At 44.1% G+C, this 69,032-nt stretch overlaps 7 protein-coding genes across 9 annotated transcripts; 2 read left to right on the forward strand and 5 right to left on the reverse strand.

The window, feature by feature from the left end:
- Positions 1 to 2,114: 2,114 nt before the first annotated feature.
- On the reverse strand, positions 2,115 to 8,511 carry LOC133969791 (E3 ubiquitin/ISG15 ligase TRIM25-like). Its single transcript, XM_062406489.1, has 2 exons — positions 6,781 to 8,511; positions 2,115 to 4,522 (listed from the first exon to the last, which is right to left on the reverse strand). The coding sequence occupies exons 1-2, from the start codon at positions 8,455 to 8,457 to the stop codon at positions 2,849 to 2,851; spliced, it is 3,351 nt and encodes a 1,116-aa protein (XP_062262473.1). The 5' UTR covers positions 8,458 to 8,511; the 3' UTR covers positions 2,115 to 2,848.
- Positions 8,512 to 11,445: 2,934 nt separating this feature from the next.
- On the reverse strand, positions 11,446 to 14,987 carry mrpl22 (mitochondrial ribosomal protein L22). The gene is made up of 7 exons (XM_062407076.1): positions 14,873 to 14,987; positions 14,736 to 14,778; positions 13,353 to 13,491; positions 13,063 to 13,128; positions 12,328 to 12,405; positions 12,086 to 12,155; positions 11,446 to 11,741 (listed from the first exon to the last, which is right to left on the reverse strand). The coding sequence occupies exons 1-7, from the start codon at positions 14,895 to 14,897 to the stop codon at positions 11,533 to 11,535; spliced, it is 630 nt and encodes a 209-aa protein (XP_062263060.1). The 5' UTR covers positions 14,898 to 14,987; the 3' UTR covers positions 11,446 to 11,532.
- An 87-nt stretch (positions 14,988 to 15,074) lies between these two features.
- Positions 15,075 to 27,146, forward strand: gemin5 (gem (nuclear organelle) associated protein 5). 3 transcript variants are annotated; one of them, XM_062407074.1, is made up of 29 exons: positions 15,075 to 15,394; positions 16,352 to 16,506; positions 16,888 to 17,069; positions 17,517 to 17,686; positions 17,820 to 17,918; positions 18,054 to 18,186; positions 18,354 to 18,519; positions 18,617 to 18,829; positions 19,113 to 19,198; positions 19,746 to 19,828; positions 20,807 to 20,943; positions 21,066 to 21,139; positions 21,454 to 21,635; positions 21,725 to 21,864; positions 21,949 to 22,120; positions 22,214 to 22,396; positions 22,483 to 22,539; positions 22,647 to 22,772; positions 23,016 to 23,111; positions 23,287 to 23,424; positions 23,590 to 23,737; positions 23,868 to 23,987; positions 24,109 to 24,319; positions 24,474 to 24,740; positions 24,832 to 24,994; positions 25,384 to 25,583; positions 25,620 to 25,942; positions 26,525 to 26,612; positions 26,908 to 27,146. In XM_062407074.1, the coding sequence occupies exons 1-29, from the start codon at positions 15,226 to 15,228 to the stop codon at positions 27,070 to 27,072; spliced, it is 4,446 nt and encodes a 1,481-aa protein (XP_062263058.1). In that variant the 5' UTR covers positions 15,075 to 15,225; the 3' UTR covers positions 27,073 to 27,146. The 3 variants fall into 3 exon arrangements, with proteins under 3 accessions (XP_062263058.1, XP_062263059.1, XP_062263057.1); XM_062407075.1 differs by having other exon boundaries at positions 25,632 to 25,942; XM_062407073.1 differs by having other exon boundaries at positions 25,384 to 25,942.
- Positions 27,147 to 27,856: 710 nt separating this feature from the next.
- On the reverse strand, positions 27,857 to 31,862 carry cnot8 (CCR4-NOT transcription complex, subunit 8). The gene is made up of 7 exons (XM_062407077.1): positions 31,735 to 31,862; positions 30,253 to 30,464; positions 29,917 to 30,110; positions 29,566 to 29,727; positions 28,986 to 29,130; positions 28,765 to 28,875; positions 27,857 to 28,671 (listed from the first exon to the last, which is right to left on the reverse strand). The coding sequence occupies exons 2-7, from the start codon at positions 30,367 to 30,369 to the stop codon at positions 28,543 to 28,545; spliced, it is 858 nt and encodes a 285-aa protein (XP_062263061.1). The 5' UTR covers positions 30,370 to 30,464; positions 31,735 to 31,862; the 3' UTR covers positions 27,857 to 28,542.
- Positions 31,863 to 32,251: 389 nt separating this feature from the next.
- Positions 32,252 to 39,124, reverse strand: fam114a2 (family with sequence similarity 114 member A2). Its single transcript, XM_062406203.1, has 14 exons — positions 38,905 to 39,124; positions 36,973 to 37,232; positions 36,450 to 36,549; positions 36,071 to 36,172; positions 35,888 to 35,985; positions 35,455 to 35,589; positions 35,135 to 35,299; positions 34,889 to 35,012; positions 34,713 to 34,798; positions 34,444 to 34,542; positions 33,908 to 34,032; positions 33,735 to 33,807; positions 33,564 to 33,617; positions 32,252 to 33,432 (listed from the first exon to the last, which is right to left on the reverse strand). Exons 2-14 carry the CDS (start codon positions 37,210 to 37,212, stop codon positions 33,331 to 33,333), a joined length of 1,503 nt encoding a protein of 500 aa, XP_062262187.1. The 5' UTR covers positions 37,213 to 37,232; positions 38,905 to 39,124; the 3' UTR covers positions 32,252 to 33,330.
- A 662-nt stretch (positions 39,125 to 39,786) lies between these two features.
- Positions 39,787 to 43,598, forward strand: LOC133969663 (microfibrillar-associated protein 3-like). Its single transcript, XM_062406279.1, has 3 exons — positions 39,787 to 39,952; positions 40,477 to 40,769; positions 41,597 to 43,598. The coding sequence occupies exons 2-3, from the start codon at positions 40,526 to 40,528 to the stop codon at positions 42,352 to 42,354; spliced, it is 1,002 nt and encodes a 333-aa protein (XP_062262263.1). The 5' UTR covers positions 39,787 to 39,952; positions 40,477 to 40,525; the 3' UTR covers positions 42,355 to 43,598.
- A 4,205-nt stretch (positions 43,599 to 47,803) lies between these two features.
- On the reverse strand, positions 47,804 to 50,195 carry LOC133969987 (tripartite motif-containing protein 16-like). The gene has a single exon (XM_062406752.1). The coding sequence runs from the start codon at positions 50,184 to 50,186 to the stop codon at positions 48,525 to 48,527; it is 1,662 nt and encodes a 553-aa protein (XP_062262736.1). The 5' UTR covers positions 50,187 to 50,195; the 3' UTR covers positions 47,804 to 48,524.
- Positions 50,196 to 69,032: the final 18,837 nt, after the last annotated feature.

The raw sequence follows: 69,032 nt of genomic DNA on the forward strand, positions 1-69,032 counted from the left end.
ACTGAATAAAAAACTGTGCGAGGCCCGGGTCCTCAAACTGGACCATGTGGTGGAGGTGTGTGACCCTCACCTGGACAACGCTGCAGGTCTGGCCTCACGTTTGGGGATCAGGTCAGTCAGGGTGGTCAGCTTCCTGATGAGAGGCTGGAAACAGCAGCTGACTCACCCTGAACTTCAGTTGATCACTGATTACCGGGATGGACTCATTCAGCCGGACACCAGTGATCCTCTTCCTGAGTTAACAATTGTTCCTATGATAAAATGTGAAGGTTTGTTGTTGAAATTAAAAACTGCCTCTGGTAATACACTAAGCACCTTGACAGGGAAAACAATGTATTATTTACTAGTGAAGTTTCTGAACCAGAACAGACTAGAAGCCCGGAGTGACTCCCCATGGAGGACTCATCTGGATCTGACGGAGGCTCAGAGAACGGAGTGGAGAGCCCTGTACAAACCACCGCTGACTAAGAGGGGGGGGGGGGGGGACTTACAGTGGAGGGTTCTACACGGAGCTGTTCCTGTAAACGCTTTTGTTTCGGTGATTAACTCTGAAGTTGCTGCTACGTGTCCCTTCTGTCCACAGAGGGAGACAGTTCTTCATTGTTTTCTGAAGTGTGGTCGACTCTCCTCACTGTTTCTGTTTCTGACTCACCTGTTTGCTTTATTTGAAGGAGGTTTCACAGATCAAATGTTCATCCTGGGTTACAGGTACAACAGTAAAAACAAAATAAAATGTCAACTCTTCAACTTTATTTTAGGTCAAGCAAAGATGGCGATCTATCTCTCCAAGAGGAAAAAACTTGAAGACTCACTGGATGTAGATGTTATTTGCATCTTTAAACGAATGTTAAAGGCTAGGCTGAAAACTGATGTTTCTTTCTTTATTTTGTCAAATAATGTAGAAGATTTTGAGAAGATGTTGTGCCTCAAGCTATTTTTTTTGTTCTGTGACAATAGATAAGCTGGTGTTTGGTCATATTTTGGATTGAATATTGTTTTTTATGTTGATGTAACTTGTAACTTTGAAAACTGAGTAAATAAAAGTGGCATCAAAAATCTCTCTCTCTCTCTCTCTCTCTCTCTCTCTCTCTCTCTCTCTCTCTCTCTCTCTCTCTCTCTCTCTCTCTCTCTCTCTCTCTCTCTCTCTCCCTCTCTCTGTGGAGAATTTTACACGGCACCGTCTCTTCCAACGCTCCTATATCTATTCTTAATCCCACCGTTCTTAACAAGTGTCCATTATGCGACCTGCGTGACACTATTCATCACGTTTTTACTGAGTGCAAGAGACTGAAATGTTTCTTAGCTCTTTTAACTGTGTTTTTTTTTGTCATTTTAATGTCATGTTCACTGAGAAGGTTTTTATTATGGGAGCTGCCTACAACAAAACAAACAAAGATAAGTGGCAGCTCCTGAACCTTCTCTCAGGTGAGGCCAAGATGGACATTTACATTAGTAGAGAGAACAGGGTCGAGAACAGGGACGGGCAAGAAGCGAGGGCGGTGTGGGTGGTAAACCTCCGGGCCAGACTCCGACTCAAGTTCAGCTTTTACAAACTGGTATCTGATCTCGAGTCTTTTAAAATAATTTGGTGTTTTAACGACATACTCTGCACCGTCACCAACAATGAGCTGTCCTTTCCACACTTTTTAACAGACTGAGTTTTTTCTTGCGTCAGCACTTTTGTTTATTTATTAAATATTACAGTAAACAACTGTTTTATAAAATGAAAAATATGTAAATAAAGTGTTTGTAAGAAATCTAAATCTCTCTCTCTCTCTCTCTCGCTCTGTATAATTCTCCCAATGATGTCTCTCTCTGGAAATCTACTTCTACCCAACGCCCTTCAGGTGTGATGAAATAATCTCCTCTCTCAGCTTTGGTGGAAGCTCCTTTGTCTTTCCCATGATGCAACTCACCTTGAATACCTTCATGGGGCTGTCTGACGTAAAAACTGTCAGACAGCTTTAAAAACAACAATATTATATCGGGGTTGAATAATTGTGACATGGCTATCTTAACAAAATATACTGCTACACACAAATAATACATCATGCATTTTCTGTGTTGATTCTCTGTTTCACTCAATTCATAAAGAAATCATCCGAAGCAGAATCTTGATCTTTGAAAAAACTTTAATCGATAAATCCTTAAAATCTTTGGGGGGGGGGGGGTTGAACATTTTTGATTGCAACTGTACATACATCGTACTCTCACAGATGTAAAAAGTTACCCTACTGTATACAGATGAATTTGGCATTAACATGAACGTGGCTTCAGTGTTACAAGTAATCAACATGCTAGGTAACGACAAAGACGTTCAACAACAACACAAAATCACAGGTTTACTTTTCACGCAGACAATGTTCACAACCAGCTGCATCCAGGCTCCAGCTGAGCTCGACTCTCCTCCTCTGGTTTTCAACTTCCTGTAAGTTTCCTGTTATTGATTAACTTCTGCAAAAAAAGTGTTAACATTTCCAGAATTCCTGAGCTTAACATCCCGAGCAAAGTTTCAAGAAAAGTTCCAGAAATGTTCCGCCCCTTAGCAACACTCATCAGGATCAACACAGATTCTAAAACATCACACAACCTGATTTCTACATTGATTTAGAAAACAACAGCAACATCAGTTCTTTCAAACACATTCATGTCAGTGTAATTATAGATTTCTGTCTTTACAAAGTGAGAACTAAATATGTGTGATAAAGGAAGGTCAGTGTTTGATTGACAGCTGATCTCTGTGCGGAGCAGAAACGTCACCATGACGAACTTTGATCAACAAACATGGAGACAAGAGAAGTTAAAGATTTAAACACAGAATCTAAATCACTGCTTTAATGACTCGAGTCTATTTGAGTTTACACAACTCAGCTGTGGTTCCTTGATAAACCCAAACTCCAGCATAGAGAGGCTGAGTGAATGTGGTCTGGACTCTGTGGAGGAGAGTCATGGTGTCAGAGACTCTGTAGAAGGACAGAACACCTGCACTGTGATCCAGGTACACTCCTACTCTGGAGGACTCAGGACCTGACACTGGAGTCTGGATGCTGTTGTAATGAAAGTAATATCTGTTTCCATAACAACGTAATGACCAAGATTTATCATTGAATCCAAATCGACATTCACGTGAGTTTCCTGCTCTGCTGATATTCTTGTATGTGACTGCTACATCAACTGCTCCCCCCACCTTCACCTCCACCTCCCAGTAACAACGCCCAGTCAGACTCTCTCTACTCAGGACCTGAGGCCAAACAGTGAATCTGTCTGGGTGATCAGAATAAGACTGATCTTCACTCATATATGTAACTTTTCTGTTTCCCTCAGATAATAACAGACGTTTGTGTACTGTGTTTGGATCCAGTGTGATTTCCTGTGAATATCTTAAGAACTCAGCTCTGGTCTTTGGTTCTGGTTGTGGCAGTAAAACATCCACTTGAGACACAATCTGTAAAACCTCTGTCTCTGTCTCACTCAGAATGTCCTGTAGTCGACCTCTGACCTGGGACACAGCTGCTGTCACGTCCTCAAAGTCCCTCAGAGGACGGATCCTGAAGCTGGATGAGTGTGTAGATCCACTGAGTGGTGACAGTGAGGGGTAGTTGTGTAGAAACTGGTTGTGATCCTCTGTGTCTGAGAGCTGCTTCAGTTCATGGTCTTTCCTCTTCAGCTCAGTGATCTCCTGCTCCAGTCTCTCCTGAAGCTCTCTGACTCGACTCACTTCAGTTTCCTGCTGGGATCTGATCTGCTGCTTCACATCAGAGCTTCTTTTCTCCAGCAGACGGATCATCTCAGTGAAGATCTCCTCACTGTCCTCCACTGCTTTATCAGCAGAGCCATTGAGGGCCTCCTCCTCCTGTTGAAGCAGCTTCAGGTCTTTCTCTTTGTCCTGGACTCTCTGCTGGATGGTTTGTCTCCTCAGCCCGAGCTCTCTCTGCCTCTCAGTCCTTTCTGCTGCAGCTGACACTGTGTCGTGGTCTTTATGTTCATCCACAGAGCAGAGATAACAGATACACTGCTGATCAGTGCGGCAGAACATCTTCATCACCTCGTCGTGACGAGAGCAGATGTTCTCCTGGAGCTTCTTCGAGGGCTCCACCAGCTTGTGCTTCTTCAGTGGAGCTGACTGAAAATGAAGCTGGAGGTGATTTTCACAATAAGAGGCCAAACAATTCAAACAGGACTTGAGAGCTTTCAGTTTTCTCCCAGTGCAGACATCACAGGCCACATCTTCAGGTCCAGCATAGCAGTGATCAGCAGGAGCAGCTTGGAGTCCAGTCTTCTTCAGCTCCTCCACTAAATCAGCTAACATGGTGTTTTTCTCCAGGACAGGCCTCGGTGTGAAGGTCTGTCTACACTGAGGACAGCTGTAGCTTCCTCTCTCCTCCCCTTTGTCCCAGTGGGTGTTAATACAGCTCTTACAGAAGCTGTGTCCACAGACAGTAGTCACTGGATCCTTCAGTAGATCCAGACAGATCGAACAGGAGAGTATTTCCTGCTGCGCCATTTCAGCTGCTGCCAGAGACTGAAGAAAAGTTTCACTTTCTCTGAAAAGAAACAGATCTCTGCTCCTCCCCCTCTCGTTCACTCCCTGTAGTGACTCAGCTCCAACAGTTCCCAGCTTGTTGTTCACTGGTTCTTACACTGACACACCTGTGAAGGGAGGAGACACAGACATGTCCTGACTGGGAGGAGCTGGTTGTGTTTGAGGAAGAAGTTGTTGGTGTTTCAGGTTTTACTGCATTTCACAGCAGCCTGTAGTCACCTGGTGTTAAGAGGAGATTCAGTGAGAGGCAGAGTGTGTTCTACGAAGAATGAAAAACTATCAAAGGAGAATAAAGGTTAAGTTCAGGTTAAGGTCGTCTTTACTGTCCCTGAGGGGCAAGTTGGTTTGTAAACAGTTGTCACTCACAACCCATACACATCATAACAATACATACATACACAAAAAGAGCACAAAGAATCCATTAGTCCTTTGTTAAAATACTAAAACATATGAAAATGTGAGTGTGCCAAACACCAGGACTACAGCTGGTTTAAGAGTCCGACTGCTGAGGGGACAACGATCTCTCTCTCTCTCTCTCTCTCTCTCTCTCTCTCTCTCTCTCTCTCTCTCTCTCTCTCTGTGCATGGGCCTACCAGAAGGGGGAGACCCAGCCCACAGTCGAAGATTTTATACAAACTTCCCTCAAGAAATGAACAGGCGACCTCCAGTGGAGAATTTCACACGCCGCCGTCTCTTCCAACGCTCTTATATCTATTCTTAATCCCACCGTTCTTAACAAGTGTCCATCTTGTGACCTGCGTGAGACTATTTATCACATTTTTACTGAGTGCAAGAGACTGAAATGTTTCTTAGCTCTTTTAACTGCGTTTTTTTGTCATTTTAATGTCATGTTCACTGAGAAGGTTTTTATTATGGGAGCTGCCTACAACAAAACAAATGAGGATAAGTGGCAGCTCCTGAACCACCGCTCAGGTGAGGCCAAGATGGACATTTGCATTAGTAGAGAGAACAGGGTCGAGAACAGGGACGGGCAGGAAGCGAGGGCGAGGGCGGGAAAAAACTCAGACTGAGTTTTTTCTTGCATCAGCACTTTTGTTTATGTATTAAATAATACTAAAATTACTGTTTTATCAAATGAAAAATATGTAAATAAAGTGTTTGTAAAAATCTAAATCTCTCTCTCTCTCTCTCTCTCTCTCTCTCTCTCTCTCTCGCTCTGTATAATTCTCCCAATGATGTCTCTCTCTGGAAATCTACTTCTACCCAAGGCCCTTCAGGTGTGATGAAATAATCTCCTCTCTCAGCTTTGGTGGAAGCTCCTTTGTCTTTCCCATGATGCAACTCACCTTGAATACCTTCATGGGGCTGTCTGACGTAAAAACTGTCAGACAGCTTTAAAAACAACAATATTATATCGGGGTTGAATAATTGTGACATGGCTATCTTAACAAAGTATACTGCTACACACAAATACTACATCATGCATTTTCTGTGTTGATTCTCTGTTTCACTCAACTCATAAAGAAATCATCCAAAGCAGAATCTTGCTCTTTGAAAAAACTTTAATTGATAAAACCTTAAAATCTTTGGGGGGTTTGAATATTTTTGATTGCAACTGTAAATATACATTATAGTCTCACAGATGTAAAAAGTTAGCCTACTGTATACAGATGAATTTGGCATTAACATGAACATGGCTTCAGTGTAACAAGTAGTTAACATGCTAGGTAACGACAAAGACGTTCAACAACAACACAAAGTCATAGGTTTACTTTTCAGGCGACAATGTTCACAACCAGCTGCATCCAGGCTCAAGCTGAGCTCGGCCCGCCTCCTCTGGTTTTCAACTTCCTTTAAGTTCAATGTTATTGATTAACTTCTGCAAAAAAAGTGTCAATATTTCCAAAAATCATGAGCTTAACTTCCCGAGCAAAGTTTCCAGAAAGTTTCCAGAAAGTTTCCGCCCCTTTGCAACACTCATCAGGATCAACACAGGTTATAAAACATCACACAACCTGATTTCTACATTGATTTAGAAAACAACAGCAACATCAGTTCTTTCAAACACATTCATGTCAGTGTAATTATAGATTTCTGTCTTTACAAAGTGAGAACTAAATATGTGTGATAAAGGAAGGTCAGTGTTTGATTGACAGCTGATCTCTGTGCGGAGCAGAAACGTCACCACGAAGAACTTTGATCAACAAACATGGAGACAAGAGAAGTTAAAGATTTACACACAGAATCTAAATCACTGCTTAAATGACTCGAGTCTATTTGAGTTTACAGAACTCAACTGTGGATCCATAACGATAAACCCTAACTCCAGCACAGAGAGGCTGAGTGAATGTGGTCTGGACTCTGTGGAGGAGAGTCATGGTGTCAGAGACGCTGTAGAAGGACAGAACACCTGCACTGTGATCCAGGTACACTCCTACTCTGGAGGACTCAGGACTTGACACTGGAGTCACGATGCTGTTGTAATGAAAGTTATATCTGTTTACATTACAATTTAATGACCAAGATTTATCATTGAATCCAAATACACATTCAGGTGAGCCTCCTGCTCTTCTGATATTCTTGTATGTGACTGCTACACCAACTCCCCCTCCCCCCACCTTCACCTCCACCTCCCAGTAACAACGTCCAGTCAGACTCTCTCTACTCAGGACCTGAGGCCAATCAGTGAATCTGTCTGGGTGATCAGAATGAGACTGATCTTCACTCATTAATGTTACTTTTCTGTTTCCCTCAGATAATAACAGACGTTTGTTTACTGTGTTTGGATCCAGTGTGATTTTCTGTGAATATCTTAAGAAGTCAGCTCTGGTCTCTGGCTCTGGTTGTGGCAGTAAAACATCCACTTGAGACACAATCTGTAAAATCTCAGTCTCTGTCTCACTCAGAATGTCCTGTAGTCGACCTCTGACCTGGGACACAGCTGCTGTCACGTCCTCAAAGTCCCTCAGAGGACGGATCCTGATGCTGGATGAGTGTGTAGATCCCCTGAGTGGTGACAGTGAGGGGTAGTTGTGTAGAAACTGGTTGTGGTCCTCTGTGTCTGAGAGCTGCTTCAGTTCCTGGTCTTTCCTCTTCAGCTCAGTGATCTCCTGCTCCAGTCTCTCCTGAAGCTCTCTGACTCGACTCACTTCAGTTTCCTGCTGGGATCTGATCTGCTGCTTCACATCAGAGCTTCTTTTCTCCAGCAGACGGATCATCTCAGTGAAGATCTCCTCACTGTCCTCCACTGCTTTATCAGCAGAGCCATTGAGGGCCTCCTCCTCCTGTTGAAGCAGCTTCACGTCTTTCTCTGTGTCCTGGACTCTCTGCTGGATGGTTTGTCTCCTCAGCCCGAGCTCTCTCTGCCTCTCAGTCCTTTCTGCTGCAGCTGACACTGTGTCGTGGTCTTTATGTTCATCCACAGAGCAGAGATAACAGATACACTGCTGATCAGTGCGGCAGAACATCTTCATCACCTCGTCGTGACGAGAGCAGATGTTCTCCTGGAGCTTCTCCAAGGGCTCCACCAGCTTGTGCTTCTTCAATGGAGGGGACTGAAGATGAGGCTGAAGGTGTTTTTCACAATAAGAGGCCAAACAATTCAAACAGGACTTGAGAGCTTTCAATTTTCTCCCAGTGCAGACATCACAGGCCACATCTTCAGGTCCAGCATAGCAGTGATCAGCAGGAGCAGCTTGGAGTCCAGTCTTCTTCAGCTCCTCCAGTGAATCAGCTAACATGGTGTTTTTCTCCAGGACAGGTCTCGGTGTGAAGAACTGTCTACACTGAGGACAGCTGTAGCTTCCTCTCTCCTCCCCTTTGTCCCAGTGGTTGTTAATACAGCTCTTACAGAAGCTGTGTCCACAGACAGTAGTCACCGGATCCTTCAGTAGATCCAGACAGATCGAACAGGAGAATCTTTCTCTGTTCAGTTGATTTTCTTGCTGCGCCATTTCAGCTGCTGCCAGAGACTGAAGAACAGATTCACTTCCTCTGAACAGAAACAGATCTCTGCTCCTCCCTCTCTTGTTCACTCCCTGCAGTGACTCATCTCCCACAGTTCCCAGCTTGTTGTTCACTGGTTCTTAATGCCGGCGCATGCTTCTGCGTTTTCACGGACCCGCAAGCGCAAGAGCCCTTCCGGGCACCTTAAGTGCTTACGTATCCCCTCTTACGTGCGTCGCCCAATTTTTCTAACTATTCGGCAAAGCTCTGCGAGCCTCACGCAGCCCGCAAGGCTGTGATTGGTCTGTTAACTACATCCTTTCCGGAGTCGCATTTCTTGTTACATGCTCCATAATACCGGCAGAAACCAAAGAAGAGCGTTTGGCAGAAGAGATCTAAAAGTATGACCAATTGTATAACAGTTGACGATGACCAGGCACAGGCACTGACATTTTGGGGGGCAGATGCTCAGACCGAAAAAAAAGGGCACCCATCGCCAAAGTTATTTATGAAATTAAAAATAATATTATTGAATAAATAAATAATGGCTCCCCTGGACCAGGTAGAGTTACTGATTCTCCCTCATCTGTTTTACAAGTTGATGGCCTGATCCAAGATAAAAGAGAGCTGCTACCCTGAGCTGCTTGCTGCAGTTCTCTGTCCTTCTGCTTTTGGAGTCTCTCTTTTCTTGGCATTATGCTGCAAATTTTGTAAATGAGATTAATCAATGTTGTGCAGAATAATCAGGAGTGACTTACATAATCTCTATGAAGCTGACAACACAGTACACACACTTTTTTACTGTTTTCTGACAGAGCTGAAGCATAAGCAGCATTACACTAATAATATACCACAATATACCTAACCAGACTGTCATGTAGCTCAACTTAAAACCTACCTTTCATTTCAATCATTATGATTTTAAATGAAAAAAAACTAGTGAACTTGTCTAATTTGTAGAACAGTAAAACTGCTTTTAAATTCTCTGTCTGCCTGCCTGCCTGTCTGTCATACACACATACACAAAAAGATCTTTAAGAATACATTAGTCCTTTGTCAAAATACTAAAACGTATTAAAGTGTGTGTGCCAATCACCAGGGCTACAGCTGGTGTAAGAGTCCGACCGCTGAGGGGACAACGATCTCTCTCTCTCTCTCTCTTTGTGGGACATTGTGAATGAGTCGGACACGTTGTGTTACCAGGACGAACAAAGGACTGATGTCTTCATGTTCCTGATCGTTTTGGTTTCAACTTGGTCATTTTTTATATAAAAACAGGCTTCTTGGTTGAGAGTGTATGGACAATGCCTTCGCCACCACATCTCCACCCCCCCCCCCCACCCCCCCAGACCCATTTCATTGTTTTTATGAGAAGTTACAAATTAAGTTGAGGAGCTGATGCACATGTTCTGCTCACAGCCTCACACATGCAGACACACTAAGGTCCTTTGATTAGCGTTATTGCCACGTCGCCCTCATGACTCCTGGAAACCTGCTCTTATCTGACAGAGCTCACATGGACCCTCTCAGGTTTATTGGCCGAAGCTTTGCCAAACAACTTCCACTTCAATCTCAGTGTGTCTGTGTGTCCGTCCAGCTGCCGGGGGGGGGGGGGGGGGGGGCACACTGTCAACTTACTGGTGGAGACATGTAAGTGTGCTACCAAGTGTTAAATGTTTTCAGTGCTCAGGGAAAGAAGAGACGGGGTCGAAGGAAATAAAACAACAGGAGATGAAGAAGCCTTTTGCTCTTTTCAGAAGTTGGCGCTGCTCTGTGCTGTGGGACCCAGTCGGCCTCCGACCTGAGATTGAGGGCACTTGTTTGCTGAAATTGGGGCCAGCAGATGTTATTTTATTAGGAAATTAACTCAATAGCAGCTCAGAGCTGACGAGGGGACGAGGGACCTGGTGACGGGCGGATACACGAGATGGAGCGCTCACGTCAGGAGGAGGAAGCAAAAGGCCAAATAGAAACCGTAGAGACCAAAAGCTCTGAGCCTCAATAACAAAGAGAACATCTGACCTTTTTATACAAATCAGTTTTCTTCATTTTCCTATAAATTCATTTTATTAAGAGAAGAACAGATACTGATAATGAGAAATTCAAAAGGCAAGGCTAATACAAATATAGACGAAGACATAAAAGACCCCTGAAGCAACTAAGCAAATTAAATTGCTGCGTCCTCTGATGGAGACACACTAAAAAATAATAGGAAATGTAGTTAAACATGAACAAACATATTCTTGCATCTTTAATTTTACTTCCAGTATTTTGTTGTTTCATGAACTTCGTCCTATTTCGACCACACTGAAGCTTCCCAGTGAACCCAGTAACTCCCATCATATTGTTTCCAGTATTTTATTCTCACAGGCTGGTTCCTCTCAGAGCTGCGGCTGAGGTGATGAGGAACAGTGGAGTAGACAGGGTTGGACTCAAGGGGAAGTTGTGGTGACTGCTGTCACGCTAACACAAAGACCAAGCCCGTCACAGCAAAGTGGCACAGAGTGACACAACCAACAAGTTCCTCCTAGAGCTCAGTGGGGGGTTGTTTTCTGGCCGGTGTCTGTTTAGTGATGGGTCCAGTGCTGCAGTGGCAGCAGCAATGGATAAGACACTGGCAGTTCCAGGTTTTACTGTGGTTTGCATCTGCCACGGAGATCCCTTTACCTCCACTCAGACCCAACAGCCCACTTTAATTCAAATGTGGAATTAAACAATCCAATACATTTTATAATCCATGGTTACAACAGCAGCCTGGATTGTGAGTAACTAAAAAATTTATGACTTCCAGTAGGCTCAAACGTCCCTTACATTCAATCAAGCTGCACACAAACACAAAATCAAGAATTTATTCCCCAGAAAAAAACGAAATATGTCCAACGTCCTCACAAAACCTTTTTAATGAACCATGTCCCATCCTTCCACCAAGTTGTGTGGAAATCTGTTTGGCAGATTTTGCGTTATCCTGCTGACAAATACACAAAAACGCTGGAGGGTCTCATTATACATTTTATTTACAAATGTCTCTTTCTCACACACACACACACATAAACAGTCAGGGTCCACGTGACCTGTCACATGATCTACAGACTGTGGATGATGGTTCTGTTCTTGAGGCTCTGGACGTACTCTTTAGCCTGGTCAAAGCTCGTCTTCTCCTCTGTCTTTGGCGGCGACCCCTCCACCAGCTTGACGAAGTAGTGGCAGTAAACTTTGTCCATGATGCCGAACATGCCGCGGCCATGGTACCGGATCCGCTTGAGGTACCTGCCTTTGCTGGAGAAGGACTCAGCTGCAGGACGAGGGACAGGAGGGGACAGGAGGGGACGGTGTTTAATGAAGAACGTGAACAACAGAAAGACGCAGATAAGGGACAATGTTAGGGATTTAATTCATAGAGGCGCCTCAGAGAGAAAACGGGTCAGAAATAATAAAGATGGTGGCGACTCTGGGCTTATCTATAATTACAGCTGCCACCTGCTTAAATGACTCTGCACAGGATCTGAACCCAGGAGAAATCTACTGCTTTAAAAAGATAAATGTATATTTATAATCTTTTGACTCTTACACTGACAGCGTGTGGTGACAAATATGAGATGAGGTTGTTTTTTGTGAATCACTGCCACAGACACTCACCTACATACAGGTTGGATCTGTACTCTACGTTGTGATGATTGACAGCCATCTCCTGCGCCTCCAGAAGGATCTGAGCCAAACAAACAAAGAGCTGTTACATCCATTTATTCATACACAGTGCAAAGAGGAGATGGAGGATGAGATAAAAACAAAACCTCAATAAATCAGTTCATAAAAGAAAAACTACAAAGTTGAAGTTAATGTTCCTGAAAGTTATGAGTGATTCACATGCAGCTTCGAACCTCCTTCATGATCCTCGCTCCTTTCTTGTCGTTGAACTCCAGCTGGGAGATGGCCTCATCGATGCTCATCCCTTGAATCTGTGAAAGGGAGCAAACAGTGAGATGACACAACCAGATGAACCTTTGTTGCACAGCTGTTTGGACAGCCGGGGGGGGGGGGGGGGGGTGCCTGAGGAGCTGGATATTTGTCAAGGCCAACCACAGGGGGCACGTAAACAAAACAGGAAGACAAACTGAATACAACAGATGAGATTGAATCTATACACACAGTAATGGCTTTTAGGGGTTTGTACAATAATGGCAGCAAAGTATTAAATAATACTATTAAAGAGTATTAAAATGCACAAATTAAGCTGGATTAGTTTTCAAATTAATTAAATGGATAACATCATATTCCTGGAGTCCTGGAGATTCATATCATTTGAACTCTGGCCCATGACCTGATTTCTCTCAAATGACATTTTAATCTGTTGACTATCTTTTTAAATAACCAAACACAAGCCAGCGAATGTTAAAGTTAGTTTTATCACCACTGGTGCTTTCTTCAGAATGTCTGAATGTTCAGAATGAAAAGAAACAGCAGCAACATTTCACAGAGAGGGACGGGACTTTTGTCAATTTGTCTTTGCGCAGAAAGTGATATTTAAGGGTACCTTAACAACTCAGCATGTCACATCTAAACAGACATATTTAAAAGAAACCTTTACATTGACATTGATATTGATATTTTCTAACCATTTTCGCCAGGTACCACATCTTGTCTTTGCTGTACTTGATCTGCCTCCGACTGTGGTGGATCTCCTGTCGAGAAGAAAAAAGCTAAGTGGTCAAATGTTTGAGTAAAGGAACAAAACGTTTACACTGCAACACAAAACTAAGCTTTCAGATTATTTACTTTATAACATATATATACATCTATAACATTGTGGTTGGCAGTCCAGTTAAAATCTGAACCACTACACTCAGTTCCCTCCATCTTCTCTGTGTCTGTGCACGTTAAATGATCAGAGAGAAGAAGGACTCACTGCAGGTCGTCGAGGCTCCTCCGGCAGCTGAGGGGCATAAAGCTTCAGGTTCCTCTTCTCCCAGTGTTTGGATTCCAGTGACGCGCTGGTGTGGAGACATGAGAGCTGCTGAGGACTGCTGCCCCCCAGAGCCTGAAGGCTGTAACGACACAGAGGGATGAATCAAAAAGTTGGAACTGCACCTTATGTACCATAAACCAACAAACCATAGAATTACCGAGCAACAGTGAAATTAAACACAACCAATCTCTACCAGTGATGTGCTATAAAAAGATACTATAAATGAACTATATTTATAAAAGTACACGCAAACCTATGTTTACCATAACAATAGTTTATCAAGCAGGATTTTATTGAGATATCTGACTGTGTATCGAGCTCATGACTTTATTTAAATTGATTAATTTTACAGAAACTGCACTTTTCGCTCAATGCAACTGAACAACTCTTTTGTTGTGTAATTGCTTTTGTGGCTGTTTCCCAGTGTTTATCTGTATCTTAGTTATTTTGTCTTCTACTTTCCCAAAACCAAATTGTTTTAAAGATTAATAAAGTTGTATTGCATAAAGTGAATCGACCTTTATTCCTTATTACACACCATATTAAAAACTCCTTCCACCTAACTCTGTGGGCACAGTTTAGGGTTTACAAACTGAATTCTTCCACGTAAGTAGGACACAGGTTATAATATATTATAATGATATGGGTTAATCACATCCATATTAGTACAGGACTCGAAGCACCCTACTGATCTCTATAAAGCTGCCCTATGGGAAACAACTGAGGGACATCATAACTCAGACTTCCTGTTCCCACAACAGTAAAATAGAACCATTAAGTCACTAAATGGCAACTCAGTCCAGCATCAACACTTTACCAACACAAAGCGATAACTACATCTGTATTTTAGTGTATTTCAAAGCAGCTGACATGTAGTGTTTTAATAAAGAGGGGTTATGTGATATGTTTCTATCCTTGTTATGCGTTATGTTGTGACTTGTGTGGCAGTAAAGTATTAAATCATAACTGATATAATCAGTTACAGTTATAAGTCTGTGTTTTAAATAGTTCCTGGTTCTCCTTGAATAATCCAGTCCAGTTGAGAACAGGTCGAATATGAACCTCACTTCCGCCGTCCCTGTCTAATCACACACTAACTTCAGCGTGGTTCATGTGAATGACTACAAACTGTCGATAGCTTCGTAGCATTCGAGCTAACGTGTCGTTTTAACGCGTGCACTTTGTACACGAGTCAGAAAGTCGCACAGTCATTGTTCAAGCTCGTGTCTAACATCTGAACCGGTATAAACAAGGAGCTGTGGGTGGTTTGTCCTTCTGGTCCCTGAGCTGCAGAGAAGATGCTCGTGTGTCTCGTGTTCTTACCTCGAGCGGAACACTCCGGATAAACTCTGAACTAAACAGACACCTGGGGAAACACGAGCACACGTTAAAGCACCGGTAACAGACGGTATCACTGTATTAAAGTGCTTTAGTGGAGAGTTCAGCTCCGCTTCTCTCACCACGTCCTGTCATTGCAGTCGCCATGTTGGATCCTTTACGACACTCTCGAGTTCGCTTTACGTCAGTAGTGGTACAGGCTTAACCGCGAAATGTGTTTCGTTACATTACGTTTTCACTTCGTGTTTGACGTATTATATTAATAAATGAGGTTAACTATGAACGTTAATCAATAACATGTCAGTGACACACAATTATAAAAAGGCAAACTCGGTCTGGTTTGACCCAACGAAGCTTCCGTAGCACCGTGCAACATTTACGACACCGCGTCTACCGTACGGCAGTCGATGCTGCATCTTCTACCATGTGAGAAGTTCGGTTCGGCTCTTCTAGGATTTAACCGAGAAACAATTTGATGGAAGTTGCACGTGCCGGCGGCGCCATGTACCAGCGCGCACTTCCGGCCTCACCCAACTGGTACTGCTCGCGCAGCAGTGACGTGAACAGCGATGGGTTAATGGGAGTGGGCGCCAAGAACATCGTTTACCTGATCGATGTGTCCGCAGCTTCCTGTACACTGGAGGGTGAGTGACGTAGGAAAATACTACACAATATTACTCCACAATACTACATAATTCAGCTTCCTGTGGGGTGGAGGGTGAGTGATGTAGAAAAAGTACTTAACAATATTACTCCACAATACTACATAATTCAGCTTCCTGTAGAGTGGAAGGTGAGTACACAATAATACTACACAATACTACATATTACAACTCAGTACAGCTTCATGTAGAGTAGTAGGTGAATACACAATACTGCACTATACTACATAATACAGCTTCCTGTAGAGTGGAGGGTGAGTACACAATACTACTGTACAATACTACACTATACAGCTTCATATAGAGTGAAGGGTGAGTACCAAATAATACTACATATTACAACACTACAGTATACAATACAGCTTCCTGTAGAGTGGAGGGTGAGTACACAATAGTACTACACAATACTACATATAACAACGCTCCAGTATACACCTCAGGTTCCTGAAGAGTGGATGGTGAGTGATGTACAATAATACTACACCTTACAACGCTATACTACATAATACTACTCAGTATAACACTATACAAAACAATTCAGCTTCCTGTAGAGTGGAGGCTGAGTCTACATAATAATACTACAATATAACACTTAAGATTATAATACAGGTTCCGGTAGAGTGGAGGGTGAAAATCTTATCTTAAGATCCAAATAACCCAATTTAGATGGTCTGGGATTATTTAATAGATGTTAAACATGCTGAGCAATAATCCTCTCAGTCAAAATATCAGTGGAGGGTCTTTAGAGCTGAATTGGTAATGGGTCAAATCTAGAAGTAGTATTTTTGTTTAGTTTTTGCCGTGTGAATATTAAATCTAGCGTCACGATTCTGCAGGGACGTCAGAGTCTTTCCCTCAGGTTCAGATGGTCCTGGAGCTTTTCTTACCTTTTACATTGTGATGATTCCACTAATATCTAATCCTCTGGTGTTTCCTCAGGTGAGCTCGTGGGCCACAGGGACCTGGTGTCGGGCTTCTCCTTCTGTCAGCACCCAGGACAGAATCACCTCTGTGTCAGCTCCTCCCATGACGGAAAGATCCGCTACTGGGACTCTAGCAGCAAGAGTCTTCTGAAGGAACATGAAGCTCATCAGGTGGGTGTCCACTCACCGCTGGAGAAGCATGCTGCTGCCCCCTGCAGGCAGCAGTCTGCTAAACACTCTGATCAGACACACACTCTGGTTCCACTTGTCTGTGGCTTCATGGAGATGCTGGACATTTTCTCTTCCCTCCTTCCTGCCTCATGATGTCCTCTTTTGCTTAAAGTAAAGTAAATACTGATAAAAATATTTAAGCCTCAGATAATGTGTGTTTAGGCCAGAAAAATTATGAAAATCGAAAATCCCAGAACTGAATTAAAATTGCACTTTTCCTTCTAATTGGTTCCCTGTAAAGCTGAACACCTTCCATTGAATCCAGGCTAAAACATTATTGAGACCCAGCGTCACTCAGCAGTGTTTTGTCTCCACACACAGAGTCCTATCACAGCCGTGCACTGGTCCCCGCTGGACAAGAACCTGGTGGTGTCCGGGGACGAGAAGGGCGTGGTGGTCTGTTACTGGTTCCACACTGGAGACACTTTCAGCCTCTTCCCTGAGCCCAGGACTATCTTCTGCATCACCTGCTCCCCTCACGCCTGGAACACCGTGGCTGTCGGGTAAGACGACACTTCAGACTTAAAACGGCTTTATTCTAAACACAGCCCAGAAACTCAGATCTGAATAGAAATAATATAGATGAAAGTTTAACAAAGATAAGGATTCAAAAGTGTTGGGTCCTATAAATATAGTTTTAAGGCAAAAAGACAGGAAGTAGCTGAATAGAGACGATGTGTATTCAGATCTAAAAAGATTAAGATACTTGCAGTATTCAAATCTGCTGCTGGGTCAGTTAGAAAGGTCCATATCAGCTGATTTCTATCGGCCAACTGATAAATGTCTCAAGCTCTTTAATACAGAAATCCAGTTTCTACAGTTTGACTCATCACTTCATCTCTTCTGCTTCACGACCGCGGCAACAGATTCAAATTTAACCTTTTATCAGCTAAATGAGAGAAACCAATGAACATCAGTGGTTTTTAATATCGTGCTTTCTTCTGTTCAAGGTACAAGGACGGAATGATCGTCCTGATTGATGTGAGTAAGAAAGGCCTCGTGATGCAGCGTCTGCGGGGACACGACGATGAGATCCACTCATTGGCCTGGTCTCCACTTCCTGGTGAGGACGCCCTCTACAGCAGACCTGAGGACAGTGAAGGTTCTGGAGCGGGACAGGGTGAGTTGTTACAGCACCAGGCCCAAGTTGGTTGAGGTGTTTTCCTCCTGTGTGTGGTATTTTTGCACAAATGAGTCGATGGGAGAAGATACAGGTGGTTTATATTAGAAATGGACTTATTTTGATCCAACAGCAACTAATGGCGACTCTGCGGGGCTGGAGAAAGGCTGCTATCTGGCTTCTGGGAGCAAGGACCAGACGGTGAAGATCTGGAGCACAGTGAAGAGCAAAGGTTAGAGTCCTTTAAATGAACATTTTAAAGATCTCCTCAAACTCACAGAGAGCTCAAAGCACTCTGCTCATGTCCTCTTAAGAAAGATGGAACTTGATGTTCTCTTTTAATCCTCTCCTCTTCCTCCTCTGGCAGCTGTGATGACGCTGAAGATGCCATATCTGAAGAAAAGAGGCTCAGCAGTCGACCCCAGTGTCAAAGAGAGACTGTGGCTGAACGTCCACTGGCCGAAGGGACGAGCGACTCAACTGGTGTCCAGCTGCTACAGGTGCGTACCTCAGAGGAAACGTGCACCAGCAGAGCTCAGGTTGCATTTGTGTTGATTCAAGAGGAGCTAACAGGCTCCATGCAAAAGACCAGTGAACATAAACCCCTGACAGAGACCTGGTGTATTCGATCTTCAGGTGCTGTAGATAAACGACTTTGTGTCCTCAGTGGGGAGCTGGTGCTTTGGGACCTGACCAAGACGGGGAAGCTGAGGTGGACTCTGCTGGGGACGTCGTCCGAGGGCCAGAACCACAGCAGGATCGTTTTCAACATGAGTTCGGTTCTCCTGCAGGACAACAGACAGCTGCTGCTCAGCACGTCCATGGACAGAAACGTGAGTCACAAGTCCTGGAAAACCGTTTTAAATTCTTTATGTATTATTCATATATTACCGAGAGAGACTATTGGAGCTGAAATTCTTCATTTTCCAGATTAAATGCTGGGACCTGGACTCTCTGGACTGCTGCTGGACCCTGCCTACCCTGGGCGGGTTCGTCTACACCCTCACCTTCTCCCCTGTGGGTACAGGGTGTTTGGCGCTGGGTGTCGGTGACCACATGATCCGGGTGTGGAACACGCTCACGACACAGAACCAGTACGACATCAGGTCCTTCTGGCATGGCATCAAGTCCAAGGTCACAGCGGTGAGTTTAACACAGAGAGAAAACACATAGAAAAGATATTTGCAGAAGCAATCTGTCCTGATCTGTAGTTTATGATCCACTGTTAATCTAGAAGTGAGTCATATTGTGTCTGGAGGTTTTCTGAAACCTTAAAAACAGCAAGAAAAAGAAAACCGGGACATTTCTCTCTGATTTAAATCTAAGGTTTTTAATAACTTCTTCCTCTGAGCTGCTGATAAAACGTTTGTCCTTCAGTTTCAAGCAGTTTAATAAGATTCACTGAGGAACTTGTCTTCCACTGCAGCTGGCGTGGCACCCGAAGAAAGAAGGATCCTTGGCTTTTGGAACCGATGATGGTAAAGTGGGAATCTACGAAGTCTACACAAACAAGTAAGATTAAATAATTCAAATCAGTCCCCACATGACGTTCATCCAACACTTGAGGTTTTTATCCCCAAATCAAACACTTAGTATTTTTTCAGCAGCATGAAAAACTAATTTGTCATTTGCTGACGAGTTGAAAAGTCCCAGCTCCCAGTGAGATTCACCAGTTTGGTTCCACCTCAAACTGGTTCAAATGCGGAATTCAAGTTCAAGGTTCAGAGAATCCTGAATGGAACCAGTTCAGATCATATAAAACTTAAATTTAAGTTATAGTGCTGGACAATGATAAGACATCTTTTATGTAGTCGTTAAAAGTTTAACATTGAATTGATTTTACTGCTGATTCAGTGAAAATAACTTCCTCATGACTTTCAACTTTAAAAAGAGAAGAGTGTTGAGTTTCCAGTTGGACTTTAAGTTTGGAAACTTTCAGTGAAATCACAGAGTGAAGCTGTTGAGGTGTCACTGATCCTTCTCCTGATCCCTGGAGGTTGACAGGTCATCCACTTCCTAGCTCCTGATTGGTCGTTTGTTCTGCTTCATCTCCTCCCAGGCCTCCGCAGATATCGAGCTCCTATCACCGAAAAACCGTGTACACGTTGGCTTGGGGACCCCCAGTTCCCCCAATGTCATTTGGTAAGTTCCTAATGAACTCTCAGCAACTGCTGCTGGTTGCTCCGAACGCCCTGACCCAGCAGAAACACCGGCGGTGCGATGCCGAAAAAGCAGCGAGTCAGCGGAAAAAAACCCACATCCCAACCATCTCAGCACGCCCTTTAGTAATCAACTCTGTAATTGAATCATCGGAGAAAACACTCAGTCCTCACCCCCCCCACACCTCAGCCACTCGGGGGGGAGCGGAGACACGGAGAGCTGATCTCACCAGCTGTCGGCAGATGACATCTTGATTAGCGCATCAGTCACTCGCCTGGGAAGCTGTAAACGTCGAGTGTTGCCGTGCCAGCAATCTGCCGATGGCTCCTAAACGAACAAGAGGAAACGCTAATGTGTTTACCGACAGCGCTGGCGCTGGTTCAGCCCGGTGCTCGCTTCCCATTGGTTGAGGACCTTGGAACGACTTGGAATAGGTGTAGAGGAAATTAGGAGCAGCTGCTTCCTCCGTCTCTGGATGTGTGAAGACTGTCGACTCGTCCTTTTCTGTTCTTGGTTTTTAGATCCTCTGCAAACTGAGGGTGAACCCGAGACACTTAAGAACTTCTGGTTTTCAATGAAATGAACAGAAAGAAAGAAAAGTAGTCAGGCAGCCAACTCGAGGACACTTTGTTACCCAGTGGGCTACACACATGCAAAACATCCTGCAGGATTTAAAAAGTCTTATATCAATATTTCAAGGTTGAAGTTGCCATTGATTCAATTAAAAGAGACAGTTTCATTATTATAATTTAAAAAAGTAGGTTCGTTTTCATAGTTTTCTAGAGATATGGGACGTGGAAAAAAGAAATCCAGAGACGTGTGGATGAGGCATCAAACCAGCAATTTGATTTCACTTTGAGATAATCATCTTGATTTTAGAATCTCCAGCATGTGATCATGGGCCCATTGATGCATTGTCCTGAAACGATCTATAATCCTTTGTGCTTGTGTGACGTTCAGGTGCAGACAGAGGGAAGTCGACCTTCAGCCTCTACAGCTGCGCCGGCGAAGGTGTCATCCTGCAGCACGACCCGCTGAAGCTGAGCGGGGAAGCGTACGACATAGATCAGCTGATCAGAAACACCAATAACATCAAGGTGTGGGGGGGGGGGGGCACTGTCGCTGATGAGAGGAAGAACAAACTCTAGAAGTTCTCTGACGTCTGCTGCTGAATGTGAATGTTTGTGTGAAGTTGTAAAGTTGATCTCTGTCCCAACAGCACAAACTGTCTCCACACACCGACCTCAGCTGGAAGCCAGATGGGAAAGTGCTCGCCATCGGCAACGAGGACGGGTGGGTGAGCGGTCGGGGGGGTGGGGGGAGGTAGGGACCAGCTGTCCACTGACAGATCTGAGCCTTTAGGCTACAGACAAATGGATTAGATTGTGTGTGAGCTTAAAGTTTCACTGAGTGTGTCTTCGAACAGATAAATGCTTTGTTCAGTCATTTGTTTGAATTTCAAAGATCCGTGAACTTAATCAGGGAAGAGAAAACTCATCAGCTCATTGAATCTAATCTCTTTAGCTTCATCTCTGCTTCCATGTTTCCATCTTCTCCTGGAAACTGTTCACTGGAACTGAAGTCCTGTGTGATTCTCTCTGCTGCAGGTGTATCGATGTGTACCAGGCTCCCAGTCTGAAGCTGCTGTGTAGCATCCAGCAGCATCACAAGATCATCAACACCCTGCAGTGGCATCACGACCACAGCTCCCCCCCCGAGCTGCACTGCCTCCTGGCCTCAGGCTCCAGCAACGCCATCGTCTACGTGCACGACCTCCGCTCCGTCATCGGTAGGTAGTGACCTCACAGGAAAGGGTTAACTAACCAGAACCCATTCTCTGCCACGTAGAGTCTGATTTCTTGTTTGGTGCCTGTGCAGAGAATCCTCCAGAGAGCCCTGTGGTGGTGACGGAGCCGTATCGCAGGCTGTGTGGTCACACCGATAAAATCACCGACATGGCCTGGAGTCCGCACCACGAGGCGCGGCTGGTCACCGCCTCCTATGACGGCACAGCCCAGGTCCGCACCAGCCGAGCATCATGGGTATAAAACGGTAATCATGGTCTGGATGAGTTTTAAGGTTGTTTTTTTGGGGCTGTTCAGGTGTGGGATGTGCTGCTGGAGGAGGCGCTCTCTAACTACCGGGGTCACAATGGTTACCTGCTCAGCGTGGACTGGTCGCCCGTCGACCCAGATGTGATCTGGACCGGAGGGAAGGACTTCACCGCTCAGGAGTGGAGGGTTTCCAAACAGGAGTTTACAAAGCCACCGAAAGGTGAGCATGCGTTGAGACTGGAGGTTTGACTTCGGGGAGTTGTGTTGGTCGATCTCGATCCGTCTGTAACGTTCACGTGTTTTTCCTCCTCAGGGAAAAAGATGACGAAGCTCAAGGAAAAGAAGTCCAACCCCAATCAGAAGAAGAAGAAGACACCAGGGCCCGGAGAGATGAACGGGGGCCCGGTCACCGAAGGAGAGAAGAGCGTGACGGGGCCGGAGCAGTCGGGTGAAGAGGACGAAGGCAGCTCCACCAGCAGCAGTGTCCCTCCACCAGGTGACGGAGGAGGAGAGACGCTTCACACACATAAAACCAGTGAGATTGTTGGAAAGAGAAATAATAACTCTGACCTTTGTTTCCAGCTGCTTCTGAGATGCAAAGAAAACCGTCTGCGGTGCCGAAGACCAAAGACAAACCTGGTACAGAGTGTTTCACATCTTACTTCACAGCTTCACGTGATGTGTTTCTGAATTAGTGTGTGTGCTTGTGTTCCTGTGTGAGTCTACATTTGTTTGTGTGTTTCCAGACACGAACCTGCTGAAGAAGAAGAAGCCTCGCTCCATGCTTCCACTCAGCACGTCCATGGACCACCGGCCTAAAGAGGACCTGATGCAGGACTGCATCACTCTGGCCTCTGTCCACCACAACCATGGTGAGACTCGCTTTCTAGACTGGTTACTGGTTCACACACTGGTGATACTAGACAGGGACACGGCTCAGAACACTGATCTGGTTTCAGTTTACTCAGGAATCAAGAGATCAACAAGAGCAAAGTGTATGAATAGTTTTAAATAAATTTATTTGCATGCCCTCTATGAGCAAAGGTCACATGGATCCTCTACTTTAAAGACTTCTTCAAGGGTATTATGGGACTAATATGTGGTGTGTTCTCCAGCGCCCCCTGCAGGCTGTGTCCCAGGAGAGGGGGAGCACATCCATTTCGGCCTCTTCTCTGACAGACCGGCTCTTTACCGCATGTTCCAGTCTGAAGGTTTGTGGGTTTTCTTAATATCAGATTAACAGAACAGATCTTTTCTTTAGTTTAATGAGGTTCGTGAAAACATTCAATTAAATCCTGAGACTACTCGATAGACTTAACCTGCTCATGTAGACACGTCTGGGAAGTTGTTCACGGTGTTGTGTGTGTGTTGTGTGTCGCTCCTCAGAGAAGGGTCACGTGGAGGCCGGTCACTTCGACTCTGTGGTGTACCTGCGACTGTGGAGCGGCGACCTGGAGGGGGCGCTGCAGCTCGCCATGGAGAGAGGAGAGCTGAACGACCACCTGCTGTCCATCGCTCCCATGGGTGACGCCTCTTATACTGATATACATAGAAATAAAACTGTTGCAGATCGATAATATACATATTTTTATATTTAATCAAAGGTTGCATTGATTTAAAATCAGAACAAGATCCACGTATTTTGATCTTTTAAGCTCAAACCACCTGAACGCTGTGTTTCGTGTGCAGCCGGGTTCGAGGCGTGGCGCCGGGCGGTGGAGGCCTACGTCCAGCAGCTGTGTTTGCAGGAGCAGTACCTGAAGGCAGCGTCTCACCTGCTGTCAATCAACAAAGTGTACGAGGCCATCGACCTGCTGAGATCTCACAAAGTCTTCAGGTTCACCTCCTCCTCTTCTCAACAGACCGTTACTCACCTGCTTCTTTATACTTGAATAGTGTCTGTTTAGATCCTGTAGTGTTTCTCATTGTGTGTGTTTGTGTGTGTGTGTGTGTGTGTGTTTTATCAGAGAGGCCATAGCTCTGGTGAAAGCCCGGCTGCCGGCAGACGACCCCGTCCTGAAGGAGCTGTACACCGGCTGGGCTGCCGTGCTGGAGAAGGACGGACATCTGTCCTCCGCTGCTAAATGGTGAGAACTGGAAAGACTTGTCTCTCTCAGATCTTCTCATCTTTCAACATGTCATATTAACTTTATATGTCTTTTATAAAAATGATTGAACCCTTCTCTGCTCGGCCTCATCTCCTCCCAGTTACTTGGCTGCTGGAGCCAGTTTCGACGCAGCCAAAGTCCTCTCCAGGAAGAACGACGTCTCCTCGCTGAAGACGGCGTCCATCTTGGCGAGGATCTCCGGGGAGGACGCTCTGGCTAAGTCTCTGGCACTGAGGTGCGCTAAGGACCTGGCGAGTGCTCAGAACTGGGTCGGAGCCCAGGACGTCCTCAGCTCACACGAGAGTCTGTTGGTCAGTGACAACAACACAAATTGTGAATTTACTCAGTGAATTTCAAGCATTTAAAACGTCATTTAAAAGAGATTCTGACGTTTGATCATTTTAAAGATTAGGTCATAGGCAGGTTCCTCAACTTGAGTTGAGCTGTGAAGTCTGTCCTCTGCAGGTCCACCAGCTACATCTCAGTACCACTGAGCTTCTGACTGTGATGCTGGAGGAGGCCAGAGTTATACCTCAGGTCTCGAGCTCCTGTCACGCGTGGTCGTCCCCAGACAAAGGTGTCGCCACCCTCCAGGACCGAGTGAGAGACGTGTGGGAGAAGCTGTACGAGGTCTCAGAGGCGTCAGAAGGACGTCGCGGCGCTGCAGCTCTTCTTCAGGAGCTCAAGTCCCTGGAGAGTCCCACACCGAGCGCCAGCGTCTCTATCAGACAGGTCCAGAGTCCTCCACCATCTTCCCTGAGTCTATACCACAGTCACATGGTTTCCAGTATCTGACGTCTTCTTCCTCCCTCCTCTTCCTCAGGTTCTGCAGTATTCATCCATCCATCTGACTCACGCTGTCCTGAGCTGGCTGGTGGACGATGATGAGGAGCTGATTAAAGGACTGTGGCAGGCGGTGGCTTGGCTGAGAGACGCCAGACACTTCTGTGTCTCTGCAGAGGTCCTCAGGCGCCTGTTCCCCGAAAGTACGTCTCTCTGTCCTTTTGTGAATCAGTTCCACTGGAATCTTCTCAGTTTGAAACTTTAAATACTCTTTGTTTTGTGTATTTAAAGAAACGGATCAAATCATTGCATTCATTGATTTGTCGACTGTTTTATTAAATTAATCAAATCCACTTTCACAATCAATTTGATCAAGTCCAGGAGAATGAACAAACTCACTGTGGTTCCAGTTTCTGTTTTTAGATGAATTTCTAAGACTCAATAAGATCATTTAAAATGAGATCATCCTCTTTTAGTCAAACCTCTGGGATACTTCAGTGTGAGGGACATTTAATAAATAGTTAGAAGTAGAATATGATGTTTGTCATTTCCCCCTATCGGAGCTGTAACCATGTTTTTCTCTTTCCATCAGAAGACGTCACCGTTTGTTCCAGGAAACGTCAGAAAACTCTTCATGTCTCAGCTGAAGAAGGAAAAGCTGCTGCCAACAGTCTTCAGGCCTTCGTCCACTACCACCGCCTGTACGAGCGCTGGTGGAGCAGCTCGGCTCACAACCAGAAGGTCCACAGCAGGGACTCCCTCCCAGAGACTGACTTATGTGCCAGAGACAAGGTGGAGGACAAGGTGGAGGACAAGGTGGAGGACAAGGTGGAGGACAAGGTGGAGGACAAGGTGGAGGACAAGGTGGAGGACAGACAATCATCCGAGTCAGGAAAGAGCACCTTCTCGCCGACCAGAAGCCTGGACGACCTGGGACTTGATGCTTCACTCCTTCTGTCCGAGTCTCACGCTGCCTGTCAGGCCACTCAGAGGTCGGTGAGACTGATCCAGGAGCAGCTGGCTGCCATGGTGCAGCAGCACAGTGGAGCCCAGGGGGGGGCGCCCGAGCCTGGAGACCAACAGGCCGACACACAGACGTCCTCCACCACAGACCCATCAGACGGACACGGATCTGCTGATGCTGCGGAAGGGTCTGTTACCGATGATGGAATCTTCTGTTTGTATTTCATGATGTTTGGTTTTAAAGCTCAAAATATCTAAAGATCAGACATTCAGAGGAATTCAAAGTGGAAGATTTCACTCTGCAAACTATAGTTTAGAAAAAGCACAGCTCAACTTTTTCCTCGGAGGAAGAGAAGTGGGGACACGACTTTTCACACAATGGTCAACAAGCCAGAAAGTAAAGAACCTGAACCTGTAGAGCAGAAGAGTAAAGTCACAACTGTAGTTCAGTACTTTGAATTCAATGTTATTCTGCTCAACTACGCTTCAGTTAGACAAATGTAGTTTAGGAAAAACTACAATATTCATGACAGCGGTAGTTATGTTGTGGACTAAGATTTTACACACAACATATCGTGTGTTGTAATTAAAACCTACACAAGAAAATCAAGTAGTTAACTTGTCGCCTCCCGGGTTAAATGCTACATCAGCATTAACTTTCCACATTAACCATTTTCTGTCTATTTCAATGACTGTTTGGTTTTGTAAATGAATCCCAGTTTGAGTCCCAGTTTGCTGACCTCTGACCCTGTGGTGGTTGTCTCCCGCAGGTCGGGCGACCAGGAGACGCTCCTCTCTCTCTCCGTCAAGATGTCCGAGCTTCAGAAGGAGTTGTGTGATCTGCCGGACACCCTCAAGGTAAAAGCTGACACACAACACTGACTTTGTGTGAACACCGATGGAAACAGTTGGAAATATGCTTTTTGATTTCATTCAGGGAAAGACGACAGAGGTTGAAATGTAGTAAAAAGAAGAATTCACCAGTTAATTTTACCAAAAGTTTATAATGGTGCCCAGTAGGTGGCGCTACAGGAATGTGAGGGATCAACTCTCTGTCCACACGATCCTAGGTGTTCACTTTACTGAACTCAGTGATGTGTGTGTGTGTGTGTGTCTCCATGTGACTGACTCTCACCTGTGTGTTCTCTTGAAGACATTCCCTCATCCAGATGTTCTGGAGTGTTGCCTGGTTCTGCTGCACTTCAGCAAATCTTCCCCGTTGGTCTCCGAGTCCCTGAGAGGAGACGCCGAGGTTCTGCTCCGGAAGTTCGGCTCGGGTCCGTCCGCCCTGAAAGCGTCACGCCGCTTCCTCGCCTGAGTTCGATGCCCCGACCGACAGGAGCACTTTCACTGTACAGTTGTGTTTTTGAATAAAAAAACCTTTAATCACACGATGCAGAATCTTGAGTCGGTTTGATTTCACATCCAGATGTGCAGCAGGGAACCACAGCTGTAGAAGACTTTTGAGCCTGACGACAAATATTTACAGCAACTCCCTGGAGCCACAATGAAACAGAGTTTATATTAAATATTAAACCATGTCAGAAACTGGATTGCAACTGAAACACTTTATAATCCAAGGTTACACAAGAAAAATATCAGGCTTATTTCTAATTATAAAGTTTGGTGTCAGATTAGATCATAAACACCAATTAGATGTAGTTTCTAACCCCTCAGTGTTGAGTTTTGAAGTCTGTTCAGATTTTATTTTGAATGCAAATATGTTTTTACTGTAGTTGTGGGACTCAGCCACTTGTTTCACAAATTATACAGTTATAGGAACAACTAAAGAATAAGTTTAACTTTTAGTTAAAAAGCCCATTTTCTGTCAAGACAATTTAAAGTACTTTTTTATAACCCCAAGATTTATTAAAGTTGTAAAATTGTAAAGTTAACAAATACAAGTTAGAATTAGAGTATTTGGCCTTGTTGGTAAACTAAGATTATGAACATTTCATAAATTTTCGGTCAAATTATAAACTAATTGTTTCCGCACTAGCAACAGTTTTGAAGTTTCCCGGTGAGAAGAAACTTTGGAAACTAAACGTCGGTGGAGCCGTTTCGTCTTTGTGGTTAAAAACACAAATACTTAAAAATGTACATTCAAAATACAAAACAATTTAATATACAACTGTTTAAAACAATGTAGAATGTAAAAACAACAGTAACCACAACATCTGTAAACCTGACGGTGGACAGCTGGGTTCGGTGGGTGAGTTTACAGAACAACAGTAGTTTGCCCATTGAAAAACACATGCATAACCAAGCTCAGTTATACACTGTTAAAACTTTCTGAAAGTGGAAAAGAGCTAAAACATTTTTATTCTCATCAAAATTATACATTTTAATTTACAGGCCCTTCCAGCTTTTCATTTAAAAAAAAAAAAAAAGAAATCCCTGCAACAAGAGACGAGTCCCGCTGACGAGAGGAAAGTTGGAACCGAGGATTCTGAAGCTTGGTCTAAATGGTCTGTTTTTATACAGTCTGAAATCACAGTGTGATATAAAAGATGGTCCCATGCTGTAAAGGAGGACGTCACTAATGCTGTAAATGAAAAGGATGTTTAAAAGGTGGATACATGGCCGTGTACTCAGTAGGACAGGGGAGCCGGTGAAGGATCCACTGCGGCTGCTGAGTCGGTCGTCCGGTCGCTCCAGAGGAAACGTGGAGGAGTTTGTCTTGTTCAGGGGTCGAGTGCTGAGGGAGATCACGGGGGTGGTGGGGGGGGAATCTGCTGGTCGGGTTTTAAAACAAGTGCGAAGCCACTTGAGAAGTCGGAGCGCTCGGTCAGTGCTTGTTGTTCGTCTCCTCCTGGCCCGAGCTGGAGAGGCCGTTCTGCGGTTGGGTGGAGCCGGAGCCCAGGCCGTACAATCTCCCACAATACTTTGCATCGTCGATGTTGTCTTCAAAGAAAAGCTGAGAGGGGGGGGGGGGGGGGAGAGAAGAGTTTACACCTGGTTTAACGTGTGTGTGTGTGAGAGTGTGTGTGTGTGTGTGTGTTCCTCTCACCTCTTTCATCCGGAAGAAGGCCATGCCAGTGAGCAGAGAGTCTGATCCAGCCTGATGCTGCCGCCCGATCCTCTTCAGCTCCAGCTGGTCCGCCACCTCCTGCAGCCCCCCCTGCACAGACACACACACGTCTCAACACCTGATAGGATGCATGTGTGGTGTCATCTTACGCACAAGAACAGTTGAGATACACGTGTAGGTTTGAATGCATGTGCTGGGACCTTTAAGTTCTTGCAGCTCTTCATCAGGTACTTGACGTCGTAGATTGCCGGGAAGAACAGGTTGAGGATCTGGAAGAAGTCGTGTTCCTCCTCCGGGAGCCGTGCGTCTGTCAGGAGCTTCACCAGGTAGCCGAAGTCGTAGCCGCTGGAAGACACGGAGCAGAGCAGGAGGGTTCAGGTCAGAGCGGCTGGATCAAACACTGGTGCTACTGGATTTAAACTAACGAGGAAACACGGCTCAAAGAAGAAGGAAGAGGTAAAGGACTCGATTGATGAAACCACCAGTTTATCTGCAGAGATTCTTTCAATTTAATTAAAAAGTTTGTTTCTTTTCTTCCTGAAACTAATCACATCCTGAACTGGGAGGTTTCTATGCTTTAACTCTTCCTCAGAACGGCTCTTCTATTTATTTGGTTTTCTTTGTAAACATTAAACACAAATACAGACGGAGGGGACTCTACAGGAACCTGTGGACGACAGAAGCTACAACCTCTTTGTTTGTGTTTAGAGGGAAGAAGAAGCTGGTGTATACGTTCCATTTCAATTTCGTGCCGAGAAAGGACGAATAAAAACCACCGACCTGTGGAAGGAAAGCCACTTGGTGTTTTCACACAGCACCAGACCAGACGTCATGAGGAGCTCGGCGAAGTAGAGCGTCTCGATTCCTTCTTCTTCGTGTTTTTTAAACTGGAGGCCGGAGTTCTGGAGCAGATCTATGGAGTCCTGCGAGTACATGTCTTCTCTGTGGGGAGGAGATCACAGAGCAACCATCAGCGGACAAAATTAACTTGGGCATTTTAACACTTCTAACTTTTCAACCATCATCATGTGAGGTGACACAGCTTAGAAACTTCTCAGACACTTCTCGCCGTTAAAAATGGAAATGACTTGTTCAGTTTGGAGGAAAGACGAGTGGGAGGAGTTCACGTACGTGAGGTTGAACTTGAAGTTGAACTGCCACGTCGTCGTGCCGTGCGGGTAGTCTCCATCCTCGTTCATGAAGGTGAGCCCGAGCTGGATGATCTTCAGCAGGTCCACGTTGCACCTCAGCAGCTGGTACTGGTAATCCACCGTGCTGCGGAACTCGCCGATCGGCCGGACGACTACTCCGGGAAACTCTGTGTCCTGGTGAGCGATAAAGAAATCAGTCAATGAAAGACACCAGAGGGATATGAGCAGCTTTAACTTCCTCATCTATTACAACTTAATGTTTGTTCCTTCTATTAATAATGTGATTATTCATTATTAACCCGGGATTGAGTCTTACCATGGCAATGAAGTTGTAGCTTTGAATAATCTGCCGGATCTTCCTCATCTCATCCTCCACATTGCTTGCCCAGACTTCACAGATTATCTGACTGGAATCTGTAAGTGCGGCCGGCATGTTGGCAGGTCGGGAAGAGAACTGAATCCCCGACGACCCTGCAGCGCTCGAGACGGGGGACAACGTGGAGGACGGAGTGATAGAGCGAGACAACTCTGAAAGAGGAAGGACAGGCGCCTTGAGTGAAATCTCATCATAACTACATCATCAGAACGATATGAGAGAGAATCAAGGAGCAGTGACAGCAGCAGAAACGAATGAAAACAAAGAGTTATTGAATATTTACATTTACTTAATCGTAGGTTTAAGGTCTGAAGGATTTGACCCCTGATTATAACAGATTCATATTTATCAGTTAGTTGTATTGTTCAATGTCTTTCAGATTAAATCAGAAAACATTTCCAGCTCAAGCTTCTCATCTTTTAAACAGAACAAGTCTGCAAAGGAACCAGTTTGTCATTTAAACACTCTGAGATGCCACTAGTGTTGTTTTCCCACTAACACATGTTTAAACTGTGCAACTAAACAAAGCTTTTAAAAAGGTTAAATACATATTTCAATCCTTCTCTGTGTCTTTAAGGGAAATAAACTTCAGCTCCAGCACCAGGAGATATGTTGGATAACACGATTTAAGAAATAACAGCATAGTTAACCAAGTACATCTCTTAATATTGACTTTGTTCTGACACCTTTCTTTGTTTTTACAATCATCAAACTCCTGATGTTGAACAAAGGAGGTTCAGCATCTTGTCCTCGTTCTAAAACACAGAGGAGAGAGAAGCTGACTTGTTTCACAGCAGAAGGGACTGGTCTCAGTCTCTCAGCTTCACTCAGACTGGTGTGAAACCAGTTACACGACTGAACTCCACTTCAAGCTCCAGTTCAACACACGCAGCCGCTCTGCAGCAGATCCTGGGTCTGCTGCTGCTGCTGAGACGTGTGAACCAAACTGAGGCTGCAGCGTGTTGTTATGTTTTGAGTTCGGCATCGAACCTGTGAACAATCCTCTCCCCGTGTGCACCGTGTTACCATGACATCGTGATGAGCGAACCTCCTCTGCCTGGTCCTAACATCGAGCTAGCTAGCTAGCTTGGCTGCTACCAGGTGACCCAGTGACGCAGGATTTAACGCGCGTTTCTTTAAACGTTAAATCTGCGTGAAAAGCTGCGGACGTTCAACAACTTCAACAGTTTCACTAAATACAAAGATCTTTGTTGTGAATGTAGTTTGCAGCAGCTAGCAAGGCTGCAGCTAAAGCTAATGGTGCTAGCATGGTCGCGGGGATGCTATTCCTCCACGTTCACCGGGAAGCGACCAGCACCGGAGCGGAACTAGATGAACCAGCTCCGCGTTCTGACTTCACTGAGCAGCAGAGGCTCCGGAGTTTAACATATGAAATATCAAAGTATAAAAACACCAGTTTACCAGAGACTTTCCTCGACGAAGCTAACTGCTAACTGCTAACCGCCGCCGTCTTCTTCTTCGTCTTCTTCGCGTGCTCCCGCTTCTTCTTTGTGTCTATTGGCGCTCGCTCGATTGGACGGAAAACGCGCTCCACTGCCCCCTACTGTCGTGGATGAGTAGCGACGTGAAATATGCCTTTAATTAGGTCTGGAACGTTGATATTTTTTTGATTTATTGTTTTACTTCATCCTTTAATTTATCTTTCATTGATTTATCTTTTTTTTTCTGAAGACACTCTGTGGATTTACTATTAAGGCAACTAAAGGCTGTAAATCCAGCACATTAACACACAGGAGTGACGGTTCATGTTAGTTAGTGGGAATTGTCACTTTCAAATAAATCAACCTGAAGTCAACTTTGTTTAGCTGCTGAAAAATAACATTTTTAAAACTCATAAGTGCAGGAATGGAACTATGTGATGTAACACAAAGCCCCAGTCGACTAAAACTTGTAATTTACAAACTCACACACACACAAATGACATTGTGACAGCATTTATTTGAAAGTCTCAAACATCTGCAGTTCTGAATATAACATTACAATGAAGAGATGGATTTTTCTCCTGGTGGACATTGGACTCACAAGGATTAGTCACATAAGAAGCAGGACTCTCAGTGGAGCCTCTTCTTAGATATGGCATCAATCACAATGTTTTACTTTTCTTTAACGAAGTTTAATCAGGGAGAAGATGGGAAGGGAAATTCAAGTGTTTAAGAGAATAAAGTGTTGCACAATTCAGAAATCAAGAAATGAATCTATATACAATGTCTTCCGTGTAGATAAAGATCTGAGGCGTTTTGTTATGTCAGCTGATTTGTAAGAGCTGGAGCCTCTTTAAGTTCTTTTTGTGGATGTTCAAATTCAATCAGGAACTTTTCCCTCAAGTTTCTCGTCTTTAACAGAACAAGTCTGAAAAGGAACTTGTTTGTTATTTGAACACACAAAGTGTTACTAGTGTCTTTCCCTCATAGGCCGGACTAACACATGTTCAAACTAAACTTTCATTCCTTCTCTGTGTCCCTTCAGCTCCAGGACCAGGAAATATCCTGGATGACATGATTTAAGAAACATCTGCATAGAAAACCAAATACATATCTTAATATCTATTTAGTTCAGACACACCTTTGTTTGTTTTTAACAAATCCAAAGTGGTGTCTCCTTCGTTTTTGACAATTTACAAGTCGATTGTTCTTTGAGGCAGAATCCAGATGACAGGATCTGTCAGAAAAAAGTGCAGATGTTGGAATAAAAGAACTATAAGATGAAGCTTGTTTATCATAAATGCATTTTGTTTCCCTTCCACAATAACGAGTGTTGCAACGAGTCCTTGTTGTGTGATTCACAAATAAACCTGCAAAGCACAAATAGTATAACACTGTTTGATAAGCACACACTTTTTCTTCCCAGGCGTGAAATCGATTTTGTCCTGAGCTGGTGAACACCAGCAGTAAACACTGACACGGCCACTTTGAAAAGTTTTAGAGATGTGTCAGTTATCCGCTGTGACAGAGTCCTGGAGCCGGGGGGGCGTCAGAGGGCAGAGGTCACATGGTGAGGTCACTGCTCCGCGGAGTCAGCCGTCCTCTGGATGTGAGAAATCTCCAGGATGGGCCTGAGGAGCTGGAACGCGTCCTGGATGTAGGAGGCGCTGTTGGACGCCTGCAAGGAAAATGAATAACACGTGTCAACATGAAGCATCACGCAGATAAAAATCCAACTGGGAAATCTGAACATCATAAACACAGATATGTCTCTGAAAGATGTTGATGCTTTGATAACGTGACACAAACCTCCAGGAAGACACCTGTGATCAGCGGGTTGAGGACGTCTCTCTTCTCATTGGACTGTGGAACAGAGAGTTTGGATCAATTTAAAACAGCCATGTGTGAAAACTTATTTAACTTTATTAAAATCCACTTTCTTCTCTGTGAACATTCTGTGGTTGAAGTAGAGACACTTACGCCGGCAGTTGTCAAACAGGAGGTGAACTTCTTGGAGAGCAGCGAGATTTCTCTACACAGAACAACCGTTAACCTGAGGACACACAAAATCCAAACCACGTGCAGTCAGTCAGAGTGCAGATAAAACAGGTTCAGCATCTTCAGCCTGTAAAGTCGCTGCAGCGTCTTCTCACTGTGACAGGACGCCGGCCTCGGTGCTGCCGCTGGAGAAGAGGATCATCTCGGCCAGTTTGTGGAAGAGCTCGATGGATCGAGCCGTCAGCTCCGCCAGGCTCCTGATGGCGGCGGCGTGCACCTCCTGACCAGATCCAAACAAGAACCAGTGAGTCTCACAAAACTCTGAAGCCACTTGTCCATTAGTCAAAAAGAAAAATGAATCAGCAGCACTTTTAAAAATCAATAACAACAATCTGAAGACATTCTCACGGTATCTTGATATTTAATGGATTAAACGGCAAATTGAAAAAGCAAAGTAATTAAATAATTGATCTTCCATTAGAGTGTCTGGATGTGTTGTTATAGTCTCATAAATGGAAACTCCATTCATCTTTGTTATTTGCTGCAAACAATCAATAGCAGCTTTGTGGCTCCATGTTTTCTCTTAATTTGATTCGAGATGAATAAATTAGACTTTCTGCCAAACGGATCCAGAGTTTGAAATAAATCAGAGTGAGACCTCCTCAGTGAGACACAGTGAATTCTGACAAACCTCTACAGAAGCTGTTTTCTTCACGAGCTCCTCTCCAGCTTCTCCTTCCTCCTCAGGTCGGCTCATCTCGCTGATCTGGCTGGACGCACTCTTACAGGCCTGTTGGGGGGGGGGAACAGATGGAAGTGGATATCTGTAAGCTACGCAAAATAAACACAACTGGATCCACAACACATATCACAGCCTACATCAACAACACATCTATGACCGTCTCAACAACAAACGATCAGGAATAGGATCCGATCTCAGAAACGTCTCATCACTCGTACTTTGCTGAGTTTGCCGGCTGTGGCCGAGACACTGAGACCGTCCAACGCCTTCGTTAACTCCTCCTCGAACTCGGAGCCGTCCTCATCTGGAATCAGAAACCAACAACCGTCACTTTAACAGGTTTCCAGGTCACTGAATTCTTCGTGCAGCGCTGGTGTTTTCACGGAGACGTCACCTTTCTGCTCGTCAACGTCCTCGTCATCGAACTCCACGAGAGAGAAAGACTCTTTGATGCTCTCCAGCTCTTTCCTGAGCTGCAGCAGCTCCTCCCCCGACAGGGTCGTCAGCACCGACTTCACCTAATCACAGTCACATGGGAGGATTTCAACACACAATCTAAAATAACACACAAAATCAACATCTCAGTGTGTGTTAATAGCCTCAGCAGGTGTTGTGTTATGGAACCAGATTGTTATTGTACCTTAGACTCGCTCTCCCTCGACAGAATCTCCAGCGCCTCGAGGTGGGACAGACCCTGAAACTCATCAAACAGCATCCCGTAGTGAGCCACCACCTTCTTCTCAGAATCTGACGCCTCCCCCTCCGCCGTCTGCAGCTCCTCTTGCTCCTTCGCCTCCCTCAACACCTGGGAGACCAGACAGAGGGACAGGTGAGGGAGACAGATCTCAGGCAAACTGGGTCAAGGTAGAGCAGCAGAAACGAACCATGGAATAATGTTTCCTTCCACACTGTGTCCTCTCAACCTGAGACAGATGCATTCAATCTCTCGTTCATCCCCACCTGTGACAGAGTGGAGTTCTGGAACCTCAGGCCTTTGGTCTTCTTGAAGCCGGGGTCACCTTCTGCTATCACGTCCATCGTCTTCTTCCCGATGAACTCCAGAGCGTCCAGACCTCCGGAGATCATCGTCTTCCCCTGGGACGAGGGTTCAGTGTGAGAAGCAACAATTAGTCCGATACGGATATCAGTAAAACCTCTCTGATGCTGATATAACAGCTTATATATGTTTTTAAATAATGTGAAATTGTTTCCTACGATGTCCTTATCGAACCATTATGACATAGAAATGTAACTGGGGCTTCATATTTTACAGTTTAACCATAAATCTTATTGTAAATAAATACAGATAAAAAAGAAAACCCAATAAAACCAAATTAATAGAGACTATGTATGTCTATGAAAATGAACTTATAGGTTTTGACCGTCTGCTTACTGTGCTCTGGACGACGCTGGTGAGCGATGAGAACATTCCCATGGCCCCGCCCACAGCTCCGTCCGTCTCACTGCTGGCGTCACCGTCAGGAGAAGAAGCTAAACAAAACACAAACTGTGAGAAAGTGTTCACACAAAAGGACATTCATGATGTTCTTCATCATCAAACCAAAGATCCTCTCACCCTGCTGTTTCTCCTCTTCCTCCACCTGCGCCGACAGCTCGGTCGGACTCGGGATTCCCAGCGACGTCTCCGCCTTCTCGATCACCTGACTGAGGCCCTGACCTGCAGAGACACAACACAAAACTAGTTTACACACTACACATTCATTCAGGCTTCAATTCAAAGTAATTAATTGTATATTTACTGTTTTTTTTAAGACCATTAAATTAAATTTTCCTTTAAAACAACAGATTTCTTTCTGAACATCAGGGATCTCGTTAAACTGTTTCTGAAAAAGTTCAGTAACTGTTTTAAACTATTGAAGCTTTAACTCAACTCTCATCATGTGACTGTAAGACAACTGGGCTGAGGAGGTTAATCCCAGTGTATTGATACTCACCCACAGTGGCCACAGTAGATGTTGCTGTGGATAAGATGGACTTTCCCCAGCTGCCCCAGTATCCCCATCCTGCCTGAGACACAGTCGTCTCACTGGGCGTCTGATGGAGACGGAAGAGAGAGAGAAAGAGAGAGAGAGAGATTAGAAAAGAAAGAGAAGAGATCTTTGGTGAGACCCGGGGAGAAGCATTCACTTCACATTATTTGAAGATTAAATATTTATGGTAGACATTGAAAGACACGTTCAACCTGTCAACAACCTCCATCTCAGATTTCATTATAATAAACCTTACTATAATTAATGCAGAGTATCACAGATCCATGAGCAAAGTTTACTTAGGGCCTGCATTGCAAAGTGAACAGAGCAGGAAGTTGAAGCAGGATATTTTGATGGACAGAAACATGTAGCCCCTCCCAGAAATATGTCACGAGCAGGGAGGTTAGCAGAGCTGTAGTAATTGTATGTTTTAATGACTATATGTAGTTTCCTTAAGTACTAAAGACTGATATTATATCGTCACTACCTTCGGTTGCGGCTCCTCTACTTTCTGCTTCTCCTCTACTTCAGCTGCAGGTTTGGGCTCCGGCCTCCTCCTGGCTCTCCTGGTCGGAGCCACGTCAGTCGCCACCTCAGGTGCGTCGGGCGAGGATCCGCCGGGCGTCTCGGTCGGCGAGGAGTCGCCGGGCGTCTCGGTGGGAGCGGTGTCCTGAGCCTCGGCTGCCACCTGTGGACGCTCAGCTTCAGCAGTTTCACTGTCAGACATCTTAACGTCTTAGTGCATAACTTCAGAGAGAAAGAAAACAACAGGGGGAATTATCATTTCACAGAATCTGAACTTTACAGCTGCAAACAGAGCAAAGGTTAATCTGGTTTCCTGTCGACTGGAAACAAAACCCAGTGAAGTTAGTGAAGAGCAGGTTTGCATTGAAGAGACCTGAAGACAGACCAGTGGACTAGTTAATGATCAATATTTCTGTTTGAGTTTTGAATACTCTATTCATTTCACTCTTTTCTTGTTTTTAACATTTAATCTTTACACTTCCGTCCCAATAATATTGTGTGACTTTTAAAATGCTATTATCTGTTACCTTGTTACGTTATTGTTTGTTTGTTATTTAGCAGAGAGACAAAATAAACTGCTACGTCAGATTTCCATGAAATGTTGTGGAGAGGTGGGGCATGACCTGACCCATGACCTGACCCATGACCTGACCCATGACCTGGCCCACGACCTGACCCATGACCTGAGCCATGACAAGACATGACAAGACATTTGTTTACCTTCAATTCTTCAATTTTTAACAGCGTGAGAAATGTCCTGTATAAAAACTATGATAACATTATTAAGGCCTGAGCATCGAACAGTAGGAGACAGTGGGAGGCCCTATTGAAATTGTAAGGATTTTTTTTTTTTTCAAGCTAATGAATTGGCTTTGTGAGGCTTTAACGTGCTCAAATCAATAGCACAGTTTGAAGAAAATTAGAAAGGGCTGACAAATTTCGTATTCTGGAGTAATTTTCAATGGGCGTAGCTAAATGGCTCAACAGCGCCCCCTGGAACGCATTCACATTGACCGATCTTCACAAAAATCGATACAAAGGTGAATCATGAACAGACAAACATAAAAGTCTGTGGGTGCAATTGAGATGCTTGTCATAAAACAAGATGGAGATAAAAACTAGGTCAAAGATAAATTCTTCTTCACAGAGTGTGACCGTGGCATGGCAGGTTTGATTACACGCCATCAAAACACGAGGTTCTGTATCTTGTTATTATTGTGTTCATCAGTTTGTATTTCATCAGAATGAAGTTATTCAGATGTTTATGATGACTGCAGCTGGAGGATTTTTTAAAACAATACAAGTTGAGTACAAATATAAAAACAAAACAATAAAGAAAATGTATATATACAGTGGTGGCCAAATTTATTAAGAACACTTTGCATATTTAAGAGATTTCAGTTGTTTTTGTTGAATTAAAATACCCATTAAACGAATGAAATATCTACAAAGTCATCAATTATACTCTATAAACCATAGAATAGAGCCATCATAAAGAGATTTAGGTCATTTTCCTTACAAAAAACAAGCTAGGCCTATTTCACTGTCACACAGTCATGTTCCTTCACAGAAGAAGCCAGATTACTATACATAATATATTTGCAAAGACACTAGGGAAACATAGACATGAATAATATATACAGTAAAATACATATATATATATATATCTATATCTATATAAGCCATATATTTAGCTGAGTATTTAATAAACACAGAACATTAGCACACAGGGGCAGATGCTGTGGATGCTAACACTTCAGCTAATGCCTGGTTCGTCTCCTTGACTTTGAGCAGCTGCTCCAGTTGTCGCCTTGAAGCTGCTTCTTCTGTTTTCTACTGATTCTAAACTAACTCGAGTTCAAACTGAAGCTCGAACACTTCACTGTGAACTCACCTTTTCCTCACTCAGCTGTCAGGACTCGATGCTAGCAGCTAGCTAGCAGCTAACCCCTCCCCTGCACTGAACCAGCGACCGGAAGTGTTTCTCCTCCTTGTTTCAGTTTAAGGTTCAAATCTGACAAGTTGAAGTTTTTAAAGGTTTTGATCAGATCAGAGAAATGATCTGTGTTTCTGTCTCTTTCTGCTCAGCAGCTTCAGCCACGTCACATGTTGTTTTCACTCAGCAGGAAGTGAAGGTAGCAACACCAGGAAGCTCCAGGTCCGGCTGGCACTTTCAAAGTATATTAAATCTTCAGAATACATCCAAGATAAAGGTTGTTTTTAGTTTGAAATGTTCTTCATATATTTATATTGTAATAGCTAGATGCTAACACAAGCTTAGGCTGCATTTCTATTTATATAATTGCACTTTTTAAATGTGTAACAGGCTACATTTGTTTTATTTTGACGACAAAACTATTCTACTTCCGGGAACTTCCTATCGCTTGATGAAATAAGTAATCACGTCCAAATCTACAAATAAGATTAAAACAAGACGTCCGGCACCGTCAAAATAAAACGTGTTATCAACTCTACAAAATACTTAGAATAATAAAAACAATAAATAAATTATACAGTGGGAAAAATATATCACATACAACGTAATCGTCACCATTACTCTGACTGCACAGTTTTTTAAAGCACATGAATGAATAATTTAGTTTAATTAATTTCTAATTGCAAAGACTGAGTCAAAAATATCAAATTGGACCTTTTTTAATAATTCAATATCATAACTCGGCACGGATTACACCGTGTGTTGCACTCCCCCACCACTAGGGGAAGTCACCTCCCTGTGAGCAGCAGGAAGACGTGTCAGCCAAGCCCCGCCCACTGCCCCTCAATCCGGCCCCGAACCAGGAAGTGACCGGACACATCGCGTGTTTTCTTTGTTTTAAACTCAAGTTACAGATTAAAACTCGGGTTTAAAACAAGATGGAGCATTTGTGACGGTGGATGAATATATAACATACGTTTGAATCCTATCTGGGTCCGAGGAACAGGTGAGAATCGACTGCTTCTGTCTGTTCTTGGGGAAGCTGTTGTTGTGTGTGTGGGGGTTAAAGGGTTTTACAACCGTATTATTAAATCACCCATTTATCATCCAGTCACGTGAGTTAATGATATTATGGTATTTTTAAATGATCACTACACACTCTATGGACTCAAGTGACCAGTGAGGCCTCGAGATGTTATGTAAAAAAACGAGATTACACAGTTTTACTTCAATTTAAAGTTCAAGCTGCTTCATTTGCTTTGCACAGAATCATAACCTATCATATTATCATCCTGCTTTTTAATGAACAACAACAAACACCAGTGATAGTTTCTTATTTATCACATTTACATTATTTCAGCTAAAGATTGAGACGGTAAAAAGAATCAAGATAATTCACAGGTTCTTCCTCTAAAATGTAAACTGTTGTTGATAAATTGGGATGAGGGGATGAGGAGAGGGAGAATGAAACCGGACAGAACCAGCTTTCCTGAGTTTGCACATCAGCTCTTGACGTTTCCTGTTCTGCAGGTTCGTCTCCTCTCCATGTGAAGAGCTGCAGCCGGAGCTCCCCCCCGACATGTCTTCACGCCTGCTTCTCTCCGTCCTGCTGCTGCTGCTCTGTGGCCGGGCAGCACAGGCAGCTCCGAGCCAATCAAAGGACGAGGACGCCTGGTCCCCCGCTCGGATGGTGGCCGACCCCTCCGACCGGGTCATCGTGGTGAAGGAGGGCTCGGACGCCCTGATCGAGTGCAACGTGACCCGAGGCCAAGCCGACGTGAAGTGGTTCAGCCCTCAAGGAGCCGAGCTGGGGGAGGAAGCAGGTGAGAGGAGGAAACACGTGGATTTAACACCTCACAGTCGACTTTCATACAGGAAAACAAAACATGTGAAGGAGCAAAATACTTATTATCTTATTATTATCAGCAAGTCATTCACCATCATGTGACTTCAAGATGCCAAGAAAAGCCACTCATGCACTTTGAATCAATCTGGTGAATCATCTACTTTAAGTCAAGTTAAAAAAACCAAGAGATCTGGTTTCAAAATACACATTAATAATTCAATTTGTCCTTTTCCATAACGTTAACAAACAACCAGACAACAAGATTTTCTATAGACCATGATTGTGATTAACTTTTTAAATTCAAACATAACAGAAGTCAAACAGTTATTCTCACCATATTAATTCCCAAATGCTTCTTTGATCATAATAATAAAGTCAATGTAATAAATATAATATATTCGTCACATGATGCTTTATTTTATTTAACAAAGCAAACATTGACTACTCGTCTCATCTTCATCAAATCACTTGATGAATCGTTTCCCTCGTCTTCATCGTTGTCTTTAACCGTCAGTGAACTTGTGTTTTCATCTTCTCAGTAAATCTCTGTTTGTGAGTGAAATGATTTCGTTGTTTTGTTGAATCTGATCAAACACACAAAATCAATTGGTGGAAGAGTTTAAATGCAGTGAAGTCAATTGAGATGTAGTGAGCGTTCACTGGGTTTGATGACGTGTGGAGATGATCCGGACGCTGCTGATTGAAGAAGCAGTTTTTATTAAGAGCAGCTTCTCTAATCGTCTCTTAACGAGGAGGCGTGTCCACGTGTCTTTAGCTCTCATCTTCCTTGTGGTGTTTCCTCAGGTGAGAAGTGGCAGATCGAGGAGAACGGCGCCCTGAACATCAGCGCGCTCTCCTTCGATGACCGAGGCCGATACACCTGTGTAACCATCGTTGACGGAGGCGCCACCAGAAACTACACGGTCACGCTGCGGGTGGCCTACAGCTCCAGCGGCCTGGGCCTGTACTTTGTCATCGTCTGCCTCATCACCTTCACCATCATCATGATCCTCAACGTGGCGCGGCTCTGCATGGTCGGCAGCCACCTCAAGAAGACGGAGAACGCCATCAACGAGTTCTTCCGCACCGAGGGCGCCGAGAAGCTGCAGAAGGCCCTCGAGGTCGCCAAGCGCATCCCCATCATCACGTCGGCCAAGACGCTGGAGCTCGCCAAGGTCACGCAGTACAAGACCATGGAGTTCGCTCGCCACATGGAGGAGCTGGCCCGGAGCGTCCCGCTGCCGCCGCTGATCATGAACTGCCGAACGATGGAGGAGGAGAACGCGGAGAAGGGAAACCTCGCGTCAGGCCGAGCGGAGCCGGTCAGGGCGGTGTTACCTGGGAGCCGACCAGCTATAGGCCCGCCCTGCTCTGAAAAGAGCGGAGAGGACGAGGACGTGTGCGAGGCGCTGCTGTCCGGCGAGCGGCGAGGGAACGATGGAGACGTCGCCGTCCAAGTGTCCGTCCACGCCGTTTCTGAGAAGGTTGTCTTAGAGAATAAAGAGCTGGAGACGCTGGCAGCAGGTTCACAGACACATGTGACCATGGAGAGCAACGTGTAGCAGGAGCCACGCGTCCTGAGAAGTAGAACGGGTCATTAGAAAGTAGTGGTGTCGTGGTGTGTTGCTTTTTTCTGCTCATTGATTCCTCGTCTTGTTGAATCTTTGGCCCCAAATCAGAAATTGGCTCGTTTGACGTAGAAGTAAAGAATTGACAGAGTAATTAAATTGACTCTATCTAAAAGAATCCAAAATAAATCAAATGAAAGTTCTCTCTCTCGGTGTAGTAGTTGAATTCCCTCCATAACATCTTTACCTCCGCCATCGACGTCCTGTTCCCCCCCCCCCCCCCCTCCCCCCAGTCCAGTTGTTTGTCAGATTGGATTTCCACAGTTCAGGTGATCGATGGCTCACGGCTCAGGGAAGAACTCCAGGGGAATCCAGGATTTCACTTTCTTTGACGCTGTGAGATTCCAGGATTCACCAACTTCTCAGAGAATGTTTCGTGGATGTTGATGAACAGAAACCCGACACATTTAGAGGACCGGTATAAATGAGTGTGTGTGTGTGATTTCGTGCTGTTTGAATTAAAGGAACTGTTTGAGCTCTACTCAGGTTTGATGTTTGACATCATGACATCATGTAAAAAAATCCTTCTTTCTTGTATTTGCTCAGTCTTGTTCCTGCTGTAAAAAAAATTCTGTTTGTTGTGTGACTTTAACTCGTGCCTGGAGAAAGGGCAAAGGTCAAACACAGAGCCATGTGGCATCAAACAGGATCACAGCCCTGTTTCCTCTGCTCATCAATGTGTTTGCTGCTCGTCTGCTTGCAGCCGGTCTCTGAGCTCTTTGTTCCTCGGTGAGAAGAATCCAGACGCTGTCGTTCAGAGATGATGTTATTCTCTGTGTCTCTTTATCCATCAGGTCAGGGTTTTTACATTTTATACATCAGAACTTGAAAACCTCAGATCAGAACAGCTGCTGTGGTTTTTCAGGCTCTGGAAGTAACACACAATAAAGGAAAGTTTTTAAATCCAATGAAAACTTGAAAACTCGACTTTCAGAGATTTGTAATAAAATCACATCATGTTGGGTTTGTAAACAATCAGCTCCACAACTTGTCGACTCTGGTTGAACAAAATGCTTCTGTTGTGTTTTGCTATGTGTGATGTTATCGTGTTATCGATGGTTCGATGGTGTTTAGACGTTTTAAAGGCTTTGCTTCTCAGGGACGTAAATCAGCTGTTTTTCCTCTGACAGCAGCAGAAAAAAGCATAATTGACAATAAAAAAAATGAAAATGAAAACCTCTGGTCTTTTTTCCGCCTCTTCTCTTTGCTGATAAACCACTGGGTGGCGCTGCTGGGTTGAACACCTCCCACTGCACTAACAGCTGCTGATCAACACGTGATATTATTGAAGGCGCAACAGTAAAGAATGAATAAATCAAATATGAACGAATAAAAGACAAATATCTAGAAGCAAGTCTGACATTTAAAAAGAAAACATCTATAACAGGTTTAACTGCAGCTTTCTCAAACGTTAGCAGATATAATTTCCATTTTGTATTGTGAGAATAAATAAAAAATGATGGGAATATATAGTTAGTTACCAAAATACTTTATTCTTGAAATGCAAAGGAACAACAATCCTCACTTTTGGCTTTATCCCTGCACCCCCCTTCTTCCTGGTCTGTAGTTTATCTCCTGCTCCTCCTGCTCCTCCTGCTCCTCCTGCTCTCAGGAGCTTCCTGGAGTTTTATCTCCTGGAACTCAGCCTCCACGGCTCCAGTGTGAACTACCTGGGAAGCATCTGGTTGGAGAGGAGCCCAAACAACAATAACCTTGGGCCTCTGCGTTGAATAACTGTTCCAACCCATCGCTCTTCCCCCTCCTGTGCTCTCTGGAGGCCGGCTTATCTAAATAGAATTGATCGGCCCGAGTGGTCGTTCATCACGGTCCGAGCAGTCGTTTAGGAGGAAGGGAGATCTTAAGGATAGGATGTTTTCAATGGGAACCTCTGTGTTATCAGCAAACTCAAGGAATTGATCAGGTTAAAGACGAGAGGACGGTGAGTGTGTGTGTGTTTGTGTGAGGAAAAGAAAAATAAAGTATATGTGAGAGATTTATTAGCTTTCGACCGACGTGTCGCTGCAGGCTGCAAATACATAACTTCACTTATCCGGTGAAATATCTCATCAGCCACCAGGTGGATCGGAATTAAATGAGCTAAAGAGGTTGATGGTTCCCAGTTTGAGTTGAGAGCTGGTTTAACTTTTATTATCAGGTGAAAATTTAAATGATTCTGTGTTATTGTCCAGTTCTGAGACCAAATAGCTGCAGAACTAAAGATACTCCCATCAGCTGCAACTGTAGCTGTGTGTGTGGTTCTCATTAGCCTGTTAGCATGCTAACAACACCATTATACACATTATACACATTATATCTGCTAATGCATGCCAACCTTAGCATGTAGCTAACCTTAGCATCGAACCACCAATCCTCCGTCTAGTGGACGACCCGCTGATCCATAGTTTCATGATGACTTAAGTGTTGGTTCTGCATTAAGACAACTCAACCTGTTCAGTATAGTTTGTATTTGTATTAATTCAAAACATATTCATAGTGAACGTAGGTTTAAGATGAATGTTTATATCTGTAGATATAACCTCCATCAGACAGTTGCACCCGGGGACGGTCCAGGTCCAGGTGAGGACACCGTCCGGGGCCGGAGACCCACAGACGGCACGTGTGCTAACGAAGGGACAGGGCCACTGTGACTGACCTGATTCTTCACAGGGTCGATACCTGTCAAACACTAACAGGCAATAAAAGCTTGGGCTCCAGCACCACAGCAGCAGGCCGGACTCACTGGGGACGGGGGGGTACTGGGGTCAGGTCATCGATGCAGTCTGACGCAGCCTGTGATCTGTTGTATCTATGAGTTATGGATTATAATTTAGTGAGTGGAATAATAACTCTGGGTTCAGTTGAATCTGTCTCAGACTTCTATTATTCTTCAACTCAACAAAAGCTCCTGGGATGATTTCTGTGAAGTCTCCATTTCACAAGCTTCTATGATACAGAACACGTCATCTGGATATTTCCCTGCTGTCATATTAAAGACATGGAGACACATGACCTTTCCTTCTGTTGCATTTTCTTCATATTCATAAAGACCTCCACTTGTTTTCTTGTCACGTGACTTCAGACGTCAGTTGGGTCAATGCACCACAAAGAGATGAGTGAGACTTCGGCTTCATCACAAGTTTTGGATTTACGGGAGAAACGATTTCAAGGAGGGAGACGACCTTCCTGCAGGAGACAGTCAGACCCGGGAATCGAACCCCCAACCCCACAATAAATGGTTGAAATGATTTTAAAATCTGTTTTCATTCTATATAATTCCTTTAGCTCATAAAGACACGTCATTGTCTCACGGACTCGGGGAGACTCACTGAGTGGCAGACACACTATAAATATGCAATAATGAAACTCATGAAATATTTATTGACCACCTTCTCCTTCCCTCTTTTCTCAGGCAGGTATCATGTGCTCCTCTGTGAAATAAGACTCTGGCTGAGGGTGACATCACTGTAATGTCTGCATTTTACTATTCAAGCCACTATTCAAATGTTGGATTTTCGCTGTGGATATATTTACATAATTCGTTCTAAGCCAAGCTGTCAGAGGAGGTCCCAGCCTGCAGAGTCTCTTTATAGTGACTGCCAAGCTCCAGCACTAGCTCTGTCAGAAGTGCATGGCAATAACATGGTGTCATATTTAGGTCATGGTAAACTGCCAAGTCAATTATACAATCTGAGCTCAATCGTCCAATACATCGTGACACTGGTGTGTTACAGGAATACACAAGTGCTTGTTTGCATTTACATTTACTACAGTTCAGTTGAATAAATCATAGTTTTCAGTTTGTGATTTTTAGTTTTGTTATACATTTGTATACGAGAACTATGGATTTGAATCAATCAATGACTTCAGGGTCAAAATTGTTGACTTAAAGCTTTAGTTTGAGATATTTTAGTAAATATTGATGAAGTATTTTTGGACTTAAAGCAGCAGAACAGGGACATTGATTTTCTTTTTAAATCAGGCAGACACAGACACCCTGTACCCACTGCTGCTGTGGTTGATCTGAGGACGCAGAAGAAGACACGTTCACCTCTGTCCACAGACTGAAGACAATCACACAATCACAACCTACATGATCTCAAAGCCAAATACACATTTCAATTCACATTAAGTAAAATGAGCCGAGTTACATTTAGTTTCACTCGCGTCTGTTGCAGTTCTTTAGCATTGGTGTTAATGTGCTTGTGTGACACATCTCAGGCATCGTCTATACGACCCTCCACTCAATATCAATGTCAAACCAATACAAATGTATTAATGCCAGTTTGATTTAATATTTCTGTTTTTTAAAACATGTGAACAAGACATCTACAGTTTGGTTAACCTGAAGTAAAGAGCACAGTTATCATGGTCAATTAATCAATAGCTGAAATATGAACAAGGTCCCGGACTGATCGTAAACTGTTTATAGAACTGGACTGAAAAACAAGCTGCACACGAAAGACAACACAATGAACAAGTTGCTGCCTTTTCAAAATAATGTTTTTAAATAAAGGAAGGAAACAGACAGTTTATAAAGGAAAAACCAAATGAGACAAACTCAAATCAGATGCTGGAACATGTTCCCTCCTCCAGTTGAGATCCTGTTGAGTCTGAGCCGTCTTCTGCAGACAGCTTCCTGCAGCACTTTGTATCCTCCACCTCCCTCACCCATCAAACATCAATAAAACGGACGGTTCAGAAGCTTTGGAAAATGGTGCATAACACCTGAACGGGTGATTTTTGGGTTAATGGACTAGAACACGAGCTCACCCCCTGTGAAGCGAGTGGAAATTGTATTAAAATTTGATCTAAAGGCAAAACTAAAAGAAACCGTCCTCTCCCTGGTGGTGGGGCCGCTCGGGTGGACTCATGCAGAGATGATGGCTGCAGATGAGACGGGGGTGAATCTTGGGTTTTAAGATTAAAGGAGAGCGTCCTTGTGTTGCTCAGGGAGCCGGGAGAACCCCCCCCCCCCCCCCCCCCGCCGCTCCCTCGCCACACCGTTTTAACGCTCGGTTTCTCCACCGTCCTCCGCCTGAGGTTCGTTTCTCTGATGTTCTCATTAAGCTTCCCCGAGCGGCCACTCTTGTATGACATTGACTGTGGGGAGGACTAACTGTTATTAGGTTAAATCAATTTGGCATTTAGTGTATTGAACTTAAAATAACAATTCAAGCCTTTAAAGCTTTTAAGTTAAATCAACTCAAGTTTTCATTATCCATTACAATTTGTTTTAATGAAAAAAAACACACAGCTTGAAAATCAACAATATTATATTATATCTTAACAAAATGTACTGTTTCACACAAATACTACATCATGCATTTTCTGAGTTGATTTTCTGTTTCACTCAACTCATAAAGAAATCATCTGAAGCAGAATCTTTCTCTTTGAAAAAACTTTAATTGATAAATCCTTAAAATCTTTGGGGGGGGTTAAATATTTCTGATTGCAACTGAACATACATCGTACTCTCACCGCTGTAAAAAGTTAGCCTACTGTATACAAATGAACTTAACATGAACATGGCTTCAGTGCAACAAGTAATCAACAAGCTAGGTAATGACAAAGACGTTCAACAACAACACAAAATCACAGGTTTACTTTTCACACAGACAATGTTCCCAACCAGCTGCATCCAGGCTCCAGCTGAGCTCGGCTCAACTCCTCTGGTTTTCAACTTCCTTTAAGTTCCCTGTTATTGATTAACTTCTGCAAAAAAAAGTGTCAACATTTCCAAAATGAATGAGCTTAACTCGTGGAAAGTTTCCAGAAAGTTTCCAGAAAGTTTCCGCCCCTTTGCAACACTCATCAGGATCAACACAGATTCTAAAACATCACACAACCTGATTTCTACATTGATTTAGAAAACAACAGCAACATTAGATATTTCAAACACATTCATGTCAGTGTAATTATAGATTTCTGTCTTTACAAAGTGAGAACTGAATATGTGTGATGAAGGAAGGTCAGTGTTTGATTGACAGCTGATCTCTGTGCGGAGCAGAAACGTCACCATGACGAACTTTGATCAACAAACATGGAGACAAGAGAAGTTAAAGATTTACACACAGAATCTAAATCACTGCTTTAATGACTCGAGTCTATTTGAGTTTACACAACTCAACTGTGGATCCAGAACTAATCCAAACTCCAGCATAGAGAGGCTGAGTGAATGTGGTCTGGACTCTGTGGAGGAGAGTCATGGTGTCAGAGACTCTGTAGAAGGACAGAACACCTGCACTGTGATCCAGGTACACTCCTACTCTGGAGGACCAAGGACCTGACACTGGAGTCTCAATGCTGTTGTGATAAAAGATATAACTGTTTCTATAACAACGTAATGACCAAGATTTATCATTGTATCCAAATAAACATTCATGTGAGACTCCTGCTCTTCTGATATTCTTGTATGTGACTGCTACATAAACTCCTTCTCTCCCTTCCACCTTCACCTCCACCTCCCAGTAACAACGTCCAGTCAGACTCTCTCTACTCAGGACCTGAGGCCAACCAGTGAATCTGTCTGGGTGATCAGAATAAGACTGATCTTCATTCATACGTGTTACTTTTCTGTTTCCTTCAGATAATAACAGATGTTTGTTTGCTGTGTTTGGATCCAGTGTGATTTCCTGTGAATATCTTAAGAAGTCAGCTCTGGTCTCTGGCTCTGGTTGTGGCAGTAAAACATCCACTTGAGACACAATCTGTAAAACCTCTGTCTCTGTCTCACTCAGAATGTCCTGTAGTCGACCTCTGACCTGGGACACAGCTGCTGTCACGTCCTCAAAGTTCCTCAGAGGACGGATCCTGAAGCTGGATGAGTGTGTAGATCCACTGAGTGGTGACAGTGAGGGGTAGTTGTGTAGAAACTGGTTGTGGTCCTCTGTGTCTGAGAGCTGCTTCAGTTCCTGGTCTTTCCTCTTCAGCTCAGTGATCTCCTGCTCCAGTCTCTCCTGAAGCTCTCTGACTCGACTCACTTCAGTTTCCTGCTGGGATCTGATCTGCTGCTTCACATCAGAGCTTCTTTTCTCCAGCAGACGGATCATCTCAGTGAAGATCTCCTCACTGTCCTCCACTGCTTTATCAGCAGAGCCATTGAGGGCCTCCTCCTCCTGTTGAAGCAGCTTCACGTCTTTCTCTGTGTCCTGGACTCTCTGCTGGATGGTTTGTCTCCTCAGTCCGAGCTCTCTCTGCCTCTCAGTCCTTTCTGCTGCAGCTGACACTGTGTCGTGGTCTTTATGTTCATCCACAGAGCAGAGATAACAGATACACTGCTGATCAGTGCGGCAGAACATCTTCATCACCTCGTCGTGACGAGAGCAGATGTTCTCCTGGAGCTTCTTCGAGGGCTCCACCAGCTTGTGCTTCTTCAATGGAGGTGCCTGAAAATGAGGCTGGAGGTGTTTTTCACAATAAGAGGCCAAACAATTCAAACAGGACTTGAGAGCTTTCAGTTTTCTCCCAGTGCAGACATCACAGGCCACATCTTCAGGTCCAGCATAGCGGTGATCAGCAGGAGCAGCTTGGAGTCCAGTCTTCTTCAGCTCCTCCACTAAAGCAGCTAACATGGTGTTTTTCTCCAGGACAGGCCTCGGTGTGAAGGTCTGTCTACACTGAGGACAGCTGTAGCTTCCTCTCTCCTCCCCATTGTCCCAGTGGGTGTTAATACAGCTCTTACAGAAGCTGTGTCCACAGACAGTAGCCACCGGATCCTTCAGTAGATCCAGACAGATCGGACAGGAGAATCTTTCTTGATGCGCCATTTCAGCTGCTGCCAGAGACTGAAGAACAGTTTCACTTTCTCTGAACAGAAATAGATCTCTGCTCCTCCCCCTCTCGTTCACTCCCTGCAGTGACTCAGCTCCCACAGTTCCCAGCTTGTTGTTCACTGGTTCTTACACTGACACACCTGTGAAGGGAGGAGACACACACATGTCCTGACTGGGAGGAGCTGGTTGTGTTTGAGGAAGAAGTTGTTGGTGTTTCAGGTTTTACTGCATTTCACAGCAGCCTGTAGTCACCTGGTGTTAAGAGGAGATTCAGTGAGAGGCAGAGTGTGTTCTATGAAGAATGAAAAACTATCAAAGTAGAATAAAGGTTAAGTTCAGGTTAAGGTCGTCTTTACTGTCCCTGAGGGGCCAGCTGGTTTGTAAACAGTTGTCACTCACAACCCATACACATCATAACAATACATACATACACAAAAAGAGCACAAAGAATCCATTAATCATTTGTTAAAATCCTAAAACATATTAAAATGTGTGTGTGAAAAACACCAGGGCTACAGCTGGTTTAAGAGTCCGACTGCTAAGGGGACAACGATCTATCTGTTTCTCTCTCTCTCTCTCTCTCTCTCTCTCTCTCTCTCTCTCTCTCTCTCTCTCTCTCTCTCTCTGTCATGGCGGAGTGTGCGTGGGGCTGAGAGCTGTGTGTGAGGGTGAAAGGTATAGTGGGTTTAAGACTTACTTGTTGAGCTTTATCATTTAGGTGTATGTTTATTTGTCCGTCTTTAGTTGTATAGTTGTTTTTTCTGTTTATAATAGTTTGCTGAGTGAGTGTGGGAGTGTGTGTGAGTGTGTGTGAGTGTGTGTGTGTGCTAACAGGCAGCATGCCTGTGGCAGCGGCAGCAGCCGCAGACTTTGAGAGTCTGACTCGCCGGCATGCCATTAAACTGATCCCTGCAGTGGCATGCAGTGTGGTAGAGGCCGCGCTGGCTGTGGGAGAGGTGGTCGGATGTGACGCGGTCAAGTCGGCCTCCAGGATGAACGGAGCCACCGTCATGTTTTTAGATAGCACGGTGAAGGTGAGAGAGGTGGTGGAGACAGGAGTGGTGATCCACGACACGTTTAATCCTGTTCTCCCACTCGTGAACCCAGCCACGCGGGTAATGATATCTAATGCACCCCCTTTTATTAAAAACAAAACTCTGGCCAAGGAACTGTCCCGGTACGGGCAGATTGTGTCCCAAATTAAAATGGTGTCTCTTGGGAGTAAATCTCCAAAACTGAGGCACGTAGTGAGTCACCGAAGGCAGGTTTTCATGGTCCTCAGGTACAATACTAAGCAGATCAACATGTCCTTCTCGTTTAAAATTGAGGGGTTTAATTATATGGTTTTTGTGTCATCCGAGGCGATGAAGTGTTTTGAGTGCGGGGAGGAGGGGCACCTGGCCCGCTCCTGCCCGGGAAGGGTGGAGCGCAGAGGCTGGCTGCGGCAGCTCCGGCAGCGGCAGCTGCTGTGGCTCCGGCAGCGGCAGCTCCGGCTGCGGAGGCTCCTGCTGCCGCTGACTGGGAGCTTCCGCGAGCAGCACGGTCGGGGGCTGCTGTTGGCGGGGCTCCGCCTACAGAACCTCCCGCCCCTCTGACGGAGGTGGGGGCTGCGGAGACCGAAGTGGTTCAGGTAGCCTCCGAAGCTCCGGAGAGGCCGCTCCCGGAGGTGGGAGTCCAGGGGGGAGACCCCCTGTAAACAAAGTCTCTGAGCAGGCAAACAAAAACACTGACAGCCAGCCAGAGTCTATTGAAATCAACGAAACTGAGGGGAAAGGGAGCAGCGCTGAAATGCTGTGTGAGGAGATGGAGGAAGGCATTAGTGATGATGAGATGTTTAAATAAAGCCGTGGGGTGAGGTCCAGCCAGGGGAGCGCTCCCTCCTCTCAGGAGGACGAGGATGGCATCCACCCCCCCTCTGACATACGAAGCTTCCTTGAAACCACTAAAGGCCAGAGGCTGCCCTCGGTGGAGGATCACTTCCCTGACCTCAAACTGTTTTTAAAGTCCTCCAAACCGCTCACACGAAAAACAGGCAACGACGAGTTTTTAACAGACCAACAGATTTATAGACTCAGGAAACTCATGTTGAGAGTAAAAGGCCAAATGATCCCCGAGGATGATGAGTTTTAAAAAGTCCTTTTACTGTTCTCTTTTACTGACCTGTTTTCTGATTGTTTTTCTCTTTCTTTTATCCATGTGGAAGAAATTATTCCAGGTGTATTGTTAAAGGTCCAAGCTAAATATGAAAATGTCAAGTTGGTGTTTTTAAATGTCTATGCGCCCATGAATAGGGTGGACAAGATGGCACTTTTAAACATTTTAGATGACACTGTTCAAACCTGTAGTGGTGATGATTTTATGTTTTTAGGAGGAGATTTAAACTGCACAGAAAATCCCACTTTAGACAGGAATCATTTAGAGCCACATCCTGCAGCAGGTCTCAGAATGAACCAGTTGACCGAGGCACATGCACTTTCTGATGTGTGGAGGGTTTTTAATAGTAATGACAGACAATACACCTGGAGCCATGCCAGAGACAATGTGTTATCCCTGGCTAGACTGGATCGACTCTATTGTTTTAATCATCATTTAAATATTTTTAAAAGGTGTTTTATTCAGCCGGTGGGTTTTACTGATCATTGTTTAGTCTCTTGCTCTGTTTTTATTAGAAATGTTTGTTTAAAGAGCGCCTATTGGCATTTTAACACAGCTCTTTTAAACGACCAGGCTTTTAGAAATGCTTTTAAGTTGTTTTGGATTTCCCACAGAGAGAGCAGGCCTGCCTTCCGTAGCATTCAGCAGCGGTGGGACTTTGGGAAAACGCAAACAAAACAACTTTGCCAGCAGTTCACTCGCAATGTCAGCAGAGATTTAACCCGGACAATGAGGGATCTGGAGAGACAGGTAGAAGAATTACAATCTTTAGTAGCTTCTTCAGGAAATCGAGGGCATTTAGACTCCCTCAAGACCAAACAGTCGGCTACAGCCAACCTGCTGGGGGTCTCAGCACAGGGGGCTCTGGTCAGGTCCCAGTTTATGAACATCTCGCAGATGGATGCCCCCTCCCAGTTCTTCTTTGGGTTGGAGCAGAAAAATGGACAAAGGAAGACCATTCACTGTTTACGAACGGGTAGAGGCTCTGAAGTCTCAGACTCGTCTGAGATCAGGAAGTGTGCCACCGGTTTCTATAGAGACCTCTTTAATCAAGTAACTTTGTCAAGTAATCCAGATGTGCACAGCAGTTTTCTGAATGGTCTCCCTCAGGTTAGCAGGAACAGCAACACAGAGCTAGCTGCAGACATTACGAAGGAAGAGCTGCACAGAGCCACCATGAGCCTGCAGAGCGGCAAAGCTCCAGGGATAGACGGCCTTCCTGCTGATTTCTTTAAGTCCTTCTGGGACATCTTGGGACAGGATCTGCTCGAGGTAGTCAAAGACAGTTTACAGAATGGAAGGCTACCTCTGAGCTGCAGGAGGGCCGTCATCACCCTGCTGCCGAAGAAGGGAGACCTTCAAGAGCTAAAGAACTGGAGGCCGGTCTCTCTGTTGTGCACGGATTACAAAATCCTGTCCAAAGCTCTGGCCCTCAGACTGAGGGAGGTGATGGCGTCCGTCCAGAGGTGTAAAGTAACAAATTACTTTTACTCACGCTACTGTAATTGAGTAGTTTTTTGGTGTACTTTGTAATTTTTTGAGTAGCTTTTGAAATGGGTAATTTTACTTTTACTTAAGTAGATTTTGACTGAAGTATTGTACTTCGCTACATTGGAAATTACATCCGTTACTGAGTAAAAAAAAAAACATAGTTCAAGGCGCAAGGCAATTTTCACTGCAGTGGTGGATGCTGCATAGAGTGGGTGACGTTCCCTCACGTGCACGTTCAACATATGAAAACTGATCGTAAAGTTCACTGTTCGCGAAAGATATGCGCGAACAGTGGCTCCGGAGAGAGAGCGATTTGTTTACTGCTCCGTCGTTAAAGAGATGCGGACGTCAAAACATTAGTTCGGCTATAATATTAGTTCCGCTTCGCATTTTCCCCTCCGGTCGCTCGCGCACATGTTTAGCCTCCGCGCAGTTTGAGAATCACTGTGCTACACAGGGCCGGCCCTAGCACATTTGGCGCTCTATGCAAGCTTCACTCCTGGCGGCGGTGGCCACCCCCCCAAGACTGCATTTCTTTTCAAATAATCCCAACAACGATCTAAACGACAAGGTGCAAGCATTCGATTTGGACAGCGTCGCTCCTTAGGAGAAGGAAAACATTCCGTAACGTTTTAGTTAGACTTCAGATAATATGAACGTGTTCACCGTTCAAATTCATTATTTGTCATTAAGTTGCATTGAGTTCAACGTTCTCATAAACATGAACGTGTTCATGCACAACACTGCCTGAAACTCAACAGCCTGCTGGCCTGCCTGCCTTGGCCGCCTGCGAGCGACTCTTCAGCTGTGCTGCTGTTCACTGCACAGCGAGCCCGGATGAGCTCTACTCACCTGGAAAATCAGCTGCTGCTCAATTTCAACAAGAAGTTTTTAGACTAGTGCTCTAAAGGTGGACCAAAGTTTAACCAAAAGTTGAAATATACAGTGGGACAGCGGCATTTTAACTTTTTATTTTAGCTGTCATGTGGTGCATGTCTTCCCAAAATGTCTTAAATGTTGTGTGGACATGTTAAATGTTTAATGTTTGACATGTTTAATGACATTGCACTTATATTTGTTAAGATTCCCCTTTAATTAAAAATAACTGTTTTTGGATTGGATTTATGACCCCATGTCCTTTTTTGCACTGTATAGGAGTAACATCAAGTTGTTGGAAGTAACTAAGTAACTATAACTTAAAGTACATTTAAAATGAACTACTTTTTACTTTTACTTGAGTGGATTTTTAGATGGGTACTTTTACTTCTACTTGAGTAAAATTTCATCAAAGTAAAGGTACTTTTGATTGAGTACAATATTTCAGTACTTTTTACACCTCTGGGGAGAAGATACACAGGGTTGTGTTTATTCATGGTTTCTCATGCGCCCCAGAGCTCCAGTGAAATAAGAACTCAGAACTCAAATGGGTTTTGGCAGGGACGAGGCGACCATCTCATCAGAGCTAACGACTTTGTTTTATGGTCTGGAGTCCCGCAGCGGAATGGCACCACAGACAAACCCGGTCAGTGTGTGTGTTTAGTCCTTTGGCAGAACCTTTAACACTGTGAGGTACACAGGAAGCTTTTAAACACGAAGAAGAGCTGGTGTCAACAAAACCTAACGCACAACCAGGCACCTGCCAACTTCAGCTCTCATTCATTCAGTGACACAACACACTCTGCCCCTCAGGAGTCAGACTCTGTGTAAACTGGAGGTTATTGATAATTAGAAACACTTTTCTCATATTTCAATGTTTGAAGATTTGGATGGAGATTTTACCTTAAAGTGGCAACGGGGCGGTTCTCTCGTCTTCTTGTTTTTCTCTGTCGGCCACTGTGCATGAAATCTCCCTGGAAGATTACAGTAAACACAAAATGAAGTGCGTCCGTCTTCTTGAAGCCGAACCTTCTTGAATCCTGTTCTGGTCTCTGCACCTGAAGGCAGCGTGCACACTCAAACACACAAAGACCTTTCCCATGTGTTTATCATCTTCTGTTTAACGTGATGAGGACACGTCCAACACCTCAACCTCCCGTCCTCCCTGACACACATCCTGCTTTGTTCAGATTTCCTGACCGGCCTGTTTTCCTACCCTGTCCCGAGGAGTCAGTTAATGTTGCATCACTAACTCCGGCCCAGTCGTCCTTTACATGCTGCTCCCACCAGAACCCCTTCACCGGGAATATCCATCACTGCCTGTATGGCGGGAGCAGGTCGTGCTCATAACATATTTATGAACGTGGCCTCAGGGAGGCTCCTGCTCTGAATGCTGATGTGACGTTCACGTGTCGCATTTCATCACTTCTCTTTCCTCCTCAACAACAGTTGGACTGAGATGTTCCTCAGACCAGACGGACTCCACTGGTGAATTTCCATGATATTCCGTCTTTCTCATTAGAAAGTTGCTCCCAGGTTCCTAAACACTTTTCCTCGGGAGCAGCCAAGCAGTCGGAGAATCTTTCTGGTTTCTTGAACAGAATTAAAAAGACGGATAAAGTTTTTCTTAGAATGGATCAAGCTATATTTGGTGTTGAGGCTTTTTAGCGAGCAGCTGCAGCAAGTGGTACATCTGACCTTCTACAACCTCTTTCATCCAGTTGCTATTACCCGCTGCTTCATTTCTCCGGGTGCCTGGAGACAGTCAGTGTTATTTTGTTGGCTTTTAGTTTTGATTTGCGGCCCAGAGGAAGATTAATGTGTGAACTGTGTGAGTTTTTATCTTTTTTATCACTGCTCGAAATGTATGTGAACATTGTGTAGAAGATCGAACAACAAACAAGAACCTGTGATTTGTTGCTCAAAACAATCAATAGACACAGAGAAAAGCACAATAAAGTGAAATGAGACATATTCTACTCATATTAGGTTCATCATTTTAATTTGTGTTATTTCTTGAAGAGGTTAACATTAAAAGTATACGTCACAAACTTTTTAGGAAACTCAGACTTTGAGCTTTTTAACTTTGTAGAACATTTACATTCACCCACAAAACCTATAGTTTCAAGAGTTTATTATCAAATGCAACAATAACATTAAGCACTCACTGGCAATGAACTGCTTGGGTCACAGGCTCTTCTAGCAAGGCTCAGAGTATTACAAGCAAAACAATTATATAACATAGAATGACAAATATTAAAAATAACAAATAAAATATAAATATACAGATGAAGAAAATATAATAGTGCTTATAGAAAAGAAACATAATAATAAAAACCAGTAAAAGCTCTAAACACCATGGAACCCAGTAGTAGATGATGGAGCTGTAGGCCACACACAGCAACACCGTGTCGTTTTTGGTGACTCCACCGTCACTGGTGGTTACACAGGTGTATCGGCCTCGGTCGTCGAAGGAGACCGAACTGATGTTCAGGGCGCCGTTCTCCTCCATCTGCCACTTCTCACCTGAGGAAACACCACAAGGAAGATGAGAGCTAAAGACACGTGGACACGCCTCCTCGTTAAGAGACGATTAGAGAAGCTGCTCTTAATAAAAACTGCTTCTTCAATCAGCAGCGTCCGGATCATCTCCACACGTCAACACAAAATGTCAAGATAAAGACAGTAAAACATAAAAACACGTAAATGGATGGATTTTATACTTTATGAAGAAATTTAAGATCTTTTTGGTTTTAACTTGACTTAAAGTAGATGATTCACCAGATTGATTCAAAGTGCATGAGTATCTTTTCTGGGCATCTTGAAGACACATGATGGTGAATGACTGAGTTGTTAAAGGAACTGTACGTGTTTCCTCCTCTCACCTGCTTCCTCCCCCAGCTCGGCTCCTTGAGGGCTGAACCACTTCACGTCGGCGTGGCCTCGGGTCACGTTGCACTCGATCAGGGCGTCCGAGCCCTCCTTCACCACGATGACCCTGTCGGAGGGGTCGGCCTCTGATTGGCTCGGAGCTGCCTGTGCTGCCCGGCCACAGAGCAGCAGCAGCAGCAGGACGGAGAGAAGCAGGCGTGAAGACATGACGGGGGGGGGGGGGGGGGGGAGAAGACAAACCTGCAGAACAGGAAACGTCAAGAGCTGATTTGCAAAAAAAAGGTTTCCTTATTTAAAATCTCGGGGTCTCACTGGTCAAATGAGTCTATAGAGCATGTAGCTATAATTTAAAAATACTATAATATCATGAACTCACGTGACATGATTGGTTGAGTAAATAAATACACACGTTTGTAAAACCCTTTAACCCACACACAAAACAACAATAGTGATAGATAAAGAAGTGTGGCTATCCCCCTTATTACCATCTATTAAATTGAAAATGCTAATGTGTAATGTTGCTAGAGCGCCCACACACTTTAGTAACTTCGTGCGTGTTTTCGTGGAATAAGTGAACACGATGACGTGTGTTTTATCAGGGTAGTTAGCGGTAGCATCGTGTTTAAATTTATCTCACTCACCCGGCGGAAGTTATCCAATCGATTGTGTTGTGTTGATCTCTGAGTCTGACGACCTGGACTGTGTTCCACAGGATGAAGCTGAAGTTGTGGGTGTTTCTTGGAACCCAGCTCTCTTAAATAGAGAATGGTCCTTTGATGACGTAGGTAACGACAACATCGTGTCCTTCGGTGCAGGATGAAGCTTTGCCGCACCTCAATGATTCAGAGCTGCCAATTGTCAAACTTTCGCATGTTTTCACATGCACTCACGCCACACATCCAATTACTCACGGCAAAAAAAAAAAGATCTTTGAAAATAAAAACTATGACTAAATCTATTTTCACTTTCGTTTACGAGACGAGACGAGACGAACATGTTGGTGGTTGACTGAGTCACAATCATTTTATTAAACATCATCGTATCAGGCCGTCATGAAGTGCCAGGAGCGGGCGTGTGTGTGTGTGTGTGTGTGTGTGTGTGTGTGTGTGTTTCCTCTCAGATAGCACCTGCAGTTGGTTTGAACCAAGCTTCAGTTTCTGTGTTTGCCTCCAGTCTGACCTGCCTTCACTTTTTGTTTTAATATTTCACCAACTAAAATATATATATATTTTTTAAGCTATTAGGCTGCAGCTATATGTTTTCATTTATTTAAAATAGGGTACTTCTTATTTCATACATTTTGCACAAATACGGGGAGGACTCAAAGAGCCCTACAAAGTTCTGTGTTTAATTTATTTCAAAGAAGGCCGACACTTGCCTGTGTATTTTCTTCTCCTCTTCATAAGCGTTTGGTGTTTTCCTTTGTTGTAACAGGTAAAAAAACCAATAAAATGTCTATAATTTCATAAATGCAACAATCATATAGTTTAGTATAGTATAACTTTATATACAACTTTATTTGGGGGAAGAGGGTCCATTGTATTGCTTAAAAAGGCTACTGTTTAAGCACTTTATTTGTTGCACTTTTTGGTTTGATGGAACATGTGATGGGAGGCTTTGAATAATGAAAAATAATTCTCCCTAACTAATCTTGTGTCATTTTTTGCTGGACATAAATCAATAACTGCTCTTAAGAATACATTTATTAACAATATAGGTTAGGTTTCAGTTAAGAATTAGTTGAATACCATTGTGATCAAAATGTCAATCAACCTACCTTGGTCAATCTTAAACAGAGGTCTATTAATTAGACCACATTGTGGTACAAAGACAGTCATTGAGGCACAACAATAGTTCTCTGGTTGAATGTACAGCTCAAAAATCCACTAGAATGCAGGAAATAAGATCTACTTAAACCAACATTTCCTATCAACGACTTTGGGCCCCACAAACCACCAGAATGCACAACACGGGTTCGACTCCAAATTAATTCCAATTCCCTGATATTTGAGCCACCAATGTATGTGGCTGCGTGCGCTGCCAAATTTTGGTCACCCACGAGAAAATCTCACTCCAAGGTTTTTTGAAAAGTTGGAAGCTCTGTTGTCAATGTTTACATGGTTTGAGGAAATGTCTCAATTCTGAGAGATTCTTTGAGTTAGTTTCTATCTCCATCTTGTTGAGATGGCACTCATCTCAATTTGAAGTTGATCTGATGAAGGCCCCGGGACAAGTTCCTCAAAGTAAAATTGTGGAATATGGCCATGATGGCCACTAAATACAAAATGGTGGGCTTCCTGTTTAAATCTGAGTCTGACGACCTGGACTGTGTTCCACAGGATGAAGCTGAAGTTGTGGGTGTTTCTTGGAACCCAGCTCTCCTAAATAGAGAATGGTCCTTTGATGAAGTAGGTAACAACAACATCGTGTCCTTCGGTGCACGATGAAACTTTGCCGCACCTCAATGATTCAGAGCTGCCAACTGTCAACCGTTAGCATGTTTTCACATGCACTCACGCCACACATCCAATTACTCACGGCAAAAAAAAAAAGATCTTTGAAAATAAAAAATATGACTAAATCTATTTTCACTTTTGTTTACGAGACGAGACGAACATGTCGGTGGTTGACTGAGTCACAATCATTTTATTAAACATCATCGTATCAGGCCGTCATGAAGTACCAGGAGCGGGCGTGTGTGTGTTTCCTCTCAGATAGCGCCCCCCCCCCCATTTAAAATTACAGCTAATTACATGAGAGTACTACTCCTGCATTAAAGTTAAAACGTACACAACATTTACCACACAGTTACAACCAGTATATACATTAATATAGTAAATATAAAGTGCCATAAGTCATTTGTGTGCACATCAACTCGTGCACATGCTGCTCTGCTCGCTGGTAAAGCCATTGATGAAGCAGTGAAAGCAAATCACAGGTTTGCACATTAAACTGTTATCAGCAACATTCAGACGTCCACAAATAACTTGTGGTTTGTTGCTCAAAACAATCAATAGACACAGATAAAAGCACAATAAAGTTAAATGAGACATATTCTGCTCATATTAGGTTCATCAGTTTAATTTGTTATTTCTTGAAGAATCTTAACATTAAAAGTATACGTCACAAACTTTTTAGGAAACTCAGACTTTGAGCTTTTCAACTTTGTAGAACATTTACATTCACCCACAAAACCTATAGTTTCCAGTTTCAAGAGTTTATTATCAAATGCAAAACAATAACATTAAGCACTTACTGGCAATGAACTGTTGGGTCACAGGCTCTCTTCTAGCCAATAAAATATAAATATACTGAATAGGAAAATATAATAGTGCTTATAGGAAAGATGTAGAAAAATAAATACCATTAAAAGCCTTAAACAAAAATGAACCAATGGGTAGACAATGAGAAAGAACAGGCGCAGGAGGCTGGAGCTGTAGGTCACCCGCAGCGTGACCGTGCAGTTTTTGGTGACTCCACCGTCACTGGTGGTTACACAGGTGTATCGGCCTTTGTCTTTAATGGAGACCGAACTGATGTTCAGGGCACCGTTCTCCTCGATCTGCCACTTCTCACCTGAGGAAACACCACAAGGAAGATGAGAGCTAAAGACACGTGGACACGCCTCCTCGTTAAGAGACGATTAGAGAAGCTGCTCTTAATAAAAACTGCTTCTTCAATCAGCAGCGTCCGGATCATCTCCACACGTCATCAAACCCAGTGAACGCTCACTACATCTCAATTGACTTCACTGCATTTAAACTCTTCCACCACTGATTTTGTGTGTTTGATCAGATTCAACAAAACAACAAAATCATTTCACTAACATACAGAGATTTACTGAGAAGATGAAAACACAAGTTCACTGACGGTTAAAGACGACGATGAAGACGAGGGAAACGATTCATCAAGTGATTTGATGAAGATGAGACTGAAGGATCACATCAGATTACATTTCAAATCCAGATTTTACAAGTAGTCTATGGTTGCTTTGTTAAATTAAACAAAGCATCATGTGACGAATATATCGACTTTATTATTATGATCAAAGAAGCATTTGGGAATTAATATGGTGGGAATAACTGTTTGACTTCTGTTACGTAAAAAGTTAGTTGTCTGGTTATTTTTTAACGTTATGAAAAAGGACAAATTGAATTATAAATAAAGTAGATGATTCACCAGATTGATTCAAAGTGCATGTGTTGAATAAGATAATAAGTATTTAGCTCCTTCACCTGTTTTGTTTTCCCGTATGAAAGTCGTTAGGTGTTAGATCAGCTCTACGTGTTTCCTCCTCTCACCTGCTTCCTCCCCCAGCTCGGCTCCTTGAGGGCTGAACCACTTCACAGTGGGACCTTGGTTCACGTTGCACTCGATCAGGGCGTCCGAGCCCTCCTTCACCACGATGATCCGGTCGGAGGGGTCAGCCACCATCCGTGCAGGGGACCAGGCGTCCTCGTCCTCTGATTGGCTCGGAGCGTCCTGTGCTGCCCGGCCACAGAGCAGCAGCAGCAGGACGGAGAGAAGCAGGCGTGAAGACATGTCACTATAATTTAAAAATACCATAATATCATTAACTCACATTACACAATGACAGTTAATTTAATAATAAGACATGTCTGTAAAACCCTTTAACCCACACACACAACAACAACAATAGTGACAGATAAAGAAGTGTAGCTAATCCGCTAATTACCATCTATTTAATTAAAAATGCTAGTGTGTAATGTTGCTAGAGCGCCCACACACTTGTAGTAACTTTGTACATGTTTTTATCAGGGTAGTTAGCGGTAGCATCTTGTCTACATTCATCTCACTCACCCGGCAGAAGTTATCCAAACGATTGTGTTGTGTTGTGTTGATTCTGAGTCTGAGGACCTGGACTGAGTTCCACAGGATGAAGCTGAAGCTGTTTGGGTGTCTTGGAACTCAGCTCTCCTAAATGGAGAATGGTCCTTTGATGACCTCCATGTTATCAAAGGAATGTTCTTTTGATAAAATTTAAGATGAGTCTAGGAATAAAGTACAATTGTGAATTAAATCAATTTATATCAATACAGATCATTTACCATACAAAATTACAAACACTGCAGAGTTGTTTACTTAACTACAAAATGCATTTGCCGCTGAAGGTGCTGTGTGAATGCTGAGTCGCTGAAGTACTCGGCTGAATCAACTGAACATGTGTGATGGTGGAACGTGATGATGTCACCAGTTCCTTGCGTGATGTCACCACTCTAGAAAACATAGACGCTTATAATAAATCCAAATAGAACAAGCCTCATTTTCACTCTATGACACTGAGGAAATATTGACACATAGAGCCGTTCAGGCTTGGACTCTGATCATGAGACAGAAGTTTGGTGGTGATAGGACAATGCACAGTGGAGTTATGACAACATTGTGTCCTTTGGTGAAGGATGATGTTTACATGGTTTGAGGAAATGTCTCAATTCTGAGAGAGAAAGAGAGAGAGAGAGAGAGAGAGAGAGAGACGTCACCTTTGCAAGACATAAAGGTTCCTTCGATCTTTGACCACTGATACTGTCACTGCATCTTGTTGTGATGACGCTCATCTCAATTTGAAGTTGATCTGATGAAATCCCTGCTACAAGTACCTCAAACTTGTACCACCTCAAAGTACCCCCTACCCCCCCCCCCCCCCCCCCCACACACACACACACTGTCTCCTTATGTTCGGTGCTCAGGCCTAATTACATAAGAGTACCACTAACATATACCACACAGTTACAACCAGTATATACATAAATATAGTAAATCTAAAGTGCCATTAAGTAATTTGTGTGCACATCAACTCGTATACATCCTGCTCTGCTCGCTGGTAAAGCCATTGATAAAGCAGTGAAAGGAAATCACAGGTTTGCACATTAAACTGTTATCAGCAACATTCAGACGTCCACAATCACATCTTCTCAGTGGGACTAAGTGAGAGCAATGTAAATTTAAATTTGAATACAAACATAAATGAAAATGTCTCGCTGGGACACGATTCCTCGGTTAAAGAGCTCGTCACAGCGTTTTGAGGCAGATAAGAAAAGCAGCGCAGGTGTGGAGATGCTGTTTGCTCTGAAGTGTGCAGTGGAGCTGAGGAGAGATCGGACAGAAGGAGGTTCACACAGGAGGGAAATGTCCTGGAGAATCGTTTGCACCTCATTAATAAACTGAAGGAAAAGAACCAAAAGGAAGTTTTACTGTCCTGAGATTATTAATAAGGTTGATTCACCTGCAATAACAAAGAAAAACCCGACTAGCCTCTAGAACACATTATCACAACAGTAGAAAGAGCTCCTCGATAAAATTCTGACACCATCATTCTGTAAAACTTTTATTTAAAACTTGACTCTTTTACTGTGTAGTTGTTCACCTCTCTCTCTGGAAGAGGAAAGTCCTGCTGACAGAAAATCCATTCTAGAAGCAAGTTTTATTCACAACCAATTTGCACAGACTGGATCACGATGGCATTTACTATGAATGTGAATCTTCTGTCATCAGTAGATCAATTAATCAATCAATCCATCCTTGAAAGCGATCTGCTTGTTTTCTCCAGGAAATCACCTCCAGTTGTGTGTTGAATTTCACGACAGCCTCATGGAACCGGATCTATTCATCGTGCTTCTAGAATAAACAGCTGCCGTTCACCTTCCACCACGTTATGTAGACGTGAACCCTGGTGGAAGTGTCAGTAATGAGCTGCTGTGTCCGACGTGGATTCTCTTTAATGTTGAACCTGGAAACTGAAGCTCTTTATAAATGAAGGATGAAGTCCTGCACAGAGATTGTGTTTCAAAAGGCCGTCGCTGACCCGCGGATGAGAGAACTACAGGTCTGCCATATTGTTTGACTCCGACCTAATCAAAGGCTGTGGATTCTGCTTTGATCAGAGCATGTGGCTTTTCCTTTTAGATCCACGGCAGATATGTTAATTTGAGCAGCAATCAGACGAGGCTGAAGACGGCCGCCCGCCGAACAAGGACAAAATCTTTTTGATGTTACAAACGGCTTCTTTTTTTTTTACACCCACAGACGAGGCAAACATTGAACCTGGAAACATCGTCTCTTCTGAAATGTCTTTCTCCTTGAAAGAGACACGTGGTCTCAGAGTGACCATTATCCTCCGAGAGATGTTCAATTAAAAATGAGCTACAAGACTTCCCATCAGAACGTCCAGTGAATCTCCACTCTGATTGTGAATGTGAAATTTTATCCTCAAAGATGAAGTAACATGAGGCCACTGGTGCAGACTGGGAACAGCTCTCACGATACATCCAATGACCAACACATAACCCAGTGTGTTGCTGACCATTGGGAGAAGTTTGATGGTGCACGTTACCGAACTGGCAAAGAGAGAACGTTATGTTGACGTAGTAATAGAAGCTAATTTGCAGAGACCATGAGGAAGAGCTGAGCAGAAGGAAGGTCCATATGACAGTTTCAGTGGAATGACGTTTTCCTGGGCATTTCCTTTTTTTGCTGCCTTGTTGACGGGTCAGAACCGAACCTCTGCAGAAGGACCAGAGCCTCTGTGTGCGGGTGGTTGACCCTCTTGAGTCAAACTGAATCAGCTGCGGGGTCTAGAACATTTGATCTGTAACTTAGCCGTTACACCAACTGGTTGAGACAAGACAAACAAGTGGTTGAGCAGAGACATATTTTGAAACTGCTGAAAAACAGAGCCCGACATTAAGGCAGGAACTTAATTCTCTCTGTTAAAGTACAGCTGTTTGATTTGGCCTTAAACCAAAGTACCTTATCTCAGGTGCTCTCTCTATAAACTTGCAGAGTCGCTGAAATAAATATGAGTGAAAGTGAAATGTCACCGAACGGCACCTGCAGGAAGACACACGACCGCCTGCTGCCGTTTGTTTACTCCATCACCATATGTGCCGAGAGGTGCTCGCAGCTCTCAGCATTCATAATCACACACATATGCTGATGTGTAGAGGCACAAACACACGAGCAAAGATGTCTGCCTCTAAACACAATCACATGCATCAGGTCACACGCTTCGTGGCATTTGAAAAAAAGCAAAGGGAGACAGTTAGATTCTCATCATCGTTTACGCCCCAATCAGCAGGAAGGGAATCCGATGAGCTCCCGGTGGTGAGAGCAGTGATGGAGGCCGAGAGGCTCCAGAGGTGGAGATGACGAGGCTGCACGTTTGTCTTCCCCCGCTCGCAGTTTGTTTTGCACCAGATGCTGCGTGACAGACAGCCGCTGCCTTTCACTGAGACCGCCTTCGTCATTAATTAAACATTAACCGCCGCGGCACCTGAACGTTAGAAAGGAGAATCCTGGAAGATGCCTCGTGACAGATGCCAGAGTTTGTGATGTGCCACGGTTCCATAATGTCACGGCAGGGAGGGAGCGGAGCAGCTGTGAGAATATAAAGAGAGAAACTCAGGTGGTTGGACGACGGCTGAGAAACAGATGGCACATGACGGAGAAACACACGAAACCACTCGTCCCCTATAGAGCTGAGGAACAAGGGAAATCTGTGTATCCGCTGGATCTATCTATTTCATTCCTGTAAACTATAAAACAAACTAATTTAAGCTGTTTTCAGGAACTCAGGGAATGTTGGCACAATGGGCTCCGTGTCTCCAGAGTGTTCAGGGAAAGGGAGGTGCAGCCAGCTGGAGGTAGGACGTCACGTGTTCCACTGGAGATCAGGAGCTTCTGTTTACAGCACATGGACACCAGCGTTATCCCCAAAAGCTCTGGAATCTCATCATCTTCACCTGCGTTTTCCACATACATAGCTTTATTTTTCATACATTCAGATATTTCTGGAGGATCTCCTGCTCAAGATCCTTCAACCTGCTTCTTTCAGCCAGGAAGGAGCCATCTTAAGACGTTCACTAGTTTCCTTCGAGCTTTTATTCCACTAAAGGATCAAAGGGTGCGTGTGGCTGCAGGCCTTGATGTGAGTGCAATCAAACCCTCTCTCACAATGCCAGTGACCAATCAGAGCAGGACCAGCCGTTACACAAGATGCTTACATGGTGTGAGCACACATTTGTACACTTTTACAACTATTGACTGGCCACTGCTGCTTTTATCCTGGACCCTTGCTGCAAAAAAAACATCACATTTATCTACATGCATTAATGCCTGCAGAGAAGAGTGGTGTTTTCTAACAGAAGGTCTGTGACTGGAGCGCCTGGATGAAAGCAGAGAGAAAGAAAGAGTCCGGAAGACGATGCAGCTCCACGGGGACAGAGAGAGGGACGACTGTGCCCCGCTCTGATGACAGACCTGGAAAACCTTTCTGTCTAATAGCTGGAGTTCCTATTGAAGCCTTTATCCTGAAAAAGAGCAATTTCTAAGAGATGCTTACAACAGCATAAACTTACTGTAACTTACAGTGGAGAGGAAGATGCAGTGAAACCTGGGGAGACACAATTACAAACAAAAACACACAAATCATTGCATTGATCTTGTCCAACACTAAAAAAAGCTGTAGGTTGGAAAAAGCACGAGAACCTCAACATCATAACTGGAGTCGATGAAGCAAAGTGGGACAAGTGGGTTTGAGCCGAGCTCAGCAGGATCTCCACCAGGTCGCACACGTCCTAATGAGTCAGGCTGCAAACTAATAATCTAATATTCTATATACTAATGTATTAATAAAGAGAAACTGGCATGATTATAACCAAGATTAACAATGACCAGCAGAAGCTAATGGGCCAACATGCTCATTTGAAGCTAGCAGCTCTTTAGCAGCTGGATATCTTCAGGCCGCTGCAAAGCAAACTGCTCTGTGTGGTTTCACCGTGATGCTTTGAAACGTGTCCGTCCCTCACACCTCTCCGGTTTCACCACTGACGTCTCATTTGAATTGTGTACAAGAGGAATAAAAATCCTTAAAACCTGCAGGACAGTGTGTGGTGGATGTTTGTGTGAATCAAGAGCCTTTTGGAATCCACAGGAGCAAGATGAGAGGAAGGAAATAATGACTGACACAGTTTACAGCCTCACACACTTGGATTAACCACATGAATATACAGTTTGTGTGTTTGCAGTGTAAAAACTTTAAGTTTGGAGAGATGAGCATTTTTTATCAGCCTTGCAACAAGTTTCCTTTTATAAGTTCATTTTTCTCTTGATAGGTTGTTAGGCGGGATATTAAGGGATGGATGGGAGATGAAATAACCTCATATCAGGTGTGTGGAGTCAGTGCAGCTCGGATCTCATCACAGATCCAGACTGAAAGGGTGAACGCTCCTCATTGGTCGTGAAGTGCAGAGCAAAGTGTTGTGTCTTCTAATAAAGCCAGATTCAGTCGCCTCAACCCGCCTGCAGCAGGGAACACGTTAGGCCACCAGGGGGCGATCAAGATGATTTGTGGCAAAGCCTTCAAATGATCGGCTGCACACTTGGTTGAAAGGATCTGCACCTTCAACCTTATTTTAATTTTCAAATCAAATTGCATCGACACATTGCATCGACTATAAAATATTTATAATGTGTCCAAAATGCATGTGAATTCAAAGCGTCAGTTTCACAGTGTGAGATCCAGACTGTGACTGAGGCAGTGATGAACCTGTTTTCCATGTGTTGTTATCTGACTGTTGTTGTGCTCGTTAATCTTTTCCTCCTGATAGTTGATGAATTTAAAGGTTCCTCCTCTGCCCTGCCTCCTCACCGGCCGTCCCACCGGAGCACAGAGACGCAGCTGATCACACTGGGAGGTGAGCAGCGAGTCTAACAGCTGAGACAACTCACTCACTGACACCCTCTGCCTCCACGCTGCCATTAGGATGATTGATTCTGCGTCTCTCCACCAGCTCAGCCGTGCATTAGGGATGAATGGCTGCTGTGATGTAATGCTCCCTTGTGGAGGCTGTTGGCAATCAGCTAATTCTACAAACAACACAACACCTGTGTTCTGCTGGTTCTTATGTCACGAGACAAAATGACAGAACACTGAATGTCACGTTAATCAGGATTTCACGCAGGAAGCAGAGCTGTCATGTTTTTAAACGTTTCCCTCAACATGTGTTTTGTTCTTCTCGGCGTCGGCCGGGCCTCGTCACTTTGTGATTTCCTGCCGCCGTGTGTTACGCAACATTAAATGTTATCTGGACCGTCATGGCCGGCTGTCACATGGAATCTATTGGTTAAAGTACCTCTTGGTGCGAGGTGTTAAACGGCTCCTCGCTTGAAGGAGACTCCTGTAATCTGTTCGGATATAAATAAGATGCAGGATGAAGCCCAGAGCCCCGAGGGGACAAAGACATAAATCCTCTGCTGCCGCGGTCACAGACGATTGATTTGTAGTTGAACCATCATGTGTTGCAGGCACTGTCAACATTAGCGTTTGTATCAAAACACATCACTCCTTCGAGCACCGGGGACAAACGGACGTGTCCTATTTTCTCTGTGTTCCGCTCACATGGTTTGAAT

The sequence above is a fragment of the Platichthys flesus genome, chromosome 15 (genome assembly GCF_949316205.1).
Source record: "Platichthys flesus chromosome 15, fPlaFle2.1, whole genome shotgun sequence".
Classification (NCBI taxonomy): domain Eukaryota; kingdom Metazoa; phylum Chordata; class Actinopteri; order Pleuronectiformes; family Pleuronectidae; genus Platichthys; species Platichthys flesus.

Coding starts and splice junctions, on each gene's coding strand:
- LOC133969791 (XM_062406489.1), bottom strand. CDS start 8,457: ATGGCGCAGCAAGAAAATCAACTGAACAGAGAAAGATTCTCCTGTTCG. Junction 4,523..6,780: donor TTGAGTTCTGTAAACTCAAA/TAGACTCGAGTC, acceptor ACTTTTCTTCAG/TCTCTGGCAGCAGCTGAAAT.
- mrpl22 (XM_062407076.1), bottom strand. CDS start 14,897: ATGGCGACTGCAATGACAGGACGTG. Junction 13,129..13,352: donor AGGAGCCTCGACGACCTGCA/GTGAGTCCTTCT, acceptor TCTTCTCGACAG/GAGATCCACCACAGTCGGAG. Junction 11,742..12,085: donor CAGATCCAACCTGTATGTAG/GTGAGTGTCTGT, acceptor CTCGTCCTGCAG/CTGAGTCCTTCTCCAGCAAA.
- gemin5 (XM_062407073.1), top strand. CDS start 15,226: ATGGAAGTTGCACGTGCCGGCGGCGCCATGTACCAGCGCGCACTTCCG. Junction 22,397..22,482: donor CAGCAGTGTCCCTCCACCAG/GTGACGGAGGAG, acceptor CTTTGTTTCCAG/CTGCTTCTGAGATGCAAAGA. Junction 23,988..24,108: donor CTGTCCTCCGCTGCTAAATG/GTGAGAACTGGA, acceptor ATCTCCTCCCAG/TTACTTGGCTGCTGGAGCCA.
- cnot8 (XM_062407077.1), bottom strand. CDS start 30,369: ATGCCGGCCGCACTTACAGATTCCAGTCAGATAATCTGTGAAGTCTGG. Junction 30,111..30,252: donor GCTACAACTTCATTGCCATG/GTAAGACTCAAT, acceptor ATCGCTCACCAG/GACACAGAGTTTCCCGGAGT. Junction 29,728..29,916: donor AACTTCAAGTTCAACCTCAC/GTACGTGAACTC, acceptor TCCTCCCCACAG/AGAAGACATGTACTCGCAGG.
- fam114a2 (XM_062406203.1), bottom strand. CDS start 37,212: ATGTCTGACAGTGAAACTGCTGAAGCTGAGCGTCCACAGGTGGCAGCC. Junction 34,799..34,888: donor GGACGTTGACGAGCAGAAAG/GTGACGTCTCCG, acceptor TTCTGATTCCAG/ATGAGGACGGCTCCGAGTTC. Junction 33,618..33,734: donor CCTGTTTGACAACTGCCGGC/GTAAGTGTCTCT, acceptor TCTGTTCCACAG/TCCAATGAGAAGAGAGACGT.
- LOC133969663 (XM_062406279.1), top strand. CDS start 40,526: ATGTCTTCACGCCTGCTTCTCTCCGTCCTGCTGCTGCTGCTCTGTGGC. Junction 40,770..41,596: donor CGAGCTGGGGGAGGAAGCAG/GTGAGAGGAGGA, acceptor GTGTTTCCTCAG/GTGAGAAGTGGCAGATCGAG.
- LOC133969987 (XM_062406752.1), bottom strand. CDS start 50,186: ATGGCGCATCAAGAAAGATTCTCCTGTCCGATCTGTCTGGATCTACTG.